Below are 72,089 nucleotides of genomic sequence, written 5' to 3' on the forward strand. Positions count from 1 at the left end.
GTTTGAGTCAATGCTCAATAAAGTACGCAGTTTATACATTACTTCAGATCTGGCCATCATTCTTGTGCTGCAACAAATCCTTAAGGGTCTCTCCAGATCATTAAATATGTAACATTAATGGCAGTTCTATCTGACATCAGGCTCCATGCTTTTTTTGTTATCACTGTGATTTCCTCAACCATGCATTCTTGGAATTCGTTCAGCAAATTCATTACTTAAAATCTCTCTCTCTCTCTCTCTCTCTCTCTCTCTCTCTCTCTCTCTCTCTCTCTCTCTCTCTCTCTCTCTCTCTCTCTCTCTCTCTCTCTCTCTTTCTCTCTCTCTTTCTCTCTCTCCCTCTCTCTCTCCCTCCCTCCCTCCTCTCTGTCCATCCCTCCCCTTCGACTATTTCAGGCAAAGAACAAAAACAAAAAATAGCCACTTTCTTTTCTCTTCCATCTTTACCTATTCCCTTACAATTATCCCGCTGGCTCTCATGTTACTGAGTGATGGGAGGCAAGGATCAACCTCCCTCCCTGTTCTATTATTCCAAGGAGGTGGCTCTCCTCCACCTCTCCCTCCCTTCCTTACTCCCTCACCATTTTCTTCCTTTTCCTCCTCCAATATCGTAAAGTAGGATATTTCCTTCTCGTTTTTCTTTTCTCATGACTTTCCACTGTCCCAGTCACAATCTGCACTTCCTTCCTCCCTTCCCTCTTCTCCCCCTGCAATCTCAGATTCTTAGTCCTAAAGTTGGATTATTATTATTCCTCCTCCTCCTCCTCCTCCTCCTCCTCCTCCTCCTCCTCCTCCTCCTCCTCCTCCTCCTCCTCCTCCTCCTCCTCCTCCTCCTCCTCCTCCTCCTCCTTTTTCTTTTCTCTTGACTTTCCACTATCCTATTCATATTCTGTACTTCCACATAGGCAACTTAGGAGATGGTAAGATTGAATATGTTGCCTCTTGTCCCAAATTATCAGATATCTACTTTTTGGACTGGCTTGTTCAGTCCAATTAAAACATAGCTAGCTGACCAATGTATCTTCCTATCCCCCTTATTGTAAATATATTTATAACAATGTATATCAGCAGTAACACCTGCTTTACCCCATACCTTCTTTTTCTGCCATTTATCTCTTTCTTTCCTTTGGTCTCTTCCTATTATTTTCTTTCTTTCATTCATTGCCTTCCTTCTCTCTTTCAGTTCCTTCTACATTACTACCCAAATAACCCTTCTGTTTTCACAGTAGTATCTTTTCTGCTCCTTGGTAGCCTTTCCTCCACTTTACCCAGATTTCATGGCGAAGCTATGGCACGCGTGCCACAGGTAGTACATGGAACCATATTTGGTGGCATGCCAGCCGTCAGCTCCAGTGCACTTGTGCATGATGGCCAGCTGATTTTTAGCCCTTCCGGAGAGTCAGGGGAAGCCATTTTCACCCTCCCCATTTTCAGCCTCCAGACGAGCTCTGTGTGTGTGTGTGTGTGTGTGTGTGTGTGTGTGTGTGTGTAAAATGGGCCTATTGGCCCAACTGGAAGTTCAGGAACAAACTTCTGGTTGGCCCATTGGGGCCATTTTTTGCCCCCCACCTCTGTTGTTTTTCCTGAAGCCTGGGGAGGGTGAAAAATGGCCTCAACGGCCCAACCAGAAGTTTGGAAATTGTTCGTTTCCAGCTTCTGGAGGACCTCCAGGGGGCGGGGACTGCCATTTTCACCGGAAGTCTCCGGAGCCTGCGGAGGGATTGAACAGATACAGGTACACAGATGGGCAGTGAGGATTGAGTGGGCATATGTGATAGCGCTTGTGTGCACAATTTTGGCACACCGTAAGAAAAAGGTTTGCCATCATTGACCTACAGCTTCCACAAACCTTTTTGTCTCCAGGCACTCAGAATCACCTAGGCTTTAATTTCTGATTCTATCTGGCTGTCTGTGTTCTTTCACCAGTCCTTTTTCTCTCATTTTAAGTTGTTGGAAGCCATTTTTCCCCCCGTGGCCTATCTAGGTAACACAAAAAACGTGTGGTTATCAGAGACTCACTAACATTTATGCAATCTTTCAGTCATCATTTTACATTGTTTAATTCATCTGGAGAGAGGGCAACATTGTCAGTTCAAAGACATTTCCCTGAGCAGAACACTGGATTCCTGACTGATGGGATTCTCTTTTTGAGAGGTTTAACTATTAGTATTCTGTTGAGATACCATACTTCTGCACAATTATTCCCTTCATTCCTGTTAAATATTTCTTTTAAGAAAAGTCAATTAAGGAGAATGATAATGATTAATATAGCTATATCAGAACCCATATATATTAAAGGAGGCACGATTAACTATGCAGGGAAAAGACTTTGCCATATACAAACTAAGAAATAAAATAGTTGCGTGGTGAACCTGTAATTTTTTCTGCTGGTTAAGACGTAACTTGAGAGCCAGTTTGATCTAGTGATTAAGGTACCAGGCCAGAAAGCAGGAGGGCATGAGTTCAAGTCCCACTTTAGTCAAGAAAACCACCTGAATGATTGTTTTTCTTTTGTGGAAAGCCTGATATTATATGCTTATTTTCCTTCTGTTTGTTAATTATCTTGAAAATTATTGTTAGACTTATAGTACTTCCCATTCAAGCATTTATAATATCATAATCGGAGGTGGTAGCAGAAATTGTGGGTGGCCCCGCCCATCTGCCCTGGCTCTATGGCATCCCATTTAGGCCCTTTTTTCACCAAAAGCGCATGCGCAGAAGGCTGAGTGCATGCGCAGAGGTGCTCACATTTCGAACTGGTAGGGAAGGGAAAGGAATACCACCCTGATCATATTTATGTATAATAATGAACCAAAACTACACTTAGGTACAGTATATTGATGATGACTAACATGTTAATAAACCCAGCATCCTGGGCCCAATGTTTGGGAACCCAGGCTCTGTGTGTCACAAGCCTGGACAAAGGGTGAGTGATGGAGGAGTAACACCTCCTTAAAAAGCCTTGGTCTAGCTGGCCTGGCTGGAAGCACCTTGTAAGGGCCCTTTTCCAGGGTTACAGGGGAAGACGGTCAACGGTTTTAAAGGCGGAAGAGGGCTTTATGCCCCAACGGCAGATAAAGCGGCACAACCATTTTCTAGGAGAAGGGAAACTCTGATTACAAACCTCCACTGCCTTGTGGCTATATCCACTACTGGAAAAGGCTTCAGGAATCCTCCTTGAGGCAAAATCCAGAGCCAGAGTCCTGGAAGCAGTTCGTGACTGTGTGCAACCATGTTCTGGTAACTCCTGCAATGCAGCTTGAACCAATCGTATCAGCTCTGCTCTTCCACTGGACTATTTCAGTGATGAGGAGAGAAGGGATCTGCTGTTTGGGTAATAGTCTATCCTCCATATTAATCTACCCAGGTTTCGTGCTCTGGAGAGGACACTCCAGCGTTCAATTCAGCACACCAGATGTGTTTTAGGACCTCTTTCCAGAGCATGATACCATAGTCTTTTGAGACTGAAGGATGCCAATGCATGTAACATGTTAAGATTTAACAATATCTGGAAGGCCAGAAATATGAATTCAAATGTAAATAAACATAAAAAACATATTTACTCTTCTATAGCAACCCCCGTCCCCTCCAAATTCCTTGAATATTGATTCCAAAAGTTTGATGATCCCTTGCAATTTGTTTCTGAGCAACTTTGAAGTGGGTGGGCGGGAAGAGATATATAGCTCCTTGTTGCAGGGGAACCACCTTCAACTCCAGTGTTAAACTCCCATACTTGAGTCACTTAAAGTTTATAGAACTTGTTTCCTGGGCTGAGTGAACATATCAGTTTCTAGAAAATCATCCTTGGGCCCAATTATTCTTACCTAGGAGCAATCAAAGGAGTCTATAATCTGAAATGGCAATATGAGTATTGATCATAGCTGGAAAATTTTAGAATTGTGTCAGTAGGGTAAGCTGGAGTATTGGATTCCCATGTTAATATCATTGGCTTCAGGAAGATCTTTTCTAAGTGATACCTAGGAAAAATGTTTAGACATGAGAAAACACCACACCACAAATTTGAACCTATTAGTCATATATGGACAATGCACAGTGATTGATTAACTTGACCATTTCAAGGAGATCTGTTGAGAAATTAAGCTGAGCTCTATGAAGGAAAAATGCATTAATATTATGTTCACTGTAGCATTTAGAAACCAAATGACTGTGGAATCAAGAATATTTTCAGAGATAGTGTTGAACCCAAAGCTGAGGCTCGACATTCTCAGGGGGGGAGGGGGCATAGCGATTGATAATGCTGGTGTCCAATTACATACTAGCAAAGAAGACTGACTGCAGAGTGAGGCTAGCAGCTACAAGAGAACTTCACAAAGCTTCCAATGGCCGTCTTCACACTGATGACATCCCATCGGCCCAAAAGTACAGCTGAAAGCACTCCACCCAAGTGAGAGGGGGTGGAAGTTGGGAGCACTGGATGGTGGCTTAGGGTTAGGGCGTGCATTGTGATTACATAAAAAGTGCTGGTAGGTGGAGGCTCCCAGCACTGACTTTACACTACTTCAAGTACTTGCTGCTTTCTAAGGCTCTGCCTTGTTACTGGATTAAAGAAAGTTGAGTTTGAGTTTGAGTTTGAGTTTATTGGGATTTATAGGCCGCCCTTTTCCCTGAGGGGACTCAGGGCGGCTTACAACCACAAGGGAGGGGGGTGCAATGTCAAAAAAAAAACAAAAAAAATGTGAAAAAAGAAAAATAGTAAAAACACAACTTTCGTTCAGCAATCAAACACTCGGGCGGGTGAATTGGGAACCTATCCCCAGGCCTGCTGGGAGAGCCAGATCTTGAGGGCTGCGCGGAAGGTCTGGATGGTGGTGAGGGTACGAATCTCAACGGGGAGATCGTTCCACAGGGTCGGAGCTGCAACAGAAAAGGCTCTCCTCCGTGTAGTCGCCAGTCGGCATTGACTGGCAGATGGGATTCGGAGGAGGCCCAGTCTGTGCGATCTAATTGGTCGTAGGGAGGTGATCGGCAGAAGGCGGTCTCTCAAGTACCCAGATCCACTACCATGGAGTGCTTTAAAGGTGGTCATCAGTACCCTGAAGCGCACCCGGAGACCAACAGGTAGCCAGTGCAGCTCGCGGAGGACGGGTGTAACGTGGGCGAACCGCGGTGCGCCCACTATCACTCGCGCGGCTGCATTCTGGACTAGCTGTAGTCGCCGGATGCACCTCAAGGGCAACCCCATGTAGAGCCCATTGCAGTATTCCAGCCTAGAGATCACAAGGGCTCGAGTGACTGTTGTGAGTGCCTCCCGATCTAGGTAGGGCCGCAACTGGCGGACCAGGCGAACCTGGGCAAATGCCCCCCTGGTCACAGCTGACAGCTGGTGGTCAAAAGTCAGCTGTGGGTCCAGGAGGACTCCTAAGTTGCGGGCCCTATCTGAGGGGTATAGAATTTGACCCCCCAGCCTAAGCGTTGGTACATTAGCCAAATTATTGGGAGGGAAGCACAACAGCCACTCGGTCTTGTCCGGGTTGAGTACCAGTTTGTTAGCGCTCATCCAGTTCTTAACGGCCTCTAGACCCTGGTTCATCACGTCCACCGCTTCATTGAGTTGGCACGGGGCGGACAGATACAGCTGCGTATCGTCCGCATATTGGTGGTATTTTATCCCGTGCCTCCGAATGATCTCGCCCAGCGGTTTCATGTATATGTTAAATAGTAGGGGGGATAAGACCGAGCCCTGCGGCACCCCACATGTTAGGGGCCTCAGGGACGATCTCTGCCCCCCGACCAACACCGACTGCGACCTGTCCGAGAGGTAGGAGGAGAACCACCGTAAAACAGTGCCTCCCACTCCCACCTCCCGCAGTCGTCGCAGAAGGATACCATGGTCGATGGTATCGAAAGCCGCTGAGAGGTCAAGGAGAACCAGGATGGACGCATAGCCTCCATCTCTGGCCCTCCAGAGATCATCGGTCAATGCGACCAAAGCGGTTTCTGTGCTGTAACCAGGTCTGAAGCCAGACTGGAAGGGGTCAAGATAACTAGCTTCCTCCAAGGCCCGTTGAAGCTGGAAGGCCACCACCTTCTCGACAACCTTCCCAATAAAGGGGAGGTTGGAGACAGGATGAAAGTTGTTTAAAATGGCTGGATCCAAGGATGGTTTCTTCAGGAGGGGTCTCACCACCGCCGTTTTAAGTACGGCGGGGAAGTGCCCCTCCCGAAGGGAGGCGGTGACGACCGCCTGGATCCAGCCATGTGTCACCTCCCTGCTGTTGGCAACCAGCCAGGAGGGACACGGGTCCAAAATACAGGTGGAGGCACTTACAGCTCGAATGGCCTTGTCCACATCCCCAGAGGCAACATCCTGGAACTCAACCCAGAGATGGTTTGCCAAGTGGTCCTCCTGTGTCTCGGCTGGATCTACTGCGGTGGAGTCCAAGTCCGACCGAAACCGAGCTACTTTGTCCGCCAAGAATTGAGCATAGTCCTCAGCCCTACCCTGCAAGGGGTCTCCCGCATCCCTCCTATTGAGGAGGGAGCGGGTTATCCTAAACAGGGCGGCTGGGCGTGACTCGGCGGACGCAACCAAGGCAGAAATGTATGATCTTTTTGCAGTTCTTAATGCTCGGACATAGTCCTTGGTGCAGGTAGTTAAAAGTGCTCGGTTCACCTCGGACTTATCGGACCTCCACAGGTGCTCTAGGCATCTCCTCCGGCGTTTCTTCTCCCGGAGCTCCTCGGTAAACCAAGGAGGCCTCCGGGATCCACTGACCCAGAGGGGCCGTAGTGGCGCAATCCGATCAAGAGACTCCGATGCCGCCGAATGCCAGGCGGCAGCCAGAGTCTCCGCCGAACTGTGGGTGAGAGTATCAGGAATGACCCCAAGCTCCGTCTGGAACCTCAACGGGTCCATAAGTCGCCTGGGGCGGAACCACCTGGTTGGTTCCTCCTCCCTACGGTGGGGGTTTGGCCTCCGGAAGTCAAGCCTCAGTAGGCAGTGGTCTGACCACGACAGGGGTATGATCTCATTACCCCTCAGACCAAGATCACACATCCACTGCTCCGAGAGGAATACGAGGTCGAGCATGTGACCCGCTGCATGGGTTGGGCCCCGAATTACCTGGGTCAAGCCCATGGCTGTCATGGAAGCCATGAACTCCTGCGCTCCATCAGAGCGTTCACCGAGCGATGGCAAATTGAAGTCCCCCAGAACTATAAGCCTGGGGAACTCAACTGCCAGCTCGGCTACTGACTCGAGGAGCGAGGGGAGGGATGCTGCAACGCAGTTGGGAGGCAGGTACGTTAGCAGCAAACCCACTTGACCCTTGAGGTCCAACTTTATCAGCAGGGACTCACACCCGACAAGCTCCGGAGCAGGGACCCTACGAGGTAGCAGAGACTCCCGGATTACAATAGCCACACCGCCACCCCTTCTTTGGGCTCTCGGCTGATGAAGCACCTGAAATCCCTCTGGGCACATCTCTACAAGGGGGACTCCTCCTTCTGTGCCCAGCCAGGTTTCAGTAATACATGCCAGGTCTGCCCTCTCATCAACAATTAAGTCCCGGATGAGAGGAGCTTTGTGTACGACAGACCTGGCATTTAGTGACAACAGCCTGAGACCAGGGTCCAGCTTTTTGTTGTTACCGAATCCTGGCTTTTTGTTCATCACGCATGACGTAAGGCTAGACCAGCCGAGAGATAAACTTTGGCTGCTAGTAAGACTATTCTTCCAAGTATTCAAACTGGCTATTCTGCAAAATAGTACAAAAGATGTCAATTCATATATACATAACAACAGTTTTATGTCAATATTCAGCAGAGGAAGGCATCAATATATCCATATTTCAGTAGATCTTTGTCTGTTACAGTAGAAATACTCTCCCAAAGATTATTAAACTTCAGTATTCATATCTGTTAGTTTCTTCTGGTATATGGACAGAGAAGTTGAATGTGTGAAGAATGATGTGCAACCATCCTTTATCCCTAGAATGACTGAAAAAACAAGTTTCAATACAAACAGAAATTAATACTCTTGTAAAGTAGAATAAAATATGGACTAAAAATTAAAGAATGAAGACATAGAATAACAGGGACAGTTAGAAGTTGCTTAAAGGAAGTGTCACCATTCACTAACCACAAGATGTTCTAAGCCAATGTCCCTATGTCAAAACCTATGTCAAAAGTCCAAGGTTCAATTAAAGTTCGTTAATGACACGTACTCCACAACAGAAGGAGAAGTAAGACTCCATCTCCTTATAAGGCTTTTTCCTCAAGGTAACCACTAAGAAATGAGTTAAGTGTTTCTGTGTTACGCTGCCTTTGAGAATGTATAAGAATGTGTGCTTCGATAATGAAGATTGTTCAGAACTTGCAATGCTAGCCATGGGCTAGCTTTCTGAACCTGGCTGCCAAATAAACTTTTCCTGTATCCTGAGAAGTCTAAAGCCTGTCATTTCCTGCAACACTTGTGCCCTTCATGACACTGGTCTAAGAGTAACAGTTCTAGCTTCAGTGAAAAATTTCTGTACCAGTTTACAAGAAAGCAGAGCTATTAATTAAGGTCTTAGTTTGCACATACTGTATATTCTATCTTTTACCTTGAGAGCACAAAATGCCCTATATTAGAATATTTATATTAGAATATTTCCTTTTTTTCTCCACAATAACCATGTAAGATAGATTGAGCCATAGCTCCCAGTGAGTTCATGGTGTAGATTGGAATCTAAATTTCCCTTGTTCAAGTCCAACATCTTAAACATTACCCTAGACTGCAGTTCTATATGGGACGACTCAAAAACAAATGTCATTACTTCCTTAGGACTTTCTCATTCATAATGAGCTAGAATCCAGAGAAAGTAAGAGAAACTAATGAGAAATCAATTGGGTCTTGCTGTGTCAGTTATACTGATTTCCTTTTGAACCAGGCATTTCACTTTCCTCAAACAGAAATTAAATAGTGGGATCATCGATTGAAAATTCATTGTAAAAATGAAGTTCATACAGTAATAGTAGAACAGTAGAATAGTAGAACAACTGAACAAGCCACAGGACTATGGTATGTATCATATATTTAACAGCACAGTATCAACAGTAGAGTACTTGGAAAGTGTGTGTTCCAAGTCCTTGGAAATATTAGAGTCCTTGGAAACTGTGTGTGGGCTTCATGACTAGCTGGGGAATTCTGGGAACTGAGGTCCACACATTTTGGTTGCCAAGTTTATGAAACATCACTTTAAATGAACTCAGCAAACATGAAGGACAACTGGAAAAGAAATAGCAACTTGGGACAATTTCATAGCCTAAAGTGGAATTTGCTGGAAAGTGAATGCATGCTACATTTTGAGGGTATATTACCGAAGTTTTTTTCCTGATGAATATTCTCCCAAACATGGGGTTAATTCTCTTCTCCTTTCCTATCTTGCTATTATTATTGAAATAATTTGTTTATTCATAAATGCATCCAATGTATATTTTATTTCCTATCTACAAAGAGAAGAAAACAAATTATTGTCAGTGTAGAGAACTGTAAAGCCCACAGTAGCTGTCAAGATAATCACACCTTTAACAACCTGCTGTGCCAAACCCTGCCAACAGATGGAAAGAAGTCATTTTTCATGGACAAGGAAAAAAAAATAAGGGAAAAGTGAGAGGAAGAAATGAAGTAGAGGAATTAGACCTTTATGTACGTTTAGCGTTGCCAGCGAAGCTGTGTTGTTTGTCACTGCGGTCATTTTAAAATGACTTCTGGAGGTCCCACCTCACTTATTTGTCTCAGCAAGGTCAAGAGTAGTTAGTACTTTAATGGGAGATTTTGAGGAAAGACCAGGTTTACAGGACAGATTGGTCAGTAGGAGAAGAAAGAAAAGAAAAGAGGGGGAAAAAAGAATGAAGGTGATGGGAAAATATTTCCATATTACTTCCAAGAAAAGTACTTGAATGTTCACAAAATCACTGAGCCATTATTATTTTTTATATTTGAAAAAGTGTATTGCTTACTTTTCATTTTCATGAAAGATTCAAAAGCTGTACATTGTAATAAAAATCTCAACAAAAGGTATTTACCCTGCATCTGTTATAATAATAAAATGTCACCCCCACTATCAGTAGAATAGCTGTCAATATCACCCACCCAGAAAAACACTCAGGCAAAGGACTTTAAGTATCACTATCAGCACAAACAGATTGCAGGAACAATTTGTGAAAAAGGAAGGGGAAACCCTCCTCTCCAATATGAATTGTGTCCCTAATTTCACTAGCGTAAAAAGTCTAAGCAACAATAGTGCATTATCTGATTCTATGGGTGCTGGTGAAATTGAGAATGTAAAAGTGTAGATAATAAAGCCACTTGTTTCACAAGTTTCAGTTAATATTACAAGTGGTATAAGACTGGTTTATGTCCCAAATTTCCTTTCTCGAAAGGAATAAAAATAATTTACTCATATAAATAAGTAAATAACAATTTGTGATGCAAGAGTTCTAACACAGATTTCTGTTCGTGCTAAGAGTATATAGGCGTTTTGGTTTATTTTGATATTTTTATTTATACACACTGCGAATTGAATTTTTGGAGCAAAGATCTTTGAACATTTAGATAACACAATTCTGCTTTTAGTAGAATTGTGTATTTCTTCGTTTAACTTCAAGAATGGTATTGCACATGGCAAACACTTCATTACTTTGTTTCTTTTTTCTTTAATTTTATGATGTACAAGGATAGTATGAAAATTAATGTCTCCATCTCCATAACTTTAAACAGGAATACTGTATTTTAATAAATGAAACAGAAAAATAATCCTTGAAATGAGCTCCTTTTTTACTTGTAATCTTCAGATAATCATAACCATTTACTGCACATTTAGCAATAGCAATAGCAATAGCAATAGCAATAGCAATAGCAATAGCAGTTAGACTTATATACCGCTTCATAGGGCTTTCAGCCCTCTCTAAGCAGTTTACAGAGTCAGCATATTGGCCCCAACAATCCGGGTCCTCATTTTACCCACCTCGGAAGGATGGAAGGCTGAGTCAACCCTGAGCCGGTGAGATTTGAACAGCCAAACTGCTGAACTGCAGTCAGCTGAAGTAGCCTGCAGTGCTGCATTTAACCACTGCGCCACCTCGGCTCTGTACATTTCTACTTGTACTTCACTTTATCATCTTTCAACCAAGTCCTGATTGTTCTTTCAGTCCATTTGCATCAAACAGAGGCTGCTGAAGTCTGTGAAGTGTAGCAGTGTAGCAGTTTGAGTTCATATTTGATACAACATTCAAGAAAAGCCATGTGAATAACACAATTTGTACCTCAATAAATTGCAGTTGTGAGTTTTGCTGCAAAAGCCAGGGTTTTAGATTTTTTTTCTCCCACCAGCTAAAGCTTTGTGATGATACTTCATAGACTGTTTCAGAATCATAATGATAAAGCTGTGTTTTGTTGACAGTTATGATGCTTTGAAGAAATTCCTCCCCTTCATTTTCACAGCATGACCACAATTGCTGGTCAATTTCAATTTTTGAAGTGGTGTCAGTATATGGGAGACCTATCTTGCACAAGCGTTTACTACTGAAGATCATCAATAATGTCACCTATCGGTTTGTAAGAAATGACAGCAATTTAGTTTTGAGTGATTCTCTGATTGTCCTTAATCAATTCAACAATCTTTTCCGTGTGAAACTTGGTAGCATTGTTAGTGGTTGTCTACTTTTCCTTAATCACACACATCAGTTTTCAGATCACCATCTTCATAGTTTTTTGGTCCAGTGATGCACAGTGCTCACATCAGTAGTCATTACCATAAGCAATCTGCATTCAATAATGTATTTCAACTGGAGGGATTCCTTTGAAAGTTAAAAGAAAATCACACATAGTGCTTTGCTTAAAGTGCACTGAAAAGGCTTTCATTTCACTACTAAGAGTAACACAACTTATAGCAACTTCCTGCCAACTAAAATGAAGAAACAAATGCTGAAAATGCATCAGAGTTCCTAGCTGTATTAACATAGATGACACTACTTTTCGTTCAATCCTTGTATTTTGTTTATACTATTATTTTGGACAATACATTCTGTTCAAACAGCACAAACATTTAATGTCCCAAAGGTGCTTTTTCAAGAGGCAATTGAATCTCCTTGGATTTTTTGGAAGACATCTTGCAAGAAGCTTATTCAGCTCTCTTCTCTCTTCTTGAAGAGAAACACCTTTGGGACAACTATGACCTGGATGAGAAAGAACCTCCATAGCAGAGGTGGGTTTCTGATGGTCTGCCCTGGATCAAGCAAACTGGTAGTAACTGTGGTGGGAAGCTCCGCCCACCCACCTGGATGCTTCTGCGCAAGCATGCAAGCATGCATGAGCAAACCGGTAGTAAAATAAATTGAAACCCACCACTGGTCCACAGACACAAACATTTAATATTTGAATCTTTTCTGTGCATGTTTTGCTACTACTATTAGATGCTTAAGTTTTAGACTAATAAAGAAGAATACTAGCTTTTTCCCTCCCTTGAAAAGACAAGTAGGAATAATGGAATAGAGGTGTAAAGCCTTATCACAATTATTATTCCTGATGGCCCTTATTGAAAAAAAAAGTACAAGTGCTCACAATATTTAATATAATTTGGACTTGAGCTGTGGATGTAGTCAGCCTGAATTTGTGCAATATCTCATTAAGGATCTGTTTAAAAATGAAACTGTTTAGTAGAAACCATATTTTGACAAACAGAAAGTAAGGTCTTGGCTTCTTTGTGATTCTAGTATGGACAATCTACCCTCAAGCCTTTTTCCCTGTCTCCCTTATAGCAATAGCAATAGCAGTTAGACTTATATACCGCTTCATAGGGCTTTCAGCCCTCTCTAAGCGGTTTACAGAGTCAGCATATTGCCCCCAACAACAATCCGGGTTCTCATTTTACCCACCTCGGAAGGATGGAAGGCTGAGTCAACCCTGAGCCGGTGAGCTTTGAACAGCCGAACTGCAGAACTGCAGTCAGCTGAAGTAACCTGCAGTGCTGCATTTAACCACTGCGCCACCTCGGCTCCCTTCCCACAGACTAATAAAGTCTGTCAATCATTGCAAGATATATCTGATGATATCTGTTTTAGGAAATGTGGTTAAAAAAACATGTGCAAGCTTAAAATTATTCCATAATACCTCCAGAATTGACAGCTTGTCAGCTGTTGGAGGTACATTAAGTCAAGAAACAGACCCCCCCCCCACACACATAATGATCCCAGGAATGCTGGTATATTGTAGTTGGACATAGTAATAGAATTGTGAAAGTCTGCCCTAATGTTTCTCTATCTCTTCTTATGATCAAAGTGGAGTTACTTTGAGTTTAAAATCTGATTCAATCTCTGGACTGTGTAACCACTTCTCCAAGTCCCTCTTTAATGGTTCTTCCATACCAAAGAGACCTCTACATTTTTTTATACAGCTGAAGAACATGTGGCAAGTGAGACAATTTAGGGTAGAACTTTTACAAGGAAGAGAGAAGTAATGTCAAGATCTTAGTTTGTTTTCATGCATGTAGGCTGAAGTCAATCATTTATTTGAACCATCTGTGTGTAACTGAGAACTAATGTGCATATCCCATTCATTGACCAATCAAAGAAACAAATAGGAATTCTAAGGCTACCTTGGAAAAAAATATATCAAGTGGAGATGGCAAATCACTGGTTACTCCTCTGTCTGTTGAATTTATTCTTCCTTAGCATTTTCTTGCTCCTACTCTTTCTTTCCATTTAATCCAGTTTTTCAAGATGATCAAGGGAAATGGAGCATTGTTGCTTTTCAGAACACTAAACTCAACATACTGCTGGTCAATCATCCCAATTGTTGGGATTAGTCTAAATGCCACAACTCATTTCTGATTTCTCATGTCAAAAGAAGTATGGGGAAAATAAAAATAGGGAATTAATATCAAAGCTGGACATACAGGTAAGTTTCAGTAGCATTATCTGACCATATATTTGCACCACTGAAGTGTCTGTTTAAAATTTCCTAGAAATTTGGGTTCTCAACCAACATCATAGCATCATCTGCATACAAAGATATATTCACTTCCTCTATATTACACCTATAATGCCACCACATATGTCCATAAATACATTAACAACCAAGCAGAAATGACTCATTCATGCCAGTTATTATCAGGGGTGAAATAGCAATAGCAATAGCAGTTAGACTTATATACTGCTTCATAGGGCTTTCAGCCCTCTCTAAGTGGTTTACAGAGTCAGCATATTTTCCCCAACAATCCGGGTCCTCATTTTACCCACCTCGGATGGATGGAAGGCTGAGTCAACCCTGAGCCGGTGAGATTTGAACCGCCGAACTGCAGAACTGCAGTCAGCTGAAGTAGCCTGCAGTGCTGCATTTAACCACTGTGCCACCTCGGCTCTAATTCAGCAGGTTCTGACAGGTTCTGGAGGACCAGTAGCAGACACTTTGAATAATTTGGAGAAACAGCAAATACCTTCTCTGGCTGGCCCCAGAGTGGGATGGAAATGGAGATTTTACAGTATTTCCCCCCTGCCATGCCCACCAAGTCACGCCCACAGAACCAGCAGTAAAAAAATTGAATTTCACCACTGGTTATTATTATTTTTATTTAAATATATTATAGCTGCCTAACTCCAGTACTGGACCAATTGCTAAGGATATCAATTATTGTCATATATGAAGGATAAAATATAGCACCAGATTCGACAAACAGAATAACCAGTTTGATTTTTAAATACACTTCCCCAGGGAAAATAAATGTAAAGGCCATAAAACCCTTAAGAAACAAGAAATAATGATTCAGATATTGTATTGAAAATAGAAGCACTGGGAAGCAAGATGTTTGATGAATCTGGGGGGGGGGGGGAAGTAACATCTTAATAGAGGCTTAATAGAGGCTTAGATACCTTTATTCAACTCAAAAGGTCATTGAATTCATCCCCGTCCCCTCATTCTGATCTCATTCATGTTCACATGCCATGATTTAATCAAATCTTTCTTGTACTAGTTAAATGGACACAATAATTGCAAACATCTTCATGGTATTGGACCTGGGTACTTGAGAGACCGCCTGCTGCCAATCACCTCCCAAAGACCCATCAGATCCCACAGACTTGGCCTCCTCCGAATTCCATCTGCCGGCCAATGCCGGTTGTCGACCAACCGGAGGAGGGCCTTCTCTGTGGCTGCTCCAGCCCTTTGGAACGAGCTCCCTGCGGAGATCCGGACCCTCACCACCCTCCAGGCTTTCCGTAAAGCCGTTAAAACCTGGCTGTTCCGACAGGCCTGGGGGTGATGAGTTCCCTTCCCTGCTCGAATTGGGTGACTGTTGATCGTTTTTAAACCCTCTCTGTATCTTGTCTGTTGATTGCTTTTTGTTTTGTATTCCCTCCCTTGGGTTTGTTAGCCGCCCTGAGTCCCTCCGGGGAATAGGGTGGCATATAAATGTAATAAACCTATAAACCTAACCTATAAACCTATGGAAAGTAGTTACATCCCCACTCACTTTAGACTTCTATTTTTCTCTGGTATGATAATAAACCTATTCAGTGGAATTGTGTGCTGGTCAAATGAAATCTCGACAATTCTCTTGCATGTATACTTAACATCTATCATGTGACATTCTTATTTCATTCATCCAATTTAAATTCCATATTTACGAGCATTATTCTACCAATCAAGCCAATCTGCCCTTCCCAACGTCTGTTCATTGATGTTTCTTGTATCCTTTGAATAAGAATTCTACAAAATAACTTTGCAGATATGCTTAACAAACTGATTTTCTTCTATACTTTGTGCCTTCGCTTTTGTTCTCTTTGTACAGGGAAACAGCACATCATTCTTCCAATCATCTGGCACAGATGCAATTTTTACACAGATCATTAACACGCTGCACAACCCCTCCCTAAGCAAACCACTTTCATATTTTAGCAGTTCTACAGTTAGACCATCTGTACCAATCGCTTGATCATTTCTCAGCATCCTCACAAGAATTATGATCCCATCCTATTTTCTCTACACTAACATTTATACTATTCATTTCAATGCTGTTCTTTGATATATCACTAGTATTCCCATGCCAACCTCAAAGACACTTCTCGGAGCATTCCTACACTTCAGTTTCATCCCAAATAATTCCATTTATTCTGATAAAGGATCCTTGTTTCAACACTTCCAAACCATTCCTTTTTCTGTTGAAATTGTTTGCATTTTCTCTACCTCTTTTATTTTTTACTATTCCTTTGGCTTTTTGACTTCATTATTTGCAATAATTTTTATATGAGAGGTCCTTGGCACTCTCTGAGCTTGGTCGTTTTCTTGCTGATATTTCATTACTTAAGCTAAGTAACATCATCATATTTTGATACACTGGAATATAATGGAATATAATGGAATATAATGGAATAGAATGGAATAGAATGGAATAGAATGGAATAGAATGGAATAGAATGGAATAGAATGGAATAGAATGGAATAGAATGGAATAGAATGGAATAGAATGGAATAGAATGGAATAGAATGGAATACTTTATTGGTCAACTATGATTGGGCACACAAGGAATTTGTCTCCGGTGCATAATGTCTTTCATCTTGTAGAGATTAATTCAGATGTACAGATTAATTTGATTTTGCAGTTAATAACTGCAGCTAGATTGTTGGTGGCGCAATACTGGAAGAAGGAAGACTTGTCTACAATTCAAGAATGGACATTGAAAGTCACAAATTTAGCCGAAATGGCTAAAATATCTGCATATCTTAAGCATCACTCAAACGAGAGATACAAACGAGACTGGAAAAAATGGATTGATTATATACAAAATAAATACGGGACTAAGAAATTCCAGATAGCTTATGATTAAGATCAGGAATGATATAAATTGTTTGAAGTTAGCTTAGCAAGGAGGAGCTAAGTTCAATGTAAAGATGTTATCAATTTTCTATTCTTTTTTCCAATATATTTTAGACTGTTTTTGTTAAAGATTTATACCGTGTATGGGTTCTGGGAAGTCGGGGGAGGGAAGGCTGGGGGGGGGATTGGGGGGTGGGAGGGAGGGATATATATCAGGTTTGATGAGAGGTGCTAGATTTTAATGTAATTTGATTCCACATGTATACTGTCTTCTGTTATTTTTTATTTTTTTCTTCAAAACTGGGATATGTTAAGTATATTGATATGGAAGTGGAAATACACCAATGAGAGGAAGAGTGGGAAGCAGAAGGGAGAAGAAAGATGGGAAGAGAGGGATAGGAGAGAGGGTAAGGGGGGAAGATGAGGAGGATGAGGATAAGGAGGAGTGGAATGTAGAGAGAGGAGAAGGAGAAAGGAAGGGGAAGTAGAGTAGGAAAGGATGATGGAGGGAAGGTAGGAAGTAGGAGAGAGGTAGAAGAAAGAAGTGTATGGAGAGTAGAAGAGCTAATAATGGGTTTTAATTTTTGGGGGGCGTTGATGACAAGAGGAACTGATGTAATCATTATTTAATACTATATGATACTGGCTATGTATAGTATACATGTGATTGTATGTTATGAAAATGGAAATAAAAATATGTTTATAAAAATGTCTTTCATCTTTGCTTTTTCAGCAATAATTTTCTTGGATTCATTTCTTTTAATTCAATAACAATGAGTGGTTAAATAATTATTGGTACTAAACTAGCATTATATAATTGCTCATCTTCAATCTAATTTCAATCACATGTTTTAGTTTGCAGACTAGCAAACTTACTATCACACTGTACAGTACATATTTTAACCATAGATAGATACATTCAATCTTCAAGGTTACTTTCTCCTTTTACAAAATTCAATTTAAGAATATTGTACTTTTATAATAATTTTACTTCTTTCCCTCCGACTTTTTTTAAATATAATCATTTAAAATGCATTTTCAAAACTTTAAACAATTCCTTCATGACCAGGAAGGGAGGAAATAATATCTTTATAGTATTTTGTTGTGACTCAGCAGCAGTCTTCTGTGAGTCTTTGCGGGATGCAAGATTAACAATGCAGCTGGGGCTCGTTAGGGGTGTCTTTTGGTGATAAAAGGACAATGGTGCCATGCCCTGGTTGCAGGAGTCAACGTTCATTCATGCATTCATTGATCATCAGTCGTGGTTTATTGGAGAGACACTTGGAGAAATGATTTGCTTTCTGTAACCCTGATTCAAGGATACACTTGGAGAAGTGCATTGCTTTGTAAGAGTTTTGTTTTGCATTCTTGTCAGAGATTTGATTTATGTTTATTTTTGGGCTCGCAGCCAGTCTGAGCCGAGAACTGATAAAGTGAGTTCCTTTTAAGTTTGTCTGCCTGTCGTCTGTTAATGAGCGGAGAAGGGGGGACAGAACAGTATTTATATTAATTAGAGAGTATGAATTATATTTTACAGGCTGTGGCAAAGGGAGAGAAAGAAAATAAGGAGCCTCCACATTCTTAAGAAACCAGTTCTATTAAATTTTACTTCTCCCTTATTGAGCTGTAATAGCAGGAGAAACTACAATCCTTTTGGCAGTAAGTATAGATAACAAAATATTCTTGTTCTCCTTTTGCGATTTCCCAGCCTTTAATCCCAAGATCAGTTCTTGACCATTTTCTTTTGATTTCTGTTCCATGTTAGAGCCTTTCAACTGAAGTGCAAAATCCAAATGCTTTAAACACACACACACGGAAACAAACACACACACACACACACACACACACTCAATTTTATTCTGGGACAAAAAGTCTCCTACCAAAAACAGATTTACATGAGAAAAATAATATTTATTAAATATTACACCAAAGTGTTGCCTTCTGGTTTGTGGATGTTTGTATGATTGCATTTGGGATATTTTTGTTATGCTAGCAAGAACTTGTGGGAAAAGCTTCAAATTGGGTTAAACCAATTTTGCCTACAAAGCAGGCAAACCAGAGATGTAGATTTGGCCGAAGCTTTCATGCGGATATATTATTAACCAGCCCTGTGTTCATAATTGGCAACAGTCTTTATGGAAAATCCTCTAAAAAGTTTAAGTGCTGCCCTGCCCACCCTCCCAATGTCCAAGGGTAATTCTTAAACTCATGAGTAGAGCTTTCATTGGCATTGATTTTTGCAATGGTATTCCAAAGGAGTCAAATGAAAGAAATACATTTAGGATAAATGGGTGGAGAGAACCACATCTAAACATTTTGTATGTGGCTCTGGCGCTGCCCCCCTCCCCAATTTTTAAATGCTGATATATGGGATATTATTTGGCCATCTGTATTTAATACATTTTAATTTACTTTACACCATATACAGTTTCTGATTTATTCTTGCCTATTTTGCTCTCTGTGTATTTATTTAAAGAAACAATATTTTCTTTCTTTCTTTTTTATTATTTTTTTATTTATTATTTTTTTAAATGATATTAAAAAGGTGTGATTGGGTATATAGGAAGTGTTCTAAGTGACATTATGTATGTATGCTCACCGTGGACTCAGTCTTCCATCCTTTTGAGGTTAGTAAAATGAGGTTGTCAGGGTTCCAAGTAACACCCCCAATGAAAGAATACTCTTGAAGTTTCTTAAAGTTCCATTTTATTAGAGATGTCATATTGGCACATCTGGGAAAACCCAAATATGAAAGCTTCCTGGTTTTCCCCACCCAAATGAAAGTTCAAATCCCTGCCCAGCACCCACATGTCCATCACAAGTTCCAAACAGGCACCATCCCAACTGGATATGCCTTCCAGTCAGTGATGGGTTGCAGGCGGTATGCCCTGGTACCGGCGTACCAGAGCCTGTCCGGAACACCGGATACCGTTCCGGTATGGTGCTCCAGAGGGCCCACCTGCATGCCCGAGCTGCTTACCTGTCTTTTAAGGCTTCTGCACTTCCGCACATGCGCATGGCACATACAGCAGCTGCCCGATGCTCCAATGAACAGCTGGAGCATCACGGAGACAGTAAGACACATGTGTGCACTGGAACCCACCGCTGCTCCCAGTCATGGCACCCAATCACTTTCAAGACTTGAATTTGTAGAACTTGTTACATTGGATTCAGACAATTCCTTCATTCCACAGTGCTAAAATATTCTAGCTTATGAAAAGCAATTTAGTTAGTTTTTTCTGATTATAAAAGATACCCTCATTATCTTGTAATATTGCCTGCCTTGTTTGTATCCTGTCCACATGTCCAGGATGCAACAAACTTCCTGTTTCTGTAGCCTTTGTAAAACCAGATTTTTTGTGGAGGGACACTTTTTTTGAGACAATAAGAAATTCATTCAAGATCTTAGGAACAAGAAGAGGAATTATTGCTTCTCCATCTCAGACTAACATCTCATTATTGAAACTGTCATACATAGATAATGTCAGCATTAACTACAATGATATTGTACTTCAGGCTGACAGCTGTGCATGGCCTTGCAGAATTCTTAGTGACATCTGCACAATTGCTACCTAGTTCTGGCCTTTAATTAGTTTAATGAGAAAAGTGTATCATTCCCTGAGCATATGTCATTTTTTTAAATGATTTTTTTAAAAAAAATAATACAAATATTTCATCATTCATTAAACAGCGTGTTGTCTGGATACAATTTTTTTGTGTCATAACAGTTAAAGCGTATCACCATATTCATTATTTATATTCTTATTTTAATATTGGTACTTAAAACTGAACATATCTACTGTTGTAACATTTATCTTCTTAACTTATTAAACTTTATAATACATTACTTTCATATTTATTCTCTAACCATTGATAAAATAACTTCCCCATATTATCATCATCAAATTCTTCCTTTCCTTTAATTGCAAGTGTTAATCTATTCATTTCTGCACATTCTAATATTTTCTTAATCACATTTTCATCTGTAGGAATCTCTTCACCCTTCCAATTTTGTGCAAGTACAATTCTAGCTGCATTTATTACATGAATAATCAAATTGAGCATATGTCATTTAGAACATATTCCGTCTTCCATATTTTCATTGCTGCTTGTTAAAAGGGGCCCCAGACCATTTATTTATTTATTTATTTATACATACATACATACATACATACATACATACATACATACATACATACATACATACATACATACATACATTCAATATATCAAATTTAGAAATGACCCATTGACAGAGAAACTTGCGGAGAGGCATATCATTAATATTTACGCAAATACTGTTTAAAATATTGCTTAAAGAACAAAATCTTCTAATTTTCTTAAAAGGTTGCCTAACATTTTGGGACTCTAATTTTCTGTGTAGCCAATCACAGTGGAGAACTTAGGAACAAATTATCGGAGTATTGGAGATAATTTTTCCCATGGGCGTTACACCTGTATCCCTTAGCAAAAAAGTAGCACAGAATGGATGTTTGGCTTACTGAAAATTAATGCCATCAGTGCTGGCCTAACAACCAAAACAACACCTACAATTTAGTGATATAGAATATAGAAAACTTCAGATTCAATTCACTGTTGAAATGATCAGTAGGAGCTTATTGTAAAGGTGCTGGAACTATAGAGTGATACTGCTAATTTCCTGTACATGGCACTAGGTTAGATGGATCATCTATCCTACATAAAGTAGCTCATTATTTGTCCACCTACCTCCCATACCTATTTTATACGTACATTATAAGAAGCAATTGATACAGAAGAATCAAATACAGGTTTTGAAACATAGGCAGATTGCAACAAACATAAAATAACAAAATGTAAGTATCATTGAAAATCTTGTAAGATATTTCGTCTCCATTTTATATTGTTGAATTTTGAGCTCAAGTTCCAGGCTTTAAAGACAAACTGCAGATAATAAGCAATACTTTGAGTCAAGCTGCTTCTTATTACGTCACCTGGCTTGATTGTAGATCTTATGGAGGTGTTGCTGAGCTACTGAGAGACATGGCACACTCAACGGAAGACACAGAAATAGGGGGGGGGGAATCATCAAATCCCTCTGAAACTGGGCTAAATGATTTCTCTCAGTGCTTCCCTCAGGTGCTGTATTTATTTTAGAACAAAGGTATCCAGAACAAAGGTATCCACAAATAGAAGTAGGCTTGTAATGCTTCTCTTTCTTCAACTTTTCCCTATCACCTGATATTTTTAATGATGCTTTAAGAAAGGGATTAGATGCACTTTGCCAAACATTTTTTCTTTTCTTTCCTTTTCTTTTTCCTTTTCTTTTTCCTTTTCTTTTTCCTTTCCTTTTTCCTTTCCTTTCCTTTTTCCTTTCCTTTTTTCTTTTCTTTTCTTTCCTTTTTCCTTTTTTCCTTTTTTCCTTTTTCCTTTTTTCTTTTCTTTTTTCTTTTTCTTTTCTTTTTTTACCTCCCTCCCTCCCTCTTTTCTTTCTTTCTTTCTTTCTTTCTTTCTTTCTTTCTTTCTTTCTTTCTTTCTTTCTTTCTTCTGATCTAAATCATTGCATCGCTTTCCCGCCATTCACAAAATGACTATTAAACAGACACAGCTCAAAAGTAATGGAGTGATGGAAATAAGAAACTTCCATTGCATTTACTGTAATAGCATCAGTGGAACAGAGTGGAAGGTATTTCAGAGACTGTGGTATTGAGATTCTGTAAAATGAAATATTGGGTCCGTCTTACAAAATATATGTTCCATTGGCATTAGGCACACCTGCAAAGAGCATTGCAGTTACTATTGAGTTGATTTTAAAGCAGTTTTAAGAAAACCCCGTCTGCATTAAAACACATTGATGATAGTTTGTAACTTCTTCAATCCTGACTACCAGCCGCCATAGCTTCCCAAGCAGAAAATTCCCCTACTGATGGCCTGCCCACCCTTTTGATCCAGGAAAGAAAAGGGCAAAGGGAAACCACTTCTGAAATCTTGCCAAGGAAAAAAGTGTGTTGTTCAGGTAGTCACCAGGAGTCAACACTGACCCACCCCCCCAATAAATCCCACTTCACTACATAGTTCCATACTTTTATATCTGTGCAAGCTACATACATCAAAGACTTTGAGTTGTGCTGTCATGATACATGTTTCATCAGTTATTCCCTTTGGCCTTCTTCCTATGAAAGCATCATTTGTGTAAATATTTTATTTCCCATTCTACGTTTATCCTTGCAGCATTCTATGAGTTCTCTGGTTTTACAGTTTATGGTTATATTCCAAGGGAAGACACTTAAATGAACAATGTGATATAATGTCAGCCACCACAACAACAGCAATTCTTTTCATGGACTTTTTCGAGTAGTAGTGCTTTTGTCATTCATAAACGTGAGGAATTCTTGAGAAATTCTTGAGAAATATCTGAGGAAATTATTTCTCTGGAGAAATTCAGAAAAAAAACACCACAGAAGTATATTTTACCCAATTTCTCCACCCACAAATTTGATTGATTTTTTTAAAAACATTTTTTCTCACTTCAGAGAGTCCTTTAAAAAAGTCTAAATAAATTTTAGATAAATTATCTCCACTGACTGAAATGCAGATTGAAATGTTTTAGTACACAGGTTTATGTCTATCCAGGAAAAAATTTGTGTGGACCAGTGGTGGGTTTCAAAAATTGTTTGAACCTACTCTGTGGTTGTGGCCTCCTTTGTGGGAGTGGCTTGCCGCCCATGTGACCGGATGGGAGTGACTTGCTGCCCATGTGACCGGATATGAAGATGCTGACGACACTTGTCAGAACCACCTTAAATTACCTCACACACAGCACTGGCATGCATAAGAATATGATGTAAACTTGTTTTTTAAAAGGCATCTTTGGTTTGCGTTAAAACAACTTCAACACACGCAATATTCTGATTGCACCACAAACGCAGTAGTCATCCTTACCTTTCCCAGAGGCACTGAGTTTTATAAATATGAGCATGATAGTGTAGAATAATCATATCCAAGGACCAGTGGTGGGTTTCAAAAAAATTTGTAACCTCTTCTGTAGGTGTGGCCTGCTTTCTGGGTCCACTGATGGAACCTCTTCTAACCGGTTCGGTAGATTTGACGAACCGGTTCTACCGAATAGGTGCGAACTGGTAGGAACCCACCTCTGGTGTGGACCTAACATCTGCTCCCTGTGCCCAATTAGGAAAGCTCACTACAAGACAAAAAGGGAATTTCCCAGTGCTGCAGTAAGGGGCTAAAATGTCAAGTTCAATTTCATTGTTGCATTGAAAGCTAAAATATTCTATATTGGGTTTCTTAGCAATAGCACTTAGACTTATCTACTGCTTCATAGTACTTTTGTTGTTGTTCTTAGTTGCAAAGTTGTGTCGGACCCATGGATAGCGTTCCTCCAGGACTTCCTGTCCTCCTTTTGGTACTGTCCATGGGGTTTTCATGGCAAAGATACTGGAGTGGGTTGCCATTTCCTTCTCCAGTGGATAACATTTTGTCAGAGCTCTCTGCTATGACCTGTCCATCTTGGGTGGCCCTACATGGCATAGCTTATACCTTCATTGAGCTACACAAGTCCCTTCACCATGACAAGGCAGTAATCCATGAAGGGAATACTTTACAGCATTCTCTAAGCAGTTTTCACCAACCTTGGGAGGATGGAAAGCTGAGTCAATCTTAAGGAAGTCAGGGTCAAACTCCTGGCACAGGAATGCAGAGTTAGCCTGCAATACTGCATTCTAACTACTGCAGCACTGCAGCTCTGTAAGAAGATACCATTCTGTATCATGAATGGTAGAATGTCTAAAATGAAAATGATTAGAATTCAGTCTTTTGACTGAAGCTTACTGGACATGTCTTACAAAGATTCATTCTACTGTTACTGTTAGATTTGTTTCCACCACTTTATGAAGCAGTTGTGAACCATTTCTGATGATGTCCACCCAGGGGTGGGTTTCTCGCCCCGTTCCAACCGGTTTGGTTGGAACGGGGCCGGCGGTGTCCTCGTGCACGTGCACGGTGCATGCATGCGTACTAGCGTCTGCGTGATGCTCCAGCTGCTCCTGGACGATCGCGCAGGTGCTGTATGCGTCCTGCGCATGCGTGGAAGTGCAGAACTAGTCAAAACCGGGTAAGGACCGCGGGCGGGCGGGCGCGCCCTTCGCCGTTCCCGGAAGTTACTTACTTCCGGGTTCGGTGACCAACCGGTTCGCAGGGACCGCCGCGAACCGGTTGAAACCCACCCCTGTGTCCACCAATAGCAAAAAGGATGCCTGATGACCTTCTCTCCTTGGGTCTTTCAAATCCCTGATTTATTTGTCTTCAACAAGTTGCAGCTGTCTCTTCATCTCTGAACTATAGGCCTTCCAAGCCTATTACTGGCATAGATAGGCCATATAACCTCAGGAGAATTGGAGGCAGAGGGTGCATTCTCCACACAGCCTACAGTCGAACCATAGTGAAGATTTTCTTTCGTTGCAGCAGAGCTGATTGCAAAAGAATGTAGAAAATTACTTCTCTCTCTCCCTCCTCCCCTCTTAGAAACACATTGAAGAAGCAAATCAGATACAATTTGAGGCTATAATAAATGAAGTGCTAATTAATTAGTGGAATGGAAGCTTAACATATTCATTTGAATTGGAAAATGAAGCAGGAAGAAGCCGAATGAAGCAAAGTGCTTTTAATTTAATATTATACAGGCCTTCAAGTTGCAATACATTTTTGAAATGTTGTGTTTTAGTACAATTTGCTCCTAGGTGAACTTAGCCTTAATGTGAAGAGGGGTTACATAGAAATGGAGGATCTACTTTGTATACAGGTAGTCTTTACAGCCATTTATTTGCTGACCATCCAAAGCAGTGGTGGGTTTCAAAATTTTTTGGAACCTACTCTGTGGGTGGCCTCCTTTGTGGGAGTGGCTTGCCAGCCATGTGACCTGGTGGGAGTGGCTTGTCAGCTATGTGTTTTCTTTCTTTCTTTCTTTCTTTCTTTCTTTCTTTCTTTCTCTCTCTCTCTCTCTCTCTCTCTCTCTCTCTCTCCTTCCATTTGTCTCTCTGTCCCTTTTTTCTTTTTTTCTTTCATCTCTCTCTCACTCTTTTTCTTTCTTTTTTCTTTCTTTATTTCTTTCTTTCTCTTTCTCTCTCTCTCTCTGTCAGTTTGTCTGTCTGTGTGTGTGTGTGTGTGTGTGTGTGTGTATCAGTAGTGGGTTTCAAAAAATTTTGGAACCTCTTCTGTAGGTGTGGCCTGTTTTCCGGGTCCACTGGTGGAACCTCTTCTAACCGGTTCGGTAGATTTGACGAACTGGTTCTACCAAATAGGTGCGAACTGGTAGGAACCCACCTCTGATCCAAAGTTACAAAAATGACAATTTTTCAAACTTCTGACCATTGCAGTATCCCCATGGTCACATGATCAGAATTTGGATGCATGGCAACTGGCATGGATTTATGATGGTTGCAGGCCCTTGTGATCATCTTTTGCAAACTTCTGACACCCAAAGTTAACGGAGAAGCCAGATTTAATTAATAACCATGTTACTAACTTAACAACTGCAGTGACTCATTTAACAACTGTGGCAAGAAAGGTCATAAAATGAGGCAAAACTCATTTAGCTGCTGGGCTCAATTGTGGTTGTCAAGGAACCATCTGTACTTCCTTTTTATCAGTCTGGGTATGTGCATATACATACACTGACATATGTTTGATACATATTAATATATTATATATCATAACTATATATTAAATGTGAACACACAACACACATTAATATATACTATATCAGTGATGGCTAACCTTTTTCTCCTCGCATGCCAAAATTGTGTCCGTGTGCGCACCAACCCATACCCATAATGCAATGTATCCCACTCCCTATGCATGTGTGTATGCCCCCCCAAGCTCCCCTGTGCATGTGTGCAACCCCCCTGTGCCCTGTTTTGGGCCTAGCAAGCTTCCCTGAAGCCTCCTGGGACAAAAAATGGAGCACAGAGGTGGTGCCACACCCCTGTGCATGCCTCCCTGCCCCCCACATATGCCCATGCGATCCCTCCTCCCTGTGCACACACACGCATCTCCCACATGCATGTCAGAGACCTGAAAATCAGCTGGCCAGTGTGAGGCGCACGTGCACACACAGTTGAGTTGAACTGGGCAACGGCTCTCATGCCCACAGACAAGGCTCTATGTTCCACCTGTGGCACACGTGCCATAGGTTCACCCTCACGGTACTATATTATACATTATATGATATATGAGACATATATATATATATATATATATATATATATATATATATATATATATATATATATATATATATATATATATATATATATATATATATATATATATATATACATACACACACATACACACACACACACACACACACACACATACATACATACATAGGGATATATATATATATATATATATATATATATATATATATATATATATATATATATATATATATATATATATATATATATATATATATATATATATATATATATATATGGGTCTCTAGTTGTTCGGGTTTTCTCCCGCGTAGAATTGGAGATGTCTTGGCGACGTTTCGACGAAGTCACATTCGTCATCTTCAGGCTGCTGCTGACTACTTCAGGTTTGGTGTTTCCAGGAGTAGTGTGGGATCTTGGCTGGCTGTTTGTTCCTTATAACTGCTGGTAGGGGATTAAATTTTAACTGCCAGTAGGGGATGAAAACTGATATATATATATATATATATCAAAGGCAACAGTAAAAATATTGGGTTTCTGTTGTGATGGACTCTTGTGACGAGCCGATTGACAATGGAAGCAGTTAGCTTCCTCCTATAATTGGGGAATACCAGGGGTTGTGACACTAAATATATATATATATAATATATATGTATGTATGTACGTACGTATGTATGTAAAGGCATATATATATATATATATATATATATATATATATATATATATATATATGTAAATGTAACAAAAAGGCAACAGTAAAAAATATTGGGTTTCTGTCTGGATGGTCTCTTGTGACGAGCCTAATGACAGAGAGTGGAAGTGTGACCTTCCTCCCATACTTGGGCATACCAGGGGTTGTGACTTTAAGTATATACCTCCCACCCTGGCTGGCTGATAAGGAGTCGTTCTCTGTAGCTCAAATGGTTAACTCCCTGCCTGGGAGGCAATGGAGCACAGGTTCGATTCCCAAACTTGGGTATGGCTAGCTGATGAGAGCTAAATAGCTTGAAATAGATCTATACTAGTCTCCCTTTATTTATTTATCAGCATAAATATAACAAAATGTAACAAAAAGGCAACAGTAAAAAATATTGGGTTTCTGTCTGGATGGTCTCTTGTGACGAGCCTAATGACAGAGAGTGGAAGTGTGACCTTCCTCCCATACTTGGGCATACCAGGGGTTGTGACTTTAAGTATATATATATAGAGAGAGAGAGAGGCATATACAGAGGCATATACAGAGGCATATATGGATAATTAAACCAAATTTAATGATCACCCATCTGCAGTCCTCTATCAATTTAAAGGATAGGAAGACAGAGCCAAAATAAATGAACTGTTTTCACAACCGAGGAAAGTAGTCAGTCAATCCATGGAATATATACACGCGCTGTTTAATTTATCAATAAATTATGCTGATATTCTTAATTTATTCATAAACAATCAAATAATCTCTGGGACGCACGTAGAGAATTCCTCTCTTCCAGGGGACAGGAGAATCTTAACCTAGTGAAAAATGATTTGCATGAAGGAAAGCAAATCTTGTCTGAGAAGGGTAAACTGCCTTAAGTAGTTCTGATATTCAAAGAATGTTTGAATAAATAATTAAAAGCATTTGGTATCTTGTTTTTATACCAAAGCTAACAACTTAACTGGTGTCCAAAGGCAGTCATTGGAAGCCAACATCAAGTGAAAAGGTAATAACTGCGGTCTTTGGGGTCTAATCTGTGAAAAGGGGGGGAAAAAAAGAATCCTTCAGCTTCATTCAAACTACAAGCACAGGTATCTGCACATATTTTATAGTGTATATTTTACAGGGCATAAGTTTTTGGAGTCTTTTTTTCAGCATTGTGAAAAGTAATAAATTTAGGGAATATCTTGACATTTATTCTGTTTACAGAAGTGATTATATTTCAAAAGGCTGGGAAAAAAAAAACTTAAATAATTTAATAGGGTATATATTAATCATTTGTGGAATGGCTGCTCTGAGGCAGTTTTGAAAGCCAATTAGACTGCTCTGTGCACATTAGAATATTTGTCTCAGAGAGATGAGATTATAGAAAGGCTCTGACTTTAATTAAGTAATATGATCATATAAGCTATATGATTGCAGGGCCTGTTTGCCTAAGATCTTTCTTGCTCTGCATTTCACAGATTATAGTGGAGGGGCAGAGCTACAAATTAATGTTTGTTTTAAACGTGAAAAAAAATCTGTGAGGTTTATATAAATATACCTCAGAGGGTTTTTTTTTCCTCCTGTACAACACAAGATCTTAGACTCTGTAGAATTCCTGATACATCTCAGAACTGGATCCAAAATATTTTTTGGAACTCATTTGCAGAAAATGTGACTTCAGCAACAGAGTGGTCAATGCCTGGAATGCTTTACCTGACTCCGTTGTTACATCCTCTAACCCTCACAGCTTCAACCTTAAAATGTGTACCATGGACCTCACCTCATTCCTCAGAAGTCCATAAAGGGGGTGTGCATAAGTGCACCAGTGTGGTGCCTACCATCTCTGTCTTACCGTCCCCATTTATTTGTACTCATTTCTTTTGTTTCTATCCATGTTTATATTTATTCCTGCTATCTTTTACATGTTTGACAAACTAATAAATACAAATAAAAGTGCATAAAGAAATCCAGGGAAAAGAAGAATCAGAATTCTACTTGATATGGGATAAATGGTATAGGTGGATGGATGGAAGAAACAAAAATCAATGAAGGAATATAATAAAACTCAAAAAACAATAGTTATGAGTAAAATAAAAGGGTTAAGAATGGTGAAATCCAAATGAAATACAATAGAAGGGGAAATAATATAAGGTGAGTGGTATCGATTGATGATTGCTATTATAAAGAACAAGAAGTTCCGGTTCGTATTGTATTGTATAAATGTGGTGTACGTCTAATTTTTGTGTGTTTTACATGTTTGTTAATTTAAAAAAATTGTTTACACTCAAAAAAAGTGCATTCTTTGATGTATCATTAAACCTCATTTTAAACAATGTATCCCCATTGTGATGAATGATCCCACAAACATGTTTGAAATCTGCTAGAGGCTCCTCCAGATCTTGTATCAAACTCTAATTCAAAACTCCTGCTAAAATATAAGGGCCAGAGTCTTTTAGAGAAAATAAATCAAATGTAATTTTTTGTTAGGGCAGGGGTCAGCAAAGTGCAGCTCTGAAGCCACATGTGGCTCTTTCCTCCCTCTGCTGCAGCTCCGACACCGGTCGGCGCCACAATTTTGAGAGGAGCTTCCGGTGGGGGCAGGGGAGAGAAGCACAGTGTCCTAGGAGAAGACTCTATTGCAAGGGGAGGGTTTTCAAGTTGTCTCCATAGGGCTTTCAGTTATGACAGGTAGAGGAAAAAGTACGCCATGCTAGGAGGAGACTCTATGGTGGGGGAACTGAACTTCCGGTTAGCTCCAGAATTGAACAGGGGCTTCCTTTGTGGCTCACGGTGTTTTCTTTTCTGTGGGAAATGGGTCCAAATTGCTTTTTGAGTGTTTAAGTTTGCTGACCCCAGTGTTAGGGGAACCTTCAATTCCTTCCATATCTGAAGATCATCTAAAAAAATGGATCAGGGACTTGTGATCTACATATCTCATCCATCGTGAAATATTTTCCCTATAAAATAATTCTTTCTACTCTGATTTGAATCTTCTCAACCCCTCAAAACCAGACTGAAAATGCTGAGGCCACATTTATTTGGGCTATATACATGCAAAAAAAGGTTTCCTGATTTCTCTAAAGTCAGATAAATGAGTTACATTTTAAATTCCTGCTTCTATTAAACAACAGTCTCAAGAAAAACAGCCAAGAGCTTGCACGTTGTTCTTGACCTAACAACCATTTGTGTCAGGGTTCCAAGTAACAGACCCAATGCAATCAAACCTCTGAGGCCTAGGTGTTCCTCAAAGTATAGATTTATTAGGAATGTCATATTGACACATCTGGTGAAAACCTGACTCTGAAGATCCTGGGGTTTTCCCCACCCAAATTAATGGTCAAAGTTCTCCCCCCCCCCAAGTCCACATGTCCATCACATGGTCCAATCCCATCACAGTCCCAACCCTAGTTGATTCCAGTCAGGGGTGGGTTCCTGCCAGTTCTAACCTCTTTTATAGAAGAGATTCCACAAATCTACAGTGCCGTTTAGAACCGCTTCCAGCTCCCTCCCCCACCCGTCCACACATCATCAAAATGAAGAGCAAGAGGAGGAATTCTGGGAGTTGAAGTCCACAAGTCTTAAAACTATCAAGTTTGAACACCCCTGGATTTTTTTCTAAAGGGTTAGGGGTGCAAGGGTCTTGTAACTTGACAGCTTTAAGACTAACATGCTTCAAATGCCAGAATTTCTGAGCCAACACTTTGGTTGCTAAGCAACAGCGTTGTTTACAAGTTGGCCATGCCCACCCAGTCACATGACTGCCAAGCCACTCCCACCTGGTCACATGGCCGGCAAGCCATTCCCACAAAGCAGGCCACACCTACAGAAGAGGTTCTAATTTTTTTTGAAATCCACCACTGGTTCCAGTCCATGCCTCGCCACCAACTAGTGGGAACATCCTTAGTTCCCAGGGAAAATAATTTTATTTTGTGTACAAGTCCCCAGCTATCTCTATTCTCCCCTTCCATTCCCACAGCGCCAAACAGCATAGCTGTGGCAGCCTTGAAGATGCTCCAAAATGGCTTCAGGATTGACAATTTGTTCAGCGACTGTTCAAAGTTACAATGGCATGGAAAATAATGACTTATGTCCAGTGGTGGGATTCAAATAATTTAACAACCGTTTCTCTGCCCTAATGACCAGCTGGGTAGGTGGGGTTTAGTGGTCATGTGACTGGGTGGGTGTGGCCAACTCAACATCATTCATGTCGATGGGCATTTCACCTTAGCTGTTATAATGTAATAAGGGTTAACTGGAGAGGCAATTTCTGGAAGCAGGGCAATAAAGATTAAATTAGAAACAACACCAGAATGTTTCCTTCCTGCCTTCCTTATAGGAGTAGCCCTGTAAAGTGGGGAAAAAAATGAGATTTTTGTTCCAACAACTGGTTCTCCAAACTGCTTAGAAAGTTAACAACCAGTTCTCCCTAATAGGTACAAACTGGCTGAATCCCATCACTGCTTATGTCCAGTTTTTCACTGGAACAACATCCCCTATGGCCATGTGATCAAAATTCAGCTGCTTGGCAACTGGTATGTATTAATGACAGCTGCACTGTTCTGGGGTCATGCAATCACCATTTGTAATTTTTCTAGCTGGCTTCCCACAAGCAAAATCAATGGAGAAAACCAGATTTGTTTAACAACCATATGATTCACTTAACAATTGCAGTGATTTGCTTAATAGGTTTGGCAAAAAAGGGTCGTAAAATGGGGCAAAATTCATTTAACAATTGTCTTGCTTAGCAAAGAAAATTTGGGCTCAATTGTGTAAGTCAAGGACCACTTGTACAAGAGACCAATATTGTCTTCATGCTAGGGAGCTTAGCATGGCTTAGAGTATACATTGGAGCTGCTGTTATGGCTGTTAATCTGTGTACAGAATCAATGTATATGTATATGATATATATGTGTATTAAGAAATGCAACGCACAAAAAATGGATACCTGTTATGGCCTAGGCTTTTATGTGATAAAAATCATAAACTGATCAAGAATTTTAAAAATGAAAAACCATCCAATGAAAGATGGTCTCTGTCTCTGCTTTTCTTGAAAAGCTGGACAAGAGTTCTCTCTCAGGAAGAACTAGTTGATTTCCCTAAAAATAGCAAGCAAATTTGTTGCAGATATTCTTGCAACTGTCTCCTGATTGTAATCAGCACTCGGTTTGCTGATCGTCTACTTATTATTGCATATTTTATTCTGCCCTTGGTTATTTCAGTCCCACATTTACCTGAAAGCCCATTTGCCTTGCTACCTCAGAGACCGCCTTCATCCATCATTCGGTCCCAACCTATCCTGGTTTTTCCAACATCCTCTCTTTTCCTCCATCTCTGGTTAAATTAATTTCAAAAATTTCCCCAGGCTATGAATAGAGTAACATCATTTAATTAAAATGCTCTGTCTGATCTTATACAAGTGAAAGCATAAGGGGATGTATTACTTGTACATACCATTAAAAAGTAAATGTGGTTTTCTGTATATTCTATTTTTCATCTGCTAATGTATGTTATGTGGTACCCTTATGAAATGGGAGCTTTTGGACCATAGTGGAATTCAGCCTTGAGGCTTACAAAACCCACTTATGCAAACAGCTCTGTTCATGAATATCTACAAGCATTCTATGTTCTTATCAAATGATACTACTTCGTATGTAGAGAAGAAAAAGGAATAACCACCAATCCATTTTATTAATGGTTATTCATCATGACCTCCAAACCATTTCCTTATAGACAACTGACTTTGTATCTCCTGTGACATTACTGAGGCTGGAGTTCCTAGCCACCAGAAACATATATACAAGTATTTACTTTTGTTTCCAATTATTATCCTTGTTCTTCTTCAAAAATTTTCCCCTCACAAACTCAATTCAGTTCAAATCTCTTGTGCAGCTTGCATCATTACTTTTACAATTGGTAGAATAATGGAATAAATTCTAGAAATATCTATTCACACTCTTATTCATTACTTCTTTGCAAAGTAGCAAATAGACAGAATCTCTGACTTATAAGGAAAATCTGATTCCATCATCCTGGTAACTACTACAGACTAAATCTGCTTTTTCCCTCCTTAGCAACAACTTTATGAGACTGAGAACCATTATTGTATCACAAGGGAAGCCAGACAGTGGTTTAATTTAATTGTTTATATGGAATAGATTGTCTAGCACATTCTGTCAAGCCTCTGGATGGAAGAATGTAGGATATGAAAAGAAGGGCTGTGTGGGATGTTCTCAAAACAATGTTTTAGCCCTTTTGCAGTTTTTTTTTTTTTTTTGTAGAAACAGCAAAAATATGAGTGAAAAAAAAGAAAGAAAATAGAAACACCACTGATTTTTCACTCAACACTTTGGGGAAATGGGGGACTTTAAATATCTGACTTCTTAGCTGCTACCATTGCATAATCACTTATCATACTTTTATCTACCATTCATCATCAGGAGCTTTGATGATGAGTTGACCCCTGACAAAGAACCACTGCTGTCATGAGAAGAGAATGGGGAGGAGCAAAAGTCTCTTGAATGCAAGAAGAAAGCAGGGATAGGTGCTATCTTCCTTGATCATTAATTCTGTCAAGGCCCAGCCATGAAGCATGAAGCACATTTAAGGGCATCCTGGCAACCTGCATTTATTGAAGCAAAACATCACCAAATGATTGGTTCAACTTTACCATTCTATATTTCTAGTGGAGGTAGAAAAACAGGCAAATTGCTCTGTTAAAATGTCACTTTCGCATGTATCCATCAGATTCCATTCATTTTCCTCATTAATTTCCAGCTTTGAAAACACAACAACGAGGATTTGAAACAGCTGAGGCAGACATTTTTGAGCCCATTGGTTGAGTTGAGTAGAACATCAGATTCTGTCTGCATATAGTGCTTTGCAGGGTACAGGTGCAAAAACTAGTATCTGTATGGAGCACCTAACATTAGGTGTTGCTATAACATGTTGCCCATAAGGACAATGGTTGAGTTTCTATGACCCTGAAGTACTTTTAAAGATGGAATCCAAAGGGCTTCAATCCCAAAAGACAGTATCATAATAATGAAGCAGTTGTGATCCTAGTGACTGATTTAAGTTTCAGTATGTATATCTGATTGTACATCTGTCTGGAGGGGACACAATTTTACTACATTACTTCCCAGAATTCCTAGGAAGTATGGCTAGAAGCAACTTAAGGTGCAGGACTTTTAATTTTGAAGTCCCTACCTATCGACTAATAAACTTCAAATTCTGGTAACTTTGGCAACTGAATCCTACACTGGCTTTTACAATGCAATAAATATATACTATTTTCAGTGATTCCAGCTAATATTGTTGATCCACTTATATTTTGTTGAACCCATAACTGCATTTGGAGAAATGAAAACAGCAAGAAATTCCACCCCCACCCCCCAACTTAAACCATTGTAACCCCATAAACAATTCAATTCAGTAGTATTTGGAGTGATATTGACTCCTCCATTCTAAGACCCTTCCCACCTACTTGCTGGTCATGAAACCCAACAGATCATAAGTAATGAACCGGCCTGCCATCGCACACCCAGACATTCATTGATAAGGAAAGAAGAAAGAGCAGAAACATATATGGAGGCTCAATACATATGATTGATTGCACACAGAGAGAAACTTTATTACACAGAAAAAGATAATGCTAATTTACTGGCTTTTTGCAGACACCTCCAATCATTACTGCTGATGAAGAGATTGGAAAGAAATCCATAAGCAATATTCTGCATGCTTCTTTATAATATGCATTGAAAAGGAGAAACAAAGAAGAAGGGATTGAAGTCTCGCTAATCCACAGCCTAGATAATTACTTCACCATTTGATATTTTATTTGCTTCTAGCTGATGTGTTCATGCAAGCTTAATTATCAGTAACCCCATTGTGCGCTTACGTCCCAGTGAATGTACTTAGACTGATGATGCTACAAGAAGGAAGTGGTACCAAAGGAAACAAAGCTAACCCTGATTTTAGTCTGCTGGTCAGTCAGTGAATATTACAGGTGACCACCCACTGTGCTGGTGAGCTGGTATCAAGAAAAATTGCCCCTCAAACTCTCTTGTTTGGCTCTCCATTTCTTTTTATTTTTTTTATTTTTGATTAACAACCATGCACACACACAATACTTAGACGTACACCACATTGACACAATACAATACGAACAGGAGCTTCCTGTTCTTTCTAAAAGTAATTATCAATCGATACCACTCACCATAGAGTCTCCTCCTAGCATAGCGTACTTTTTCCTCTTTTTCCTACCTGTCATAACCGAAAGCTCTATCAATTGTGGAGACAACTGGAAAACCCTCCCCTTGCAATAGAGTCTTCTCCTAGCACACTGTGCTTCTCTCCTCTGCCCCCTCCAGAAGCTCCTCTCAAAATTGTGACGCCGACCGGTGTCGGAGCTGCAGCAGAGGGAGGAAAGAGCCACATGCGGCTTCAGAGCTGCAGTTTGCTGATCCCTGCCCTAACGAAAAATTGCATTTGATTTATTTTCTCTAAAAGACCCTGGCCCTTAAAATTTAGCAGGAGTTTTGAATTAGAGTTTGATGCAAGATCTGGAGGAGCCTCTAGCAGATTTCAAACACGTTTGTGGGATCATTCATCACAATGGGGATACATTGTTTAAAATGAAGTTTAATGATACATCAAAGAATGCACTTTTTTTGAGTGTAAACATTTTTTTTATTAACAAACATGTAAAATACACACACACACAAATTAGACGTACACCACATTTATACAATACAATACGAACAGGAACTTCTTGTTCTTTATAATAGCAATCATCAATCGATACCGCTCACCTTATATTATTTCCCCTTCTATTGTATTTCATTTGGATTTCACCATTCTTAACCCTCCTTTTTTACTCATATTATTTTTTGAGTTTTGTTATTTTCCTTCATTGATTCTTGTTTCTTTCCTCCATCCACCTATACCATTTATCCCATATGTGGTAGAATTCTGATTCTTCTTTTCCCTGGATTTCTTTAGTTAGTTTGTCCATTTCAGCACAATCCATAACCTTTCTTATTATTTCATCTTCGCTTGGAATTAATTTGTTTTTCCATTTCTGGGCAAAGGCAATCCTTGCTGCCGTAATTATATGTAGTATTAAATACTGGATTTCTTTTTTGTATTTCACAGACATTATTCCTACTAAAAAAACTTCACGTTTCCATTCTATTTTAACCCCTGTTATTGCCTCCAGCCAATTTTTGACCCTTTTCCAAACTCTCTTGTTTGGCTCTCCCTTTCATTCCAATATTTTAGGCTGAATTCGATCCAGAGTCTGCAAGAAAAAAATATCGAGGGAATAAGCTATTGACTGAATGGAGGCCTTCTTCTTATATCAACCTGATTGATTTGATGAATGTGACTGGGAAAGCACTGGTAATCTGATCAGAGGGGAAATAAAACTTTAAAATCATCCATCTTTTATCTCCAAGATTGCATTGTGTATGAACAATGAAAGGTGTGAATGAGCTTCATAGCTACCCGTGAACCAGTACAACCAATTTCATTGTATTTATTTTGCACAATGACAATAAATGCTATTCCACTATATGAGCTCTGAAGACATTGTATTCTGATAACTTGTTATTGGAATCAGTTGCTTAATTTAGGTAACACCCTTGTAGTGGGATTTAATATCTGAGGAAAGAGGCATGAAACTGAACAATGATTACACTCAACCATCTATAGATTGTAACCACTTGGTTTTCATTTTGGGTAATGGTACATTTATTTTCATTTCTGTTTTGCCTCATTTCTTTTTGGTTGAGATTCTTTCAAACTAGACAGATATAGCTGTAATTCTGATATTTCTCATGTGCTTCTGCAACAGTGTATTCATTATCTCTGTTTGTTTAGATGTTCCGGTATTAATGTTACTTCTAAAATTTGGGATAGCATGATAGTTGCAGTAAGACCCAACAACCGGAAAGGGAAAAAATATTACCCTCAATGTTAGAAGTGCTACTAAGTTATATCAGAGTACCCAAGATACCTTGTGTAGCCTGTAATTTGTGTAGCACTGCTACAGCTGTTTGCCCTTTATACAATAGCAGAGTTGTAAGGGACCTTAGAGGTCTTCTAGTCCAACCTCCTGCCTAGGCAGGAAACCCTATACCGTTTCAGACAAATGGCTATCCAACATCTTCTTAAAGACTTCCAGTGTTGGGGCATTCACAACTTCTGGAGGCAAGCTGTTCCACTGACTAATTGTTCTAACTTTCAAGAAATTTCTCCCCAGTTCTAAGTTGCTTTTCTCCTTGATTAGTTTCCACCCATTGCTTCTTGTTCTACTCTCAGGTGCCTTGGAGAATAGTTTGACTCCCTTTTCTTTGTGGCAACCCCTGAGATATTGGAACACTGGTATTATGTCTCCCCCAGTACTTCTTTTCATTAAACAAGACATACCCAGTTCCTGCAACCATTCTTCATATGTTTTAGTCTCCAGTCCCCTAATCATCTTTGTTGCTCTTCTCTGCACTCTTTCTAGAGTCTCCACATCTTTTCTACATCCTGGTGACAAAACCTGAATGCAGCATTCCAAGTGTGACCTTACCAAGGCATTATAAAGTGGTATTAATACTTCATGTGATCTTGATTCTATCCCTCTGTTTATGTAGCCTAGAACTGTGTTGCCTTTTTTGGCAGCTACTGCACACTGTTGGTTCATATTTAAATGGTTGTCCACTAGGATTCCAAGATCCCTCTCACAGTTACTACTATTGAGCAAGGTACTACCTATACTGTACCTGTGCATTTCATTTTTCTTTCCTAAATGCAGAACCATACTCTTTTCACCATTGAATTTCATTTCATTAGATAGTGCACAATGTTCAAGTTGTCTTCTGGAGTGTTGGCTATTCCTGCCACTTTGGTGTCATCTGCAAATTTGATGAGTTCCCCAGTTATTTCCTCATTCAAATCATTGATGAAGATGTTGAAGAGTACTGGGCCTAAAACAAAGCCTTGGGGTACTCCACTGCATACTTCCCTCGCTGTAGATGCAGTTTCATTGAGGACTACACATTGAGTGCGGTTGGTCAGCCAGTTACGAATCCATCTGATGGTGATGCTGTCTAACCCACATTCTTCTACTTTATCTAGTAGTAGGTTATGGTCCGCCTTATGAAATTGCTTACTGAAGTCCAAGTAAACTATATTGACGACATTCCTCTGGTCCACTAATGTTGTCACTTTGTCAAAGAATGCAATAAGATTAGTCTGGCATAATCTGTTTTTGACAAACCTATGTTGGCTTTTGGTTATCACTTTGTTTACTTCTAGGTGTTCGCTAATTCGTTGCTAGATTATCTTTTCCAGAATCTTTCCTGGTATTGAGGTCAGGCTGATAGGTCTGTAGTTTCCTGGATCTATTTTTTTTTCCTTTTTTGAAGATGGGAACCACATCAGCTCTTTTCCAGTCCTCTGGCAGTTCCCTGGTGCTCCAGGATCTCTGAAAGATATAGTTCAGTGGTTCTGAGATCTCGCCTGCCAGTTCCTTCAGAACTCTGGTGTGTAATCCATCCGGGCCTGATGATTTGAACTCGTCTAGGGTAGACAGGTGCTCACTTACCATTTTCTTCTCTATTTCAACTTGTGTTCCTAATCTGATTTTTGTGGTGCTGTTTTTGATAGGTTGGACTGTTTTATCCCTTTGTGTAAAGACAGATGCAAATAAATGGGTTAAATAGTTCTGCTTTCTCCCTGTTGCTTGTCACCTTCTTGCCACTTTCTCCCAGCAATGGGACAATTGTTTCTTTAACCTTTTTTCTTGTTTTTGATGGTTTTAGGTCTTGTAAAATGCCCATCCATGCTATTTTCCAGTTCTGGATTAGTTTCCAGTCATTGGTTCTGCCTCTGAAGCCAGTCTCCTTTGCAAACAGAGTTAAGTACTCCATTGCCAAGTAACTGGAAATAATAGGCTCATTTAGATTTTTGTTGAAACATCAATTAACAATTAGCATGCATCGCTACAACATAAATCATGGTTTACAAATCCCAATAGTTAGATTCACACAACATGCTAAATCAAACTAAATAGACCCCAGTAAAGAAAATGGGAGGTGTACGCAGCCTCAGTCAATGACAGTTCTAGTGCAAATATAGCATAAGGCAGCATTTTGTACAGCAGCATTTCCTTTGATCTCTATCTAGAGAAAATAACTTATACTTGACATTTCCGAAAGGTGTGCATGTGTATGGCAAAACTATGATTATGTGAGTTATTTCAGGTTTTATGGTTCCAGTGAGATAAAGATGTGACTCAAAGTATAACAGAGGTGGAAAGCAGATTACTGGAATTTTAATAGCTTCGTAAAGTTTTTCTAATATGTTTGATCATCCATAATTGGAAAGCCTTTGTTTCTTACCAAGGGAAAAAAATTGTTATGAACAAAGGCTCATAAGGTCACAAGGATTGTTCTCTATATATAATTAATAAATTCAATGAATGCTTTTTTTGTTTTACCGGGAGATAGAGGAAAAAGAAATCTCATGTTAGGAACAAAAGTCATTCAGCTATTTAAGCTATTTAAGGCATGCAGTTCAGTAGTACATCAAATGTGTAATTCAGCCTGTCTCCAAAATTGTATTTGAAGTTACTTTTAAATTGTATAACTTGTCCTTTCTCACACAGTGTTAGCAGCACTAAGCACACATGCGCACGCACGCGCGCATGTGCACACACACACACACACACACACAAACACACACACACACACACTACTCCCCAAGAAACAGCTGTAGTGCCTTATAAAGCCTTTTTTCTGATTAAGCAAAAAAACGTGCAAACATTTCTCTTTAAAGCAAAAGTTTGACTCATAATACTTGGAGACACACACACACACAAAAGATAATAGAAGTTTGCCAGGTTTTGCATGTCTAGAGGCAAATCTAGTTCTTTAACTCAGACACAATTTCCAGGCTAGCAATAGCAATAGCAGTTAGACTTATATACCGCTTCATAGGGCTTTCAGCCCTCTCTAAGTGGTTTACAGAGTCAGCATATTGCCCCCAATAACAATCCGGGTCCTCATTTTACCCACCTCGGAAGGATGGAAGGCTGAGTCAACCCTGAGCTGGTGAGATTTGAACAGCCGAACTGCAGAACTGCAGTCAGCTGAAGTAGCCTGCAGTGCTGCATTTAACCACTGCGCCACCTCAGCTGTAGCCATCTGTGGGAGATTACCAGGCTGAGCATGAAGGAGGAGTCAAGCACGTCATCAGCCTCTAATCCTTTTGTGCCCACAAGAGATCTAAGTCCAGGCCACTTTGAATTCCATTGAATCCATTGACCAATTTGCTTTGACTGTTAGTAGTTCAGTTTACCTGAATAAAATGTCAAAGAACCTTGCTGGTATCCAAAGCACAATTAGAACCTCCTCTACTTAGATAGGCAGGTTTTGTTCCACCATATGTCAATTCATCACCTTACCTTTTCTATTTAGAAGGGAAATAGCAATAGCACTTAAACTTATATACCACTTCACAATGCTTTACAGCTCCCTAAGCAGTTTACAGAGTCAGCATATTGCTCCCAACAATATGGGTCCTCCTCATTTTACCCAACTCGGAAGGATGGAAGACTGAGTCAACCTTGAGGCTGGTGAAATTCCAACTGCCAAATTGCAGGCAGCCAGAAGTAGCCTGCAGTACTGCACTTTAACCACTGAGCCACCATGGCTCATGTAGGAATATTGGAGATTATAGGCCTTTCATAGCTTAACATGGACATACACTGGAGTCAAGGATGAGCAAATGATGACATGTGTCATGATATTATAATGCAAATAATGCAGTATCTGTCTGTGTGTCAGATAACATGATGCAAATTATATAACCAAGTCATTTGTGCAATAGTACTGATAACGGACACTCGGGATAGGTAAAATAGCTTATGGAACAAGAAAATACATTCCTCATAACCATCTCATCTTTTGAAATGTTTAATTCTTTTGAAATTCTTCAAAAAAACTTTGAAGACAGTTGCAATTGTTCGACTCTGTTTTATGAAGAGCATGCAGCTACTGCATTAAAAAAGTAATTAATCATTTGACTGAACGCTATGTTTCCTATGTTGCTACAGTATGGATATTGTCCATATTCCACAGTATGTATATTTTTTTGTGCTCATCTCAATGGAGACAAAAATGGGCTTGCTTTTTGTAGCCATCATTAAATGCTATCCCTGAATCTAACCAATTCAGATAAGCCGTTCATTCATGTTGTTTAACCGTGGTGCTCATGTGCTCATATAGATGTGTGTAATACTACTCTTGAAATTTTGTTATAAGTAGATAGTTGTGCTATAAATTAGACCGTTGTTACATTGCAGTTATTTAAAGGCATCTGCTGGTTAAACATCAGGTCAGAGCTAAGAACCCTACAGAGGTAAATTTGTAAAACATATGAAGAACAGTTGCAGGAATTGGGTATGGCCAGTCTAAAGAAAAGAAGGACTAGGAGTAACATGATAGCAGTATTCCAATATGTGAGGGGCTGTCACAAAGAAAAAGGGGTCAACTTATTTTCCAAAGCAACAGAAGGCAAGACAAGAAATAATGGATGGAAACTAATCAAGGAGAGAAGCAACCTGGAATTAAGTAGAAAGTTCCTAACAGTGAGGACAATTAACCAGTGGAACAATTTGCCTTCAGATGTAGGTGCTTCATCACTGGAGGTTTTTAAGAAAAGACTAGACAGCTACCTATGTGAAATGGTATAGGATCTCCTGCTTGAGCAGGGGGTTGGACTAGAAGACCTCCCAGGTCGCTTCCAGCTCTATTCTGATTGAAATCAGGGTCTAAGGACCCTACATAGATGAATCATAGCCTTGGCAGTTGCCTACTTAGAATTACAAACTTAATAACAAAGTGATGAAATGCTGGTTAGAGGCTTTCCTTGCAAGATGAGAAATACTATACTTTGGTTTAATTTATATTAATCACTTCTACATTTCTTTAAAAACCATATATTATGTATGTATATTTGTGTGTGTGTGTGTGTTTGTGTGTGCGTGTGTGTGTAGGTAGGTAGGTAGGTAGATAGGTAGTTACGTAGGTAGGTAGGTAGGTAGGTAGGTAGGTAGGTAGGTAGGTAGGTAGGTAGATAGATAGACAGACAGACAGACAGACAGATAGAGATAGAGATAGAGATAGAGATAGAGATAGAGATAGAGATAGAGATAGAGATAGATAGATAGATAGATAGATAGATAGATAGATAGATAGATAGATAGATAGATAGATAGATAGATAGATAGATATAGAGAAATTAGATAGATAGATATAGACAGACAGGCAGGCAGGCAGGCAGGCAGGCAGGCAGGCAGGCAGGCAGACAGACAGACAGACAGACAGACAGACAGATAGATAGATAGAACTTAAAAAGAGAAATACCCTTTTGCCCAAGGTAGGGGATACTTTATTATATATGGGCTTCTAATTATTATAAAAGGAAGTAAAACCAAATAAAGGAAATATATATATAAATAACTAAAACACATTTCAAACACCATTCAATTATAAATATCAACTTTATAAACAAACAAACAAATAATCAAAAAGGCATTAGAAAGTTATGTAGATAGCTAGAGCAATTCATTAGGGTTAAGATCAAATATAAATCATATTATATATAGCCTTTAAGGAGCAGTTTTAGCAAGTGTTCCTTCAGATCCCTATATCAAGGACAAAAAATAATAATCAAGATTTCCTATATTGATTATATATATGTCTGCATAAGCAATGATGGTTTTGTTGTATGGAGGGATTTATTGTAGCTTCAGGAAGACCACCAGTAAAGTATTAAATCTAGCCAATTCTGAACTTGTGAACTGAAAATTCACTCACATAATTCATATATAAATATTTATTTGGATTTCTGGATAACTGATACTTTTTTGTTTGTTTTGTTTATTTATAGATGATAAACAACAGGATATTCAAGATAGACATCCAGAATCACAGAGGTAGCTGCGTTCTAATCTTGACGTTAGCTTGAGCGTGGCACGACAAAACTGCGCTCGACTAAAGCGCGCCCGATTAAACCGCGTTGCTGACGTCATCAACAGGGCAACAACAGCGAGCGCGGAGAAAGAAGGGCGCTTTAAATAGCACTTTGAAAGCAAGCCGATTCAAGTTAAGGTAAGGGTTAGGTTTAGGGTTAGGTTTAGGGTTAGGTTTAGGGTTAGGTTTAGGGTTAGGTTTAGGGTTAGGTTTAGGGTTAGGTTTAGGGTTAGGTTTAGGGTTAGGTTTAGGGTTAGGTTTAGGGTTAGGTTTAGGGTTAGGTTTAGGGTTAGGTTTAGGGTTAGGTTTAGGGTTAGGTTTAGGATTAGGTTTAGGGTTAGGTTTAGGGTTAGGGTTAGGGTTAGCGTTAGGGTTAGCGTTAGGTTAAGGGTTAGGTTTAGGGTTAGGTTTAGGATTAGGTTTAGGGTTAGGTTAAGGGTTAGGTTTAGGGTTAGGTTTAGGTTTAGGGGTTAATTTTAGGTTTAGCGTTTACAGCGTGCTTTTTTCTCTGCGCTGTTGTCGCGCTGTGATGACATCAGCTACGCGGTTTCATCAAGCGCCCTTTAGTTGAACGCGGTTTTGTGGTGGAACCAGCTTGAGAGATGCAGATCAATTCTTTCTCATTTGCTGTAGTAGGAATGTACAACTGGTGGTCCCCAAGGCCTCATGTGGTCCTCTTATTTTTAGCTGAAATAGTCCAGGGCAGGAATAGCAAAGACAGATTTCTCCATTTTAGTATACAGTTTGTTTGTGAAATTGTGTCAGAACATTTCTGATACGTTCAGTATGGGCACCTGCATTTTTGAGGGGGGTGGGAATCAACATGTTTAAGTGCAGCATGACATAAGCTACAAGGATATTTGAAAAGATTTTATTCATGAATCCCATAAAGACCAAAAAGTTGAAGGGCATCACAGGGTATGGAAACTTTTTGTAAATGTGTCAAATGCAGTTAAATATTTATATACCTCTGTCATACAAATCAAATTGTCAGCTTCTGCCAAGTTCAATTTAGTAAAAAATACTTTGTGTAGGTTTTCAAGAAGATCAGAAACGAGTGAAAGCATGTAGTGATCTCTAATAGAGAGCTCAAAAGTCTGAAGTCATGAACCACTCTCTTAAGAGCTACCTTTTATCTTGGGTGGTGGTGGAAATAAATAGGAGCAGGACAGGAAAGGAAGGCAATCTAATAAAACTTCTTTCATGGGAAAATGAATTGTTCAAAGAAATGGTGTTTCTTTGTTCAAAAGGACTTGTTCACAAGAATTTTTAATAAATTCCTTTGAACAAGTCAACTTCTTGGTAGACACAGGATATTGATGTCCAATAAAGGTCTCAACTCCAGAACCAAGATGTAATCACTGAAATTGGGAGGGTGGGGCAGCAAAATATAAAATTCTTGTTCTTTCCAAAGAGATCTGTAAACTCAGAATTTTTTCCCCCTGTCAAAACAGAAGGAGTGACTTTTTGAACAGTGGTAAGGGAAGATGGGGCTTGATTACCTGCAGTTAGTGATCTTGACAGTTATGAAATATAGTTAACATGGTATTTTAATCCCAGCAAATGTCAAGATTTCAGATCTATAACTAGTGCAATAGTATAAGATATCCAGATAGTTGTTACTGATGAAGTAAAGAAGGATGGTGTGTTCAGTGATTGCATAAAACACTTCCATTGATGGTTTAAACATGAAATGGGGGTTCAATAGTGGATAAAGTGAATTCTTACACTATAGGCTTGCCAATAAAATTAACCATCATTACTGATTCTGAAAAGTGTTTATCAACAGAAGCTTGAGAGTATAGTTTTCTGATAGTTCCCCTGCTGGATTCTTGAAAAGAAGATATCTCCTAAACTAAAAATTGGAAAGATTGAGTTACGGTATTTATCGGAGTATTAGACGCACCGTTTTCCCTCAAAAAAGAGGTTGAAAAACTCAGTGTGTCTTATACACTAAATACAGCATTTTCTGCCTCCTGAAACCCCTCCCCTTCACCAAAATGGCTATGCATAGCCTGTAGAAGGCTTCCAGAGAGCTCCTGGGGGCTGGGGAGGGCGGAAATGAGTGAAAAATAGTCCATTTTTTGCTCAATTGTCCCCCCCAGCCCCCAGGAGCACTCTATAAGCTTCCTAATGCCCTTTTTGGACAAAAAGTAGGGCCCGTTTGTGTGAAAAATAGGGCATTTTTTGCTTGCCCCCCCCCCCCCCCCGGGAACACTCTATAAGCCTCCTAAGGGCTATTCCAGCCCTTTTTTAAAAAAGAAAATGGGCCCATTTTCACGAAAAGCAGGTTGGTTTTGGAGGTTTACAGAGTGCAAAAAACTTTTTTTTTCTAATTTGCCTCTTCAAAACCTTGGTGTGTCTTATACTCCAAAAATACGGTACTTACTAACAATACAATCTTTGATTCCAAGATATGGCACATTGTAAATGGTTCAGGGCAAGGAAATTAAGCAGAGAAAGCCAGTGCAAGATGTTCAGAATTACCACAATAAAATGTAAAGTGATGGCAGATTTATATTAATTGCATAGGTTCAATTCTAGAAGGATTTGACGTGTGAAAGAAGTAAAAGTGGGGTAGAAGAGGCAGTATAATATTTCATCTGTTTCTCATGGAAAGTCTCCCAGCACTTTAGCTATCCATTTATCGTTACACAATATTAAAGCAACTCCAGTAAAGCATATATTGCACCCTAGTTCATTGTGTAGTTCATAAAATAGGACTGTTTTGACATTGATCCATTGAAATAGCACTTACATTTATACACCACTTCCCCCTGCATTACAGCCCTCTCTAAGCTGTTTAGAGTCAGCATATTGCCCCCCAACAATCTGGGTCCTCATTTTATCAACCTCGGAAGGATGGAAGGCTGAGCCAATAAGCCAGTAAGACTTGAACTGCTGGCAGTCGGCAGTTAGCAGAATTAACTTTCAATACTGCTTTCTAATCACAGCTCACATTTCTCACTTTTTAAAAGTATTTTTTAGGAAATATAAAAACTAGTACAAAATAAAAATTAAAAAAGGAAAAAAAGAAAGTACATAAAAGAAAAATAGAAAGAAAAATGGAAAAGCGATATAATACTATAGGAATATGATAAAGATAAGTAAAGAAATATATACTGGAAGTAAATGACTTCTCTCTTTATTACAATAAATATAAACAATTTTAGAAATATATCATTTCCTCTTAAATTGCAAAGGATCTCTCCTTTCCATGTCTTACTTCTTAGCAGTGTTAAAAATTAATTGAGAGGCAAAGGGAGGACACTAACCAGCCCCACAATTTCATGTTCTTCTGTGCTCTCCACTGAAGGTCACAGAGCCATACTTGTACTCCTTTTCAGAAGGTCAGGAGAGTGGGGGCCTGCCTCACCTGTGGCGAAGGGCATTGCCCCTGCTGTGGTGGTGAAGGAAAGGAGAATATTCCAGTGTATGGGCAACAGCAGAGAAGCAGAATTCTTTAATTGATGGAGGCCACAACATATCTTCCAACTGATGCTTCATTTTGAACAGTCTGAGAAAATCACAGTTAATTGTAGCTCTTCCATCAGTGTAATCAAAGACAACTTTTAGCTACTTCTAAAATTGGCATGGTTATATATCATAGAATCTTTACTGTACCTGATAAGAATTGACCATTTGACAGCCCTATCTATCAAGAGTTCAAGGATAAATCCTACTGAACATGATCTGTGGAAATCTCAGCTGATATCAAGGAAATGTTTAACTCACACTGAGTGATGAAAGCTTCACACTTGTCGAGTGATACATCAACCTATAAGATGCCTGGAGAGCGAGAAAATCCAGAGGTGCAAGAATAACAGGAAGAACAACTATAATGGCCACACAGCTGATTATTGTTTTTCCCATAATTTGCTCCATTATGCATGTAATATTAGCTAACCAATCTACCTAATTCTGGTGCTGAAATCGGTGTTAGTTACCTATTTAAGCAATCACTTGTGTACTCAAAGGTTTGCTTGCCATGGTCTTGGCCAAGAACATTCATTCACTCACTCACTCACTCACTCACTCACTCACTCACTCACTCACTCACTCACTCTTTATTTATTTATTTATTTATTTATTTATCTATTTATCTATTTATTTATCTATTTATCTATTTATCTATTTATCTATTTATCTATTTATCTATTTATCTATTTATCTATTTATCTATTTATCTATTTATCTATTTATCTATTTATCTATTTATCTATTTATCTATTTATCTATCTATCTATCTATCTATCTATCTATCTATCTATCTATCTATCTATCTATCTATCTATCTATCTATCTATTTATTTATTTATTATTTGTCTTGTATGCCGCCCACTCCCGGAAGACTCCGGGCGGCTCACAAAAGACAAGGGAAAGGGGGGAACGAGACAAAGACAACATATTAAAAACAAAACCAACATTCACAATTTCTGTGGAGGTAGATGCTTCTCAGCTCCCCTCAGCCTGCTGGAACAGCCAGGACTTGATGGCTTTGCGGAAGGCCGCGAGGGTAGTAAGGATCCAGATCTCAACAGGGAGCTCGTTCCAGAGGGCCAGAGCTGCAACAGAGAAGGCCCTCCCCCAGGGAGTCGCCAGCCGACATTGGCTGGCAGATGGAATCTGGAGGAGACCCAACCTGTGCGATCTAATTGGTCTGAGAGAGGTAATCGGCAGGAGGCGGTAGCCTCCCTTATAAAAGAATAGGAGAGTTGTTGAAATGTTAAGCTGTTTGCCAACATTTTTACTGAAAATAAGAACCTCATCAAGCATTCTTTAAATTCTTTGGGTTGCAGAACTAAACCAGACAGTTATAGAGGTGCAGATGAGAGACTCAATAATTCCTCTGTAAAACTGTATCAGCAGCTCCTTGGGCAGTTTGAACTTCCTGAGTTGGCGCAGAAAGAACATTCTTTGTTGTGCTTTTTTGATGACGTTTTTGATGTTAGGTGTCCATTTTAGGTCTTGAGATATAATAGAACCTAGAAATTTGAAGGTCTCTACTGTTGATACTGTGATGTCTAGTATTGTAAGAGGTGGTGGTATGGGAGGGTTTCTCCTAAAGTCGACCACCATTTCTACGGTTTTGAGTGTGTTCAGTTCCAGATTGTTCCGGTGGTACTACGAGGCTAGTTGTTCAACCTCCCGTCTGTATGTGGTTTCATCATTGTCTCGAATAAGACCAATCACTGTTGTATCATCTGTTTTCCCAAGTAACTGAGGAATGCACAGGAATCTTGATTTTTTTAAATTTATTTCTTTTATCTATATATTTGTTATAGTCATTTGACTCTAGAGGGTGTGCAGTGAAGGAAGCAACAGAACAAAAAACTCAGCAGGAAAAGCTAATACAACATACTTATGTTCCAGTGGTGGGTTTCAAAATTTTTTAGAACCTCTTCTGTAGGTGTGGCCAACTTGTAAAATGTGGTGAAACTCACTTAACAACGCTCTTGCTTAGCAACCAAAATGTTGGCTCAGGAACTCTGGCATTAAAGTGTGCAAGTCTTAAAGCTGTCAAGTTACAAGACCCTTGCACCCCTAACCCTTTAGAAAAAAACCCCAGGGATGTTCAAACTTGACAGCTTTAAGACTTTAAGGTTTAGATAGGACTCTTAGAGGCAGGCAGGGTGATTGATAAGCCAGCCAATCTGTGAGTGGTGGGCGGGGCAAGCATGGTGCGGACAGGCGGGGGGAGGGAGCTGGAACTGGTTCTAAACGGCACTGTAGATTTGTGGAACCTCTTCTATAGAAGAGGTTAAAACTAGCAGGAACCCACCCCTGGTATGTTCATTTCCCATCCTTTTTTATTTTGCCTCATTTCTCTTCATCTTCCATGATCAAGGTGATAACTTGTTCTATTGCTCTTACTTGCAACTTTAAAGTCATGGTCATTTCATGGTAAGGGACTGGCAATAACCCTGCAGTTGGTTTTTTTGAGAGGAGGGAAGGGATGAGGTTTTCAGAAGTGATTTGCCTTTTCTCTCTTCCTAATTTGGACAGAAAGTGATTGGTCCAAAGTCACCCAGATGGTTTGATGTCTAAGCTAAGACTAGGAAACTCATGACCCCTTAGTTTCTAGTCATGCTTCTTAAACCATTACACCAAATTGACGCTCCAAGATATTATACTGCTTCCTAATCTACAGATTTCCAGCAGAAGTAAAACATTGTTTCCCTTCCAGCTTCATGGGTGATAATCCTACTTTATACAACTAAACTGAACATCTGCTGAACATATAAATACCCTCCAAAATAATCTCCAGCATCGTCATTATTTTTAAGTGAATTGTTTAGCTCCAGAAAAAAATACACTAGGCGTGCAATTGGGATATCTCCATCATTGACTATAAAACATCTTTTGTTTATAATTCTTTTCATTCCAGAATGCACAGTTCCAGTCAGCTGCATATTCAGCGGATTGCAGATGAAGTCTATTGTATAAAACAGTTGAGCAATATCACTCTTCAAAGAGCAGCTGTTCCAGTTTCTCTATTTAAAACTTCTAACAATAACTCTCTAGCCAGTCTTACGTATCAAAAACGTAGAGGATGAATGCATATTTTCTAAATCGTTATTTTTATATACCAGTAGTTGCATGTTATTTAGCTCATACTATTGTAGTCACACACAGAGAGACCACTCTTTATTCTGGGAAATGAAAAGTGAAAGGAGGATAGAGTGAGTGTTTGGTTATTATGCATTTGTTATATAAATTTACTCCCTGTTTTTCAAGAATCCACTCAATATGGTTGTCATTTTTGAAATAGAAAATAAAAACAATTAAAACCAAACAAGACCTATTATTAATGTAGATATTATTGGTCTATCAATGAATAATATTTATTATTATCTTTGCTCTATAACACACTGGCCATGTCATGTTGCTGCCATGTGATGTTTTGCAATGTTTTCCCCAGTGGTGAAATTCCTTTTTTTTTACTACCAGTTCTGTGGGCGTGGCTTGGTGTGCGTGGCAGGGGAAGGATACTGCAAAATCTCCATTCCCACCCCACTCCAGGGGAAGGATATTGCAAAATCTCCATTCCCTCCCCACTCCTGGGGCCAGCCAGAAGTGGTATATGCCAGTTCTTTGAACTACTCAAAATTTCCGCTACCGGTTCTCCAGAACCTGTCAGAACCTGCTGAATTTCACCCCTGGTTTTACTTTTTCATGGAGCTGAAGTGGGCATGGCCTGCATGCGATGCATTCGGTCCGTGGGCTGCCAGTCCGACATCCCTGCTCTATAATGATAGATAAATATGTCAATTTGGTTTTGTCTTAAATTTAATCCTGATCTGTTCTACCTTAAGCATGCACATTTTGGTGGGAGCGTGTGATTGTGTGTGTGTAGATGGGTGTAGAGACATTACATATGGATATGCATACATGCATATACGCATACATATATGCACACATGTGTTCATGGATTGATTTGTTTTAAAAAAATCATCCAATGAGGCCATCAATGAGAAAACTTTCATAAAGCTTTTCTCAGCAAAAAGGTTATGATAGAGAACTAAAACAAGAAACATATTGGGGGGGGGGATTAGGAACCTTTTGTAGTAACATCAAAATACCGAAACACACATGAATCCAACACTACATTTTTAAATGCTGAATATTATTAAAAGCTGCATGAAGGTATTCATTTTGATTTCTCAAAACTTTAAACATTTTAATTTCATCCATCAATATACTGTGTATAAACATAGAGAGAGAACTGTATTGTATGTCATATCATATCATATCATCATTACAGTGCATTAGTACATTACATTATATTTATCACTTTTCCCATTGCAGGATGGTCTTATGATCACCAAAATAGAGTATATATCACAAATAGAAAATAATTGTAGTTTCCATAATAAATCAATATTTTTTACCTAAACAGATAAATAGAATGGCCACAGTTGGTCAAAATAGCCAGTGGGAACAAGAGCGACTTCCAATTTCCTGCTGGCTTCCCCCTCGACTTTGCTTGTGAGAGGGTAGCAGAGAGTATCAAAAATTGTGATCATAGGGATGCTGTTGCAGCCACAATGTTGCGAATAAAAGTGGTCTGAAGTTCCTTGAAATTTCAATTCCATGTCAGTAATTGGATTTTAAAGCATTATTTAAGTTAGTGGATTTTGGGTACCTCAATTCAAAAATTGTTGTGATATAAAACGTCATTTGGACTAACCTAAGGATATGAGCACATAAACACGATTAAAATTTTAGTAGGATATAGATTCTTATGTATTCTCCTTACCATACAAACAGAATTCAACCCTACACTTCCAGATATACTATATATTATTCAATCTTAAGCCTGTCCAAATATATTAAGAGGAGAGGGCATTCCCCTTGAGTTAAGAGTTGCTAAAATTATTTTATTCATTGAACTGAAAAAAAATGTGTCTTTTGCCATATAACATACTTTAGACAAACTACTTTGGGATGAATAGTTTTTGTGTTTTTTGTTGTTTCAAAAACCTATAATATGGTAGGAATTTAAATACATGTGCAAATTCAACCACGGTATAAACATAATTAGTGGTGAGAAAGATGTCTAATATTCTGCATGCATTCATCTGGGCATGGTAAATTTTACACAATAAATGTTATCAAAAGGCACATAGACTTTCCTAGTAAACTAAGGTAATCAGAACCCAGGAGAAATGTATCAGTGCAGAGTCCTGTAGGTAAACTATGAAACTGAAGTGAGTAAGTGTATGTGTTTCTGTGAGCATGAGTGTATGCATGTGTGTGAATGCGTGCACACACACATGTTTGTAAGTGTGTATACATGTATGTATCAGTGGTGGGATTCAAATTTTTTTCCTCCTAGTTCTATGGGCTTGGCTTGGTGGGTGTGGCAGGGGAAGGATACTGCAAAAACTCCATTCCCTCCCCACTCTAGGGGAAGGTTGCTGCAAAATCCCCATTCCCTCCCCACTCCAGGGGAAGGTTATTGCAAAATCCCCATTTTCTCCTGATCAGCTGGGACTCGGGAGGCAGAGAATAGATGGGGGTGGGGCCAATCAGAGGTGGTATTTACTGGTTCTCCGAACTACTCAAAATTTCCACTACCGGTTCTCCAAAACTGGTCAGAACCTGCTGAATACCATCTCTGGTATGTATGTACATAAGTATGGAGAGAGAGAGATTTCTGTTAGGGAAATTATTAACATTTGCAAGTCAAGTGATGGAAAGGTTTGATTTTGAAAACATGATAATTAGAACTGCCTTGTTAATTACAGAAGATCACAAATGGTGTTAAAAAATGTCTGATTTCACATTAAAGTGTGCATCCTGACAGAATATGAACACTCCTGTTCCAAGACAGCCAGATCTGTTGAAATTGTTCTGTTCTGCTAGGGCATGAAACCTCTGCCTGAAACATTTTGTTGACAGCCTAACGATGAAATAACACAATCACTTTTCATGGTTGTTGTTTTTTAGTTACTGAAAAATGCTGACAAATTTCCCTTTGAATGACAAAATGAAATTAAGCAATGCTAACATTCCCAGGGACAGGTCTTGGGGAAGCAATAAGCCCACCAGAACAATTATGAGGATTTTAAATTCTATTTTGTAAACTCTCAACACAGGTATTGCTGAATGAGGGGAACTGACAATTGGTCTTTGGAGTTCTGGCCATTATGGTCCCTCATGGTCACATGATCATAATTTACAATGTTCCCTACTGGCTTCCCACAACCAAAGTCAATGGGCAAGCCAGCAGGAAATCAGAAGTCATGGTCACCCAAGACCCTTGCTGAATGACCTGTATGGTCTTCATTTAACAACATCAACAGGGACTGCTAGAACTGCTGTCACCAAGTAACACAGTCATTATGGTTATGGTTAAGATCAAGTCAGCAGTAGAATTCTCCAATGATAATTTCTACTTAAAATATTATCAGCAACGACAAAAGGGTTCGAAAGTGCAACGCTATGAAAACCTTTGAAGCAAATGTTAACATTAAGGCAATGCATTTTCAGGTAAGTGAATGAAGATGTGAAGCCAGAATGTTTGTCATGAGATGTGTCTTTAAGGTTGAATATAATACACTTTCTGTGTAAGTGGATGTGCAGTTGCATTAATGCAGCAGAAGAAAGCCTAATCTGGCTTTGTTTGTGATTAAGCATTGTTGACATGATCCCATCAAGAAGATTGCAACTGTTGAAAGATGCTTTGGGGTGAGAGGCTCCGTTGAGCAGATAAAGTTTATAGCAATGAAGCTGTTGCATGCCAAAATTACACCAATAATGCAATGCACACATGACACCGCCACACCCTGCCCCCTGTGCATGCATGTGTGATGCTCCTGTGCTCCCCCACCCACCTGCGCATGCATGCATGACCCCCCCCCAAATCCCCATTTGGGGCATAGTAGACCTCCCTGTAGCCTCCTAGGGGCAAAAACGGGACTCATGTGTGTGCATGTGTGTGTGTGTGTGTGCTGCACCCCCTGCGCCACCTTGCAGTGTCCTGGGAGCAAAAATGGGCTGTGGGGGTATGCTGCACCCTCACATGCTCCCCTACCCCCATACATGTGCATGCTACCTCCCCACTCCCATGCATGTGTGTGACCCCCCCATCCCAACACTTACGCATATGTCTCCCACATGCACCCCACACACACATGCACAGCAGAGACCTGAAGATTAGCTGGCCAGCAGGAGGCATATGAACATATGACCTGGGACAATGGTTCATGCATAGGTTCGCCATGATGGGTCTACAGTATCCAATTTAATATTCAAACTAATCTATTTTAGTCTTTCTACCCACTTTTTTTTCCTACTTCCCAGCTTTTTCCCTGAGGGTTCCTGGTCTTCGCTGAACTACTTTCTTTGGTTTTGCCCTTTATATTCCCCTCCTTTGGTTTTCTTATGTTTTACATCTATTGATGATCTCTATGTTCTCTAAAATAAGTCAATTATCACCTTTTGCCCTGAGGATCATATTGTCTTAGATGCATAAAGATTCAGCACTTAGAGAACTGAGTTTACTGTGAGTATATGTGATTTATTGGAAAGGCTGTTTATAAATGTTAGTAATATTTTCTCTCTGGGAACATCTCTAGTGAGATACATCTACATTTGGATTGCTTTTAACAGGACATCATTTATTATCTATTTGGAAACTTATGAACACAACTGGGAAAGAAGCCTCAGTCCCTAAACTCATTTGTTCCCTTTTGATGATTTTTAGTCATAATCTTGCTGACAGCACATGAAGGTTTATGATCTGAACCATCCTTTAATATAATGAAGAGGGGATTTTTTGCAACTCCTTCAGGATGTTGAGGTTTATATTGCTAATTCTCTTTTGTATTCTGCCTTTCAGTCCATGTTTGCATTATATACAGTGGATGTGCGATTTTAACTGCCTTTGCTGTTAAAAAGAATTAGATCAGAAGCAGTTTTAAAAAGTCTGGGCAGTTATGTTCATCTTGAAATTTAGTATGTGGAAGACTCACGTCCCACTAGGTTTGGCTGCAGAAAACATTCTCTTTCCTTGTTTTGCCTCTCCTGTTGTAATGGAATGTGATTATTTATTTATTTTTAAAATTCACTGCCCACCCATCTTGCCACAAGATACACACGCACACACACACATATATATATATATGTATGTGTATGTGTATGTGTATGTATATGCATATATACATATATACATATATACATATACATACGCATATATGTGTGTGTGTGTGTGTGTTTTATTTGTGCTGATAAATAAATAAAGGGAGACTAGTATAGATCTATTTCAAGCTATTTAGCTCTCATCAGCTTGAAATAGATCTATACTAGTCTCCCTTTATTTATTTATCAGCACAAATAAAACACAAATATAACAAAGGCAACAGTAAAAATATTGGGTTTCTGTCGTGATGGACTCTTGTGACGAGCTGATTGACAGATGATGGAAGCAGTTAGCTTCCTCCCATAATTGGGGCACACCACAAGATAGAAGCTGAGTGCTGGATCTTTCACTCCTTATCAATACTGACTGGGACCTGCCTTGGAGAAAAGAGGCCAAACAGTTCCCTCCAGCCTCAGCTTGCCCAAAAGGATATCATGGTCAATGGTATCGAAGGACACTGAGAAGTTAAGGAGAGTGAGGATGGTTGCATAAATAAAAAAGTAAGTAAATAAAAGAAAATAAATGGGATAAGGTGGCAGGCTGAACCAAGGTAGGCCTCAAGCCTGAACCAGACTAGGGTTTCATGATATTAAGCTTTAACTGTTCATATAGAAATTGCAAGGTTTGCTTTTAGGACATACTGCGGTTAGACATGGGTTAGAAGGAAATCTGTACATGAAATATGCTGAGGCAAAACATCTATTTTAGCCTATTTGCTGGCTTGGCTGTTAATCTGTTTGGTAGACACATATTGTTAGTTCCTCAAAATACATGCTATGTCTGTCCGTTGGCTGATCTATGTATTATGACATCCTGTAAACATGTAACTGAAGGGCAAATCTTGAAGAGTGTTTCCAAAACTAACAGATGGCTTTAGCTGAAAGCGATAAACTATATAAGGAATTTCCTGACTTTCACTCATTGTTCAGGCCATTCATTCTGAACCTGCGCAATAAACATTTCCTTCTCTGGAGAGCAGGCTTGTGTGTCCCGTCTTTTCTACAACAGGGAAAAGGATTCGCAGGAATAAAGAAAGATGTGAAAGAAGAAATTAAAATGATTGAAGGAACTGTAGAGTGACTGCCTGCAGACTTAAAACAACTTTACTAACAATGTGGAAGTTTGGGAAAGTAAAACAGAAGATATAAACAGAGAGATGGAGAAAGAATGAGACAACTTGCATTACTGAAACTGAGAGAGAACGAATTTTGGTTTGAATTAGAGCAATTACCGATGATGTTCGTCCATCGTGTTCAAAGAGGACTTTGACATCTAACAGGTTGTTGGCTGTCCACAATGTGTCAGCAGGTGGCTGGTAAGGCATATACGGGCACAAAATGTTCTGTCACATGTCGAGCAGATCACCATAGAGGATGTAATGGTCTGGCATCCTTGTAACATGGCCTGCCCAGTGTGTCTGGGCTTTCATCAGCAGAGTATGAACTATTGACAGGCCTGCTCTGGAGAGGACTTCTCTGTCTGGCAGATTGTTCTGTGATCTTCATATACAGAAGAGCAATTACTAAACATGGTGAGGATATCGGGGGGAAAAAGGATAGGTTTCTGTCTCATTTCATGAAATAGGAAGGAAGATGACACTAAGCATAGATTTAAAAGGTTTATAGGATTAATACATGTTTTGCAAAATTAAGAAATGTTCCTGTGTTCCTTGTGCACTTGGTCGGGAAGAAAACTAGAGATCAAGTTAACTTTTTGATACTAGATTGAGGGTTGATAAAACAGATATAACTGTATTTAAGGAAATTCCAACTAGAATATTATAAAGAATATTATAAACATTATATTACAAACTTTATAATGCAGCACAAAAGAAAGAAAATGATTGGGTTTATTGAATTTGAAATTTTACTCTTTTTTGGGTCTGGATGACAGGATAGATGTCACTGAGAATACAAGAGGCTTTTAGAGTTAGGTCATGAACTGAAGTTTGGATGGCACTGATATTTACAGTAGGATAAAGGCAGAGGTGGGTTCCTACCAGTTCGCACCAGTTCGGTAGAACCGGTTCGTCAAATCTACCAAACCAGTTAGAAGAGGTTCCACCAGTGGACCCGGAAAGCAGGCTACACCTACAGAAGAGTTTCCAAAAAATTTTGAAACACAACACACACACAAACACACACACGCACACGCACACACAGACTCACAGAGAGAGAAAGAAAAAGAAAAGAAGAAAGAAAAAAAGAAAAAAAGAAAAAAAGGAAGAAAAAATGAGAGAGCAATGAAAGAAAAAAAGGAAAAAGGGACAGAGAGACAAAAGGAAGGAAAGAGAGAGGAGAGAGAGAGAGAGAGAGAGAGAGAGAGAGAGAGAGAGAGAGAGAGAGAGAAAACACATGGCCGGCAAGCCACTCCCACCAGGTCACATGGCCGGCAAGCCACTCCCACAAAGGAGGCCACACCCACAGAGTAGGCTCGAAAATTTTTTGAAACCCACCACTGAATAAAGGTAACGTTAATATGGATTTCAAAAATAATTTTATTAGATGGGCCATATTGAGAACATGGACTAGATAAGATTACAGATTGTGCCAAAAACATCTTTTTGATTCTATCTTCAAGAAGCATATCATATCAGGAGCCATGAGTAGTAGGTCATATCATATGACTAGTAGGTCATATCATAGAAGAAAAACAGCAGACAAGAACAAATAATTGATATATCAGGAAATATTGGAAACAATGAAGGGGAATTTAAAATTAAATCAAGAAAGCAATTAATAGCAGAAGGATATTGTTGTTAATTATTTAAAAGATTCAAAATGTACAAAAAGGGGGATCAAAGTAATGCAGAATTAGAAGTACAATTGTAAACCGATGATGAACATGTCATTGTTGAAATGTATAAGCGTTTGCTGGAATTTGAAACAGAAGGAACAGAGGAAGAAGAGGCTATGACAAAGATCAGAAGCCCATTCTTAGTTATCATTTTTCTTTCCTTTCTATTTTTCTTTAACTATTTTTTTATTTCCTTCCACTTCTTGCTTTTTTCTTGCTTTTTTTCTTTTTCTTTCTTACTTTATGTTAGTTTGTATTTGTTTTTATCTTCTTTTTAAAAAGTTTCAAGACAAATCAGATAGATGGATAGATGGATAGATGGATAGATGGATAGATGGATAGATGGATAGATGGATAGATGGATAGATGGATAGATGGATAGATGGATAGATGGATAGATGGATAGATGGATAGATGGATAGATGGATAGATGGATAGATGGATAGATGGATAGATGGATAGATGGATAGATGGATAGATGGATAGATGGATAGATGGATAGATGGATAGATGGATAGATGGATAGATGGATAGATGGATAGACGGATAGACGGATAGACGGATAGACGGGTAGGTAGGTAGGTAGGTAGGAAGGTAGGAAGGTAGGAAGGTAGGAAGGTAGGTAGGTAGGTAGGTAGGTAGGTAGGTAGGTAGGTAGGTAGATATGAAGGAGAAAGATCACAAGTAGAATAAGAGCATGAAGATAAGATACAAGTCTGGTATTAAATAAATACTAGAAACTAAGACCCAATGAAATGAATGGGAGGTCAACATAAGGAGAGAGTTTATGGAAGCTGCTTGGAACCCAGTGAGAACAAATTATATTACAGAATGTCACAGAACTGCCTGGAAGTATCATACATGAATGCGAAGTATGAAAAAGGATGCTTTGAGGGAATGATAAAGTGAAAAGGGCTTTGGATCAGAAAATAAGTTGCACATAAGATAAGGTTTGCTTCAAAAACTGGGAAAGAAAGAAATTTATTGTGTAATGCATAAAGACAGGAGAAATGTATTGTGTGTAGTGTATAAAGATAGGAGAAAGTTGCAAATGCTGTGCAAGAACCAGAGGAATACGTTTGGTGCATAAGACAAGCTCAGAGGTTCCTCTGTGTCATGGTCCTTCTGAATTGAAACCAAGAGCATTACTGAACTCTTTACAGAATTTCTGGAAGAACATTCTGAACAGAACCATCTTACAGGTAAGTAGAGAAAGGACAGGGCTCCCCTCACCTTCTCCTTTGTCTGGCTCTATGCCAGCCCAATTGCCAGTTCCCTAACATTGTACCTTCTACCACACTTGAATATAAACACATCATACTAAATTGTCCCACCATACAGTTCTTGGCCTTTCCTTCCTTATTTCCACTTCTGCCCTATTATCTGATCTATCTGTACCTTCCCAATTTTCCCAGCACCTTCCTTTCCCTTGGTGCACCTACATATTGCCACCAACAGCCTGGCTTTTTTCTCAGTTCCCTCCTATACCAGGGAATCCTTCTACTCTTATTCTGTGCCTTGACTCATGATGGTGAATCTATGGTATGTGTGCCACAGGTGGCACGCGGAGGCGTCTCTGCTGGCACGCGAGCCCCAGCTGAGCTCCATCAAGCATGCACCGCCAGCCAGCTGATTTCTGGGTCTCTGCAAAACACTGTACAAGCCATCCAACAAGAACAGGAACAGCCTCACAGGAGCAGATAGAGGTAAATCCTAGATAGGCAGGAAACGCATCGCTGAACAATGGATATGAATGCTAGAGAGGAATAAAGCTGGATACAAGGCCGACATAACTCCTGTAACAGCACAGGGGGGGAGCATGGGGGGGTGCACCCCCGCCCCATTTTTGGTCCCAGGAGGTTTCAGAGAGGTCTGCTAGATCCAAATGGGGTGAGATGGGGGCACGTGATGCATTCACAGGGGTGTGCATTTTGTATTATGGGCGTGGGCACATGCATACACACTGTTTTGCGTGCGCACACATTTTTGGCACACGAGGACAAAAAGGTTAGCTATCAGTGGCTTAGACCAAACATAGCTGTTTTGTTCTGGGCACAAATCAGCCCAAATTTCCCTGCTCCATGTACAGGATAGTTCGTAGATGCCATGTTTTGTGCACCTCTTTAGCCTCAAGGGATACAGTCAAGTTGATCAAGGAATGATGAGATTGAAAACAGCAGAGAAATTGAAAGGCAGTTTTGATGGAAATAAAGGTATTGTTTTGGAAGTGAGTGAAAATGAACCCTAAGAACCATGGTTGGGATTAAGAATAAGAATGATGAAATAATGCAAGATGAAAAAGAAGGGGAAGGAGTATTTTGAGAGAATGCTTGGGAATTATAGCACTCTGATGAGTGGAACGGGAATGAATACTATAAATACAGAGATCTTGTGGGTATCCAGGTGCCAAGCCATAAATATTTTCTTGTCATTGTTGTTGTTGTTATATATACCTTATTCATTAAACATGAATCTCAGCCAACTGAACATTCAAAAATGCATTACAAATACCAGTGCCTAGTGCTAATGGTTAATACGGTTTGCTGCCAGTGTCCTAGGTATCAACCAAGTATCTTCTTAAAATATAAGATAATCCGAGTAGCGCAATTTTTTGCAGTTCCACTGGTGGTATTGCAGAAAGCTGCAATTTGTTGATGTATCTTGTAAAATTCTTGCACATAGTGCCAAGTGCCCCAATGACAATGGGTATCACATGCTTCGTCCATAACCATGTAGTTTTGATGGCCAGGTTGCGATATTTCATTATTTTTCCAAGTTCTTTTTCTTCGACTTTGGCATCTCCAGGAACAGCGATATCAATAAACTGTACACTTCGGCCCTCTACAACCGTGATATCTGGTGTGTTGTGCTCCAAATGATGATCCGTTTGCATTGAAAGTCCCACAAGATCTTCACCTTCTCATTTTCGATTACTTTTTCCACTTTATGTTCCCAAGACTGTTGACTTTCTGGATACAGGTAAATCATATTTTTTTACATAATGACCAGTGGATTAATTTAGCAACTCGGTCATGTCTAGTTTTGTAATCAGTTTGTGCAATTTTGCTGCATTCACATATTAAATGTGAAACAGTTTCGACTTTGTCATTGCGAAGTTGGCAGTTTGGGTTGTCAGTGGATTTTTGTAATTTCGCTTTCACGGCATTAGTTTGTAGTGCTTGTTCTTGAGCAGCCAGTATTAAACCTTCCATTTTTTTCTTGATAGTTCCCATCTTAAGTCATGTTCACGTCAAGTTGTCATCACATGTTCCTTCAATGTTTTTCAAGTGCTGTCCATGCAAAGCTTTGGTTTTCCATCTATTTAATCTATTTAATTTTCATCCAGCTGTTTTTCCTTATATTTTGCCTTTGTTTCTGTTGTTTTTATGCTGTTCTCCGTTTTCACAGCCTGCAGCAATTTTTCTGAACTTTGGTTCACATAATCATTCAAACTTCATTTTTCTTCTTCTACAGTTTGGTGGATTTGCAATAGCCCCCTGCCCCCCATATTTTTCTTGGCAGGTACAACCTATCGATGTCACTTCGTGGATGTAAAGTGTGGTACATATTCAAAAGTTTGCGTGTTTTCCGGTCCAGGTTTTCCAGTTCAGCCAGAGTCCAGTTGTTGATTCCAGCTGAGTAGCGTATCACTGGAACTACCCATGTATTAATGGCTTTAATTATGTTTCCAGAATTCAGCTTTGATTTTAATATTTTGCAGACCCTCCTGATGTATTCCTTTTGCGTTGACCCTTTGACATTTCCATTCAAGATGTTATCTGCTTCTAATATGCCTAGGTACTTGTAATCATCATCCTTTGCTAATGCTTTCACTATATTTCCATTTCCAAGTTCTATTCCTTCTGTTTTTTCCATTTTTCCTCGGCGCATGGATAATATAGCACATTTTTCAAGCCCAAAGTTCATTTTGATGTCACTGCTGAACAGTTGAACGTTGAGTATTGATTTAAGTTCAGTGGGGCTTTTCGCATATATTTTAAGTCATCCATGTATAGTAGATGGTTTATCTTGCCATGTTGGGTTGAGATTTGGTATCCCAGTTTTATTTTTCGTAGGATTATTGTCAGTGGAATTAATGCAATGTTGAACAGTAGTGATGAAAGTGGGAGATTCCTCGTCTGCTGTTGGCTTCACCAATGTTCTCCCCATTTGTTGTTAGAACTGTTTTCCATTTTTGCATATTTGCTTTTAAAAATGTACAGATATTTTTTGCTGATTCCAAAGTTTTCCAGACAGGTGTTAATCCAGCTGTGGGGTAATGAGTCAAATGCCTTCTTGTAATCAATCCACACCATATTTAAAATTATTTTTCTTTGTTTTGCATTTTTTAGTACCATTTTGTCTCTGAGCAGCTGGATACAAACTGTTTTCCATCAGATGACTGAATACTGAATTTGCCAGTATCCTTGTAAAAAGTTTGAACGTTGTTGGCAGACAAGTAATTGGGCAATAGTTGCTTGGTTCTGTGCCTTTTTCTGGATCTTTCATTATCAAGTATGTTTGGCCAGCTGTTAACAATTCTTCGCTTGTTGCATTTTGAAGCATTTGATCAAATTGAGTGGCCATGCGATGATGGAGGCTTCTCGGATGTTTTAGCCAGTATCTTTGCTTCTTTTGCCTCCATGTCAGTTTTTATTACAATATTTTCCATCTTGTTTTGTGTTGTTTGTTTTTGAATATCTTTGATCCAGGAGGCAGTGTTGTTGTGTTCCACTGGGTTTTCCCACAGTTCTTTCCAAAAGTTCAAAGTTTTTTCTTTACATGGGTGAATATTAGTTTGGATTCAATTTTCATCAAGGGACTGGTAGAAGAGGTGTTGGTTTCTTCTGAACTGGACATTTTCACGATATTGTTTTATTCGTCTTTCGTATCTTTGAATTTTCCTTGCTGTTGCTGTTGCACGTTGCTTTAGTTCTTCCTTTATGATGATGATGATGATGATGATGATGATGACGACGACGACGACGACGACGACGATTATGATTGTGATTGTGATTGTGATTATGATTATTGTGATTATTGTGGTTATTATGGTTATTATGGTTATTATGGCTATTATGGCTACTATGGTTACTATGGTTACTATGGTTATTATGGTTATTATGGTTATTATGGTTATTATGGTTATTATGGTTATTATGGTTATTATGGTTATTATGGTTATTATGGTTATTATGGTTATTATGGTTATTATGTTTATTATGGTTATTATACAATTGTATCACAGCGGCCAGTTGTTTCGCCAGATTTGGCATTGATTACTAGTCAGGCCCCACCCAGGGGCCTAGGACGTCGTAACGTATTTTTGTAATATCCCTGCAGATCCAAGCAGTGCGGCTTTTTGCATTTGACTTATGGTGATTTTGTCAATTTTTAACTGTTTTAAATGTAATTCCAGTGCTTTTGAATAGCACCCAGTGTGCCAATTACCACTGGAATTACCACTGCTGGTTTGTGCCATAGTCGTTGAATTTCGATTTTTAAGTCCTGGTATTTTGAGATTTTTTGATGTTCCTTCTTGGCGACCCTGCTATCACCTGGTATTGCGATGTCTATGATTGTGACCTTATTTTTCTCAACCAGTGTGATGTCTGGTGTATTATGCACCAGTATTTTGTCTGTTTGAATACGGAAATCCCACAAGATCTTGACCATCTGATTTTCGGTGACTTTTTCAGGCTGATGTTCCCACCAGTTTGTTGCTGTTTTAATATTGTAATTTTTGCACAAATTCCAATGGATCATTTGTGCTACTGAATTGTGCCGCAATTTATAATCAGCCTGCATGATTTTTTTACAGCAACTGAGTATGTGATCAACAGTTTCATCAGCTTCTTTGCAAAGTCTGCATTTGGCATCGTCAGAGGATTTTTCGATTTTGGCCTTAATGGCATTTGTGCGGATAGCTTGTTCTTGCGCAGCCAGGATTAGTGACTCTATTTCTTTCTTTAATGTACTTGTTGTTAACCATAGCCAAGTTTGTTCACTGTCCACTTTATCTTTTATTTTTTCCAGAAATTGGCCATGCAGTGCTTTGTTCTGCCAACTCTCCATTCTTGATTTTATCACATCTTTTCTGTATTCTTGTTTCGTCTGTTGGGCCTTCAGTAGATTTTTGTTCTTTACTTCGATTAATGGATGTTCTTGGCTTTCTTTTAAATAATCAGCCAGTGCATGTTTTTCTTCTTCAACTGTTTGCTTCACTTGTAATAATCCTCTGCCACCTGATTTTCGTGGCAGGTACAGTCTATCAGTATCACTACGTGGATGTAAACTGTAGTGCATTGACATTAGTTTCCTGGTTTTTCGGTCCAAAATGTCCAAATCAGCTTGTGTCCAGTTAACTATACCAGCTGTGAATGATTTAACATTGACCAGGGAGCGAGAGCAGAATGTGTGACATCACCTTGGATGTTTAATGAACCATGGATAAATATAAAAGGAAGGCTTACAGTAATGTTAGACATATTGGTTTGGGATAAAATGTGTATATATTTCTGATTGTAAATGGTGCCACATTGTTGCCTATGAATCTAAATGATTTACAGTGAAAATTTGACAATATATGAAGCAATAAGAAACACACACCTCAAAATTAATTATTGAAGTTGAAGGAATTGCGCTTGACAGAAAAAAATGCAAGTGGAACCTAAATGGCAAAAAATAAAGGAAAAAAGACCAGAGTATTCATATGAACCTCTGTACTTGGATGTATATTAAAAATAGGAACATTAGAAAATGTAATTTTAAAATGTGCAATGCAGGTGAAAAAAGAGGAATCATTCTATTGTGGGGAATGAACTTTTCTTGAAATAAGGAAAAATGACTGTACATACAAATTTGTTTCTGCTTATATTTCATGGGAAAATGAGAATTTGGTACATTAGAAGTAACATAAAAGTAAGCTGAAGGCAATGGGAATGGAATATGAGCATGTGTGGTAAAATAAGAAGAAATAAAGCCAAGAATGAATGGGTGATGAGAGCTTGTGTGCAAATTAATACAAAAATGATCAATATGAAGACCCAACATTGAGTTGCCTTGGTCATACAGAGTGAATGAATAGTAATGTTTAAACTTACTTATAAGTTTAAAGTGCGAAGTTGGGACAGCCATGTTCTAGTCCTTCCTTAGGCTCAGAAGCTGGCTGGGTGGATTTGGGCTGGTTGTTTCTTGTCAATCATAGGCAGAGGTGGGTTCCTACCAGTTCGCACCTATTCGATAGAACCGGTTCGTCAAATCTACCGAACCGGTTAGAAGAGGTTAAAAGCAGGCAACACCTACAGAAGAGGTCCCAAAATTTTTTGAAACCCACCACTAGTCCTTGGGATATGATTATTCTACACTATCATGCTCATATTTATAAAACTGAGTGCCTCTGTGAAAGGTAAGGATGACTACTGCGTTTGTGGTGCAATCAGAACATTGTGTGTGTTGAAGTTGTTTTAACGCAAACCAAAGATGCCTTTTAAAAAACAAGTTTGCATCATATTCTTATGCATGCCAGTGCTGTGTGTGAGGTAATTTAAGGTGGTTCTGACAAGTGTCGTCGGCATCTTCATATCCGGTCACATGGGCGGCAAGCCACTCCCATCCGGTCACATGGGTGGCAAGCCACTCCCACAAAGGAGGCCACACCCACAGAGTAGGTTCAAACAATTTTTGAAACCCACCACTGATCCTAGGCATGAGAAAGTTGTGGTTGGATGGGGTTGATGAGAACTTAAAATGAGAGCTGAGAAGTTCTAGTCTGCTTTTCAATTAGTATATTAAGAGACTTCTTCTGAATATTGTCATTACAGAAGAAACACAAGAAAGAATATTAAAAATCTCTCTATATAAAAGCCAAATACCACTCATTCATCATTAAATCTCTAGAACCGTAAAGCCTACAAACTTGAAATTTGGCACGTATGTTTCTCTAGGCTTCCAGGTGCTTGCTAAGAAAGGATTTTTTGAAATGATCATCAGATCATTAGTATTTCTTATTTATTACTAATTAACACACTCTGATGCTAAGAGTTCTACTCCCCTTCTCCCCACCTGAAAAGAACTCTGTTCCAACTGCCAGTTGCCTCACACTCAGTTCAAACTGGCAGAAATTCCACTCCTTCACTCATACAGTACTAAACGTTGGTACCTCACCAAAATGTCTATGCCTTCCACCTATGGAACTGCTACCAGACTCAAGGCAGTGAATGATATTCCCTTATATGTTTCAATCACTGACTACCACTGAGCCAGCAGATTGAATTGGAGTGAACCAGATTTGTCCTGTATTGCCCAATCACATAGTTTCATTGCAAAGCTAGTACTTGAGGAGCCGAGGTGGCGCAGTGGTTAAATGCAGCACTGCAGGCTACTTCAGCTTACTGCAGTTCTGCAGTTCGGCTGTTCAAATCTCACTGGCTCAGGGTTGACTCAGCCTTCCATCCTTCCGAGGTGGGTAAAATGAGGACCCGGATTGTTGTTGGGGGAAATATGCTGACTCTATAGAGAGGGCTGAAAGCCCTATGAAGCCGTATATAAGTCTAACTGCTATTGCTATATACTATTACATAGCGATAAGTTTAAATATGTTCCATTTTGCTTTTCACCTAGCATTTACTCACTATCAGAAAGCCATGTCAATGGTATAGATCAGAAGTTTCACACAGGAAATAAAAAGGTGAAACTATTTGGATCTGCCATGAATTATTCTGACTTCCTAACTTTACTTGAAGTGTATCAGTACAAATAATTTTAGGGAGAGTAATTATTTCTTCCCATTGAAAAAAGAATATCCTTCATGTTCCCTCTCTTTTGGAATCTGGCTAATTGAATTACTCCTTCAAGGATACATTAATGTATTTAAAATATGTCAGCAGCTTGGGCTCTTTTTCCTGTTCAATATTGTGCCATGCGGTCAGGGAATTATTGAGCAATTTCATAGCAATTTTTGTTTGGCATTTCTGTAGACCAAAGCAACATATAAAATACATTCTCAGTTACAGAGATATGTACCAAATAAAGTGCTATCTGGGGAAAAATGGTGTTCCCTTTTGGTAATTTAATTTATGGATTAACCAGATATCCCCACAAGCTTTAGAAGCAATTTGTGACCAATTTCTTTGATAGCACTAAAGGTTATATCTGGCTAGCTATAAAATGAACCATATAGATATTGAGATTTCAGAAAAGCCACCAGAACTATCTATTAATGTTAGTAATCTCTTTTTACCACAGAAACTATCAATGACAGCTACTTGATTATGAAGTATCCAAATGATAAGAATGGTGAGAAATTTTCTCTTCTTTCCTCTCTTCCTGATAAAAGTGAGCTTTGCAGAGACTTTACAATTTGGAATACAGATAGAATAACACCACATAACAGCTGTCCCATTTGCCAGATTCACTTCAATTTATTTTGGATAGAATCTTTTTTTAAATAGTCTAAGACAATTTAAAAAAAGAATCCACACAGAATTTTAAAAAATCCTATGCACAATAAATAAAATATTATTTTAAAATACATTAAAAAAATAAAAGAAAAAACCCAGCTCACTTACCAGCAGGCTTGCACTACAAGTCAACCCAGAATGATGTAGATGTTAATACAAAGAACTGAGCAAATGGAAATGGTGAAATTAGTCAGGGAAATATTTTTCAAAGAAACTTTGCCACCATTTTGGAGCAGACCTCCAACCTCCGTGACCCTCCCCTCCAGAAAATCCAGGAAGTAACAGTTGCTTCCCTCTCTAGCCAAGTGTTTCCTGCAGCTCTATGGTACTTGGTCATTTTTTCTTATAAAAGTGAGTAAAAGGGGCGCGGGGGGGTCCGTTTTGTTGCTTTAATGTTTTAATATCTTCAATGAAAGTACTGAGACAGAGAGAGAGGGGGGGATTAGACAGGGTGTCTTTTGTCTTGCCCCAGTTAGGATTTCTTAAGCAAATCCACTGGGCTTTCAACATGAAGCCAGAAAATCGGGACTTTTTGAAAATTGCCCAGGACCCAGGAAAAATTGTAGAAAAGCGTACTTGTCACGCTGAAATTGGGACGTCTGGTCACCTTATTATAAGATGGACAGTTATGTAAGTATTTTTAAATAAATCAATAAATAAAATCCAGAACTCCAGCTAATGACTACATTACTACATAAGTGATCCAATTTGGAATAAAGTTATGAAAGACATAGTTGTTTGGCCATAGGAATGCATGGGAAAAATGCAGATCACAGTTTTACACCAGAGTGGAATAGAATATGCAGAAAACCTGGAATGTCATGATACATCTCTTCTCTTCTTCTTCTCTCTTCTTCTCTTCTCTTCTTCTTTTCTCTTCTCTCTGTATATAAAAAAGGCTGTAAGTATGTTCCAGCATAACTCTGGAGCGCCTTGAGCAATTTCAACCAAAGTTGCTACACAGATGACTTACCCTCTGGAAACAAATACTGAGGGGATAAGATACCCCTGGTGTGTCTGTCTCTCTCTGTGTGTCTGTGTGTCTGTGTTCCAGCATAACTCTGGAACACCTGGCCCATTAAGGAGAGTGAGTGTGGTGTCCTAGAGAGGCAATTGTGATGTCAGTTTCTTCACAGCTTTCTCTGGAAAGCCAACTGTGACATTCACGCTCCAGTGGACCAATGGGGAAGCGCTTGATGGATTTGAATCCATCCAGGATTGTAGACAAGGCGGGAAAGAGGGGTGCATGGGAGGGGGAAGAGAGAGGGCAGGGATGATGGGAGTGGGAATATGGGGAAAAAAGGCCCCTCTCAATGGCTCCCTGTCAGACAAACACTTTGACATTTATAAATAAATACTCGGGCGACACTGGGTTATCATCCAGTTTGTTATAAAAGAAGGAAGAATATTGAACATTGAAGTCTGACTGTTATGTGTTGCCACATATCCAGGTAAGCAGAAGTTCAAAGTTTGAATATTCTTTGACAATAAAGGGTCCTCTGTATGCTGAGCAGGTAGCTGAATGTTTGTTTTTGATGTCCTTTTAACACTGCACATTTTTCTGTGGAACAGCGTAGTAAATTGAATGGCTGATAGCTCCTGAAATCTGTGTTCTGTTGCTTTTCAGATTGAATACATTCTGGAATCAATGAAAGAAAAAAATGTACAGTCTTTATACATGTTTAATATATTTCTACAAGAAAAGGTCAAATGAAGTGGAACATTTCATTTTTGGTGATCTCGTGTTTGCAGTGGCAGGCAGAAATTACGATGATCAGATGAAACTGCAGGCTGAGATATTCTAAAGTAAAATTCATACGTTTTCAGACTATGACAAAAATAATAGAAAAAATATTTGGAGAAGCAAAAATCTACATGATCTTACAAAATACCTTACTTACCATAATGCTTGAAAAACAGAAGTCTCCGGGAGTTTATACAGTCAGAAATGTTGGTTTCACCTGAAACTGTGTTAGCATTTATTCTCCATTACAGAAGTGGGATCATGAAAAGGTTATGTATCTTTTGGCAGGCTATTGACAGTTGAGGTTGTATACCATGCAGCTGGGGGGGTGTGGGAAGTCTTCAGGGATCAAATGACAGAGCGGTGTAAACATTAAGCGGCATTAATATTCCACTGGTCAGTTCGCAGAGTATAAAAATTGTGAACAATGAGATTCATGAAATAGAGTGGGGGAGAAAAAACTAGAGGCAATAGCAACTACTAAAGTGGAAGTCCACAATCCAATTAATCCACCGAAGACTGATAATTCCAACACAGGTGACTCATCATCCTGGGTATTGACCATATGCTCTAGAAGGGTGTAGGTTTAGTTCCTACCATGCTAGCAATGAGAGTGAGTTTTGGGAATTTTTCTTCTGGGAAAAATATATCATTCTCACCACAGCTTTTGCTTCTGGCTAATGCTACTAAATTGAAACAAAAATGAAAAGAGGCAAATGGTTTGCGCTAATTTATGGCCACACCTTAATTTAAACATAAGGAATAAAAAGATGGAACCACACTAAACTTAAAAGAGTTCCCTTATCAACTGAATTCTGTGGAGTTCACAGACAAAGGAGATAAACTTTGGGATAAACATATCCACCATCTGAGGATATGGTGTTGTAAGGATCAATGTCACTACTTAAGAGTACACTGAAATGTTCTATTGAAATGTGCTAATAGGACTACTAGATCTAGCCTGAAAAATACCCCAAAACACTAGATGGGAGCAAAGAGCTTAAAACCTACTGCTATCTAGTGGTGGACCAGAGTTTTGCAGCAATTAAATTAAATCCTAAAAATGTGAACAATTTTTCAGAGTTCTGCCATAGGCAATCCAGCAAAGAATCCTGTTGTAAGTTCCTTCTAAATGCCTTAAAGGCAGTGGTGGGATTCAATTTTTTTTACTACCAGTTCTGTAGGTGTGGTGTGGCTTGGTGGGCATGGCTTGGTGGGAGTGGCAGGTGAAGGATACTGCAAAATCCCCATTTCCACCCCACTCCAGGGCAAGGATACTGTTAAATCCCCATTCCCTCCCCGCCCCACTAACCTGCTTTCCAGCTCAGTTCTCTTGTGCTGTGCTGTTACTGATCAGCTGGGACTACAGAGGCAGCGAATAGATGGAAGCGGAGTCAGCCCCAGGTGGTATTTGCCGGTTCTCCGAATTACACAAAAAATTCCACTCCTGGTTCACTAGAACCAGTGCGAACTGGCTGAATACCACTTCTGGATAAAGGGCTCTAAATTGAGAAAATACAGAGTTTACTTAGAATCTCAAGATTTTAAACTAAGAAATAATAGGTGATTTTTTTTCTTCTGTCCTTCAATGGGATTCTTCCTAAAGAAACAAACAAATGAACAAAAACCCATGTTTCAGCTTGAGTTCTTCACTTATTTTTTTTTTTTATCAAAATCAATGAAGCTCTGTTTTTTTTTAAAAAAAAAAACTTTGCACAGAGGTTGAGCAACCTGAGTAAATGCCTTAATCTGAGTAAGGCCTGCCCCAGTGATAATTCTTAGCTATTCATTCTGTATGGAAGCCACAAGGGGTCATTTCTTAGCAATTTTTTCCACCTTGAAATTGGTTGTTTCCTTCCACTGTATTTTAGGAGTGAGCTGTAATTCTTTCCAGGAAAAGAGAAGCAGAGTCCTTTCATTTTCCCACAAGCCTTGCTCTAAGAATTTGAGGTCATTCAAAATGGTACTGCTATTTTAAAAAATGACTTCTTCCTTTCCTGCTCCTTAAGAAAATTACTGGGTTGAAAAATTAGGCCAGGTATGCCAACATGGTAGGGCATATGGCAAAGTCTAACTCTAATAGACTATGATTGATATGCCCATATCAAATTTGCTACCCTAGATTATCTGCCATGCCAAGAGAGTCATCATAGCTAGTTTGTAAACATGGCATCTCCTGTAAAAGCGTGACCCGACAAATGCACGCTAGACAAATGTGCACCGACAAAACCGCGGTGACAAAACTGCGACGTCAAAATCACGCCCACAAAAGCGTGCCAACAAAACCGCACCCACAAAAGCATGATTATGGTTAGGGTTAGGGTTATAGTTATAACGTTGTTTTCGCATCACACTATGTTGCTTGTTGATGGCGCACTTTTGTCAGCGCGCATTTGTCGGCACGATTTTGTGGGCGCGATTTTGACATCGCTGTTTTGTCGGCATGCTTTTATCGGTGCGCTTTTGTGTAGTGCGCATTTGTCGGTGAACCCTCCTCACTGGTAAGACATGATAGTGTCAGAATTAGGGTTTGCTGACAATACAGCTAGTCCTTGACATGTAATATTTCGTTTAATGACTGTTTGACGTTGCAATGGCACTGAAAAAAAGTGACTTAAGACCGATTTTCACACTTACAACACTGCAGCAGTCCCAAGGTCAGGTGATCAAACCTCAGAAAGTTGGCAACTATTTCCCATTTATGACAATTGCAGT

This window comes from Thamnophis sirtalis, unplaced genomic scaffold (genome assembly GCF_051295495.1).
Source record: "Thamnophis sirtalis isolate CommonGarterSnake01/CBP01778 unplaced genomic scaffold, rThaSir2_p1.2 scaffold_1, whole genome shotgun sequence".
In the NCBI taxonomy this organism is placed as follows: domain Eukaryota; kingdom Metazoa; phylum Chordata; class Lepidosauria; order Squamata; family Natricidae; genus Thamnophis; species Thamnophis sirtalis.